Source organism: Anopheles moucheti, chromosome 3, assembly GCF_943734755.1.
Source record: "Anopheles moucheti chromosome 3, idAnoMoucSN_F20_07, whole genome shotgun sequence".
In the NCBI taxonomy this organism is placed as follows: domain Eukaryota; kingdom Metazoa; phylum Arthropoda; class Insecta; order Diptera; family Culicidae; genus Anopheles; species Anopheles moucheti.
This window is the reverse complement of record NC_069141.1, coordinates 44337951-44410039: the sequence shown is the minus strand read 5'-3', so window position 1 is coordinate 44410039 and position 72089 is coordinate 44337951. Positions and strand designations below refer to the sequence as shown.

At 44.5% G+C, this 72089-nt stretch overlaps 2 protein-coding genes across 3 annotated transcripts; both read left to right on the top strand.

Annotated features, from left to right (window-relative positions):
- Window positions 1-7155: 7155 nt before the first annotated feature.
- LOC128305354 (uncharacterized) lies at window positions 7156-8376 on the top strand. The gene has a single exon (XM_053042752.1). The coding sequence runs from the start codon at window positions 7156-7158 to the stop codon at window positions 8374-8376; it is 1221 nt and encodes a 406-aa protein (XP_052898712.1).
- A 37788-nt stretch (window positions 8377-46164) lies between these two features.
- Window positions 46165-71411, top strand: LOC128300756 (protein gustavus). Of its 2 annotated transcripts, none has more exons than XM_053036940.1 (3): window positions 46165-47490; window positions 67164-68077; window positions 68174-71411. In XM_053036940.1, exons 1-3 carry the CDS (start codon window positions 47471-47473, stop codon window positions 68311-68313), a joined length of 1074 nt encoding a protein of 357 aa, XP_052892900.1. In that variant the 5' UTR covers window positions 46165-47470; the 3' UTR covers window positions 68314-71411. The 2 variants fall into 2 exon arrangements, with proteins under 2 accessions (XP_052892900.1, XP_052892901.1); XM_053036941.1 differs by lacking the exon at window positions 46165-47490 and adding an exon at window positions 66341-66360.
- The last annotated feature ends 678 nt before the right edge of the window (window positions 71412-72089 follow it).

Below are 72089 nucleotides of genomic sequence, written 5' to 3'. Positions count from 1 at the left end.
TGGACCTGAAGCACCATGCAGGTTCCGGGCCATTTCGGGAGCACTGGTCGCCGATCGTGCCTACCTCAGTGGGTGGTGATAAAAGCGGGTTGGATGGGTTTTGGAAAGGTTATGAAATGCCCTAGTTCGCCGTTGCTTTCTGGCTCCTTGCGTTCGTGAGACTTTCCATTGAGAGTCGCAAGGCAGCGCATGGTCGTGCCGGTTGGATTCGTTTCCTTAATCGATTGTTTCCGTTTCCAATGTCAAACGTGCCCTGATTGGGTTGCGATACTGCTCGATTCTCGTTCGCAATTGACCTGAAGGAACCGTGTTCTGACCTCGAGTAATCCAAGACTTTAGCTACTTAATGTCCGCGTTGCATTGAAGTATATCAAGCTTATCAAACTCTTGGTACTTGAATATGCATATTTAATTGATTGGGATATTCAAACATTGTGAGTTGTTGTTGAACACAGTCATTTAATTGCCACAATTAGTTTCACTACGATAATTAATGGTTTTTTTTCTGATATTTCTGAAAAATATGACAAACTTCTAAGTACCTTGCACACCAACTTATAGAGGAATAGTGTTTCTTATGCAAGACTGATGTTATGCAAGGGGTAAATACATTTATTGATCTGAAATGTACAATAATTATAAAGATATCGTATTTTTGGGTTTGGGATTTTTCGATTTTTATTAAAACATATTTTTAAAGATTACCTAAGAAACTGTTACAAATTTCGTGCAAATTGTTGCTCTTATTATCGAAAAAGTGCAGTACATCTTTCTAAATGTTTGATTATAACACTAACTTTAAATAAATCAGTACAAATTGTGCTGATAGTAAGGCAAACATCGTAATATTGAATTAAGATTTAACATTAAATTTAACGCAAACATTAAAGTACTCAAAAACTTGGCACAGATGCGTAGATGTGTAGATAAACTTAGAGCACCAAACCGTACCGATCCGATCCAAACAACACTTTAATCTATTCCAGTGATTTCGGTCAAACATGTTGATTAACGATACAGGTAAGGTCATTTCTAATGAAAATTCAAACCTCATCACATGATTTGGAATGAATTTTTCTCCCGATTGGCCTGAATTGTTTACACTAGCCCCAGTGTGAACGGCTGACCGGGGGTTTATGATATGAAAAATGAAAATATATAAATAAACGCATGCCCAGCACCAAGAGTGGTGGAAGAGGATTCACATGAGACGGGTGTGCTGGTTCGGTGAATTGGTATATTTCCAATCGACCTAGTCTTCGCCTTGGGGTTATGAAAATTTACCAATCGTCGTTATCCGGTCGACGGATGCAAGGTACTGGACGAATGGTATAGTAAACCTATCCGGCATGCGGCTAATTAGAATTAGTGGCTCATTTACCTACAAACGACAAGTTGTGTTGTGCTGGAGAAAACTCTACCTAGCCCATGCTGCTTTGCTAGCGTCCTTCATTTGGCCAAATTGTGGTCGCTTAGCGTGCAGGATTAAATCCTGCATGTAACATTATTCTTACGCGCTCCGATTCCTGGTGAAAGTGAACGATAAACATTTATGACGTCGAACGACCCAAAAACTAGCCCGAGTGACCTTCACCGGTGAGTGTACTGGTTGGTGTGAAGGTTGACCTTCTTGCGATACGAAACGTTGCTTCTTATTTTACACGTGCTTCGTGCAGGACCTTGGAACGTAAGACGAAACTTTTGTGCAAATGGATTTGTTAACATATCACGAACAAATGGAGCTGTAAATAACTGTTTGCGTTGTTTTACGTACCACGTAAAGCGATTAGCTGTAGTGAATATATGTAACTACCTGACATTTGCTATCGGGTGCTAACCCGCTGACGATGTTGAGGTATAAATATAACAGTTCATAAGGTCAGAGCATAGTAAATATCTTGCTACGAAAATATCAAGCAAGCTATTGCAGAGCATGCGAACAAACTGCAGGAAGAAAGTTATTTGTTGCCAAGATAAGTGAGGTATTTAACAGAGCTAATAGTACTACTACATTTGACAAGTTGTACTGTGCGTGGCTCCGTTGAGAAGAAGCGGCTATGAGCGCAATTCATGTCCGATATCCGACAGTCGATTCGGTACCATTACGCCAGAGATAGAGCGCAAAACAGAGAGATCAAGGACAGGGCTGATGTTTTTCGTTTTGGACTGTATTGTCTTTAAGTTGACATATGAGTGTCTTCAGATTTGGATAGCATCCAAGAGATGCGGTATCGCAGAACCCTGTGGGAGACACTCCCATGTAGCTTACACATTCATTACTTGCACATGCACCGGGATCGACAATCCGAGGAGGGGTCGGACCGGAGCGGTTCAAGTAATGACCCGCACAAGAAGGAAGTCAACGCTTCTGCCCTTTTTTTCGCAACGTCATCGTGCACGGTGCAGTGTTTGGCACGAAGAAAGACACGCACCGTAACCCACCGTACCCCCACCGTATCTTTCCCCATTTACCCGGGTCAATGGTGGTCCCGAGACAAGGGTATCTTGTGAACTTTTTCCGTACGTACATCTTGCGACAACGGCGTCTATGTGTGTCAAGGTGAACATTTCATACAGTGCACAAAGAGACCATTGGCAGGTCTGGTAGATGCTGCGGTGCGCCTAGAGCTGGTCGGAACGAAGCTACACCTCTATGGGGGTTGTTGTTGTTGTTGTTGTTGTAATTTCCATTGACGGCTGCTCGTTTATGTTAATTCATGCTTTAGCAAAGAAAATTCGTTTAAAACTTTACTGTTCACAGACGTAGGGCGGAAAATAAACAAAGAGACAACAACATGTAAAATCATACATTATGCTGTTGGATGTAAGGCAAAAGCTATGAAACATAACGTACAATTAGTGGAGGTGTTGCAAATTATAACGAACACATGTCGCACGAAGGAACGTCACATGTATCCAATCACTGTTTAATGATTTGAATTTTCATTTGGAAAAAAATCATTCAAATGTGAAAAGAACGAAGGAAAAAACTTCATCTATAACAGAGAACCATGTTATACACTTTAACAACGTACGTTAGGAAGTATTTGATTGATACATTGTCATATGCATGCTCCTAATAATATAACATAACGGCAACATATCGGTAATGGTTGTAGACAAATAATTCAAAGATATGCTACTACTTTGAACATCCAACTTACAATTAAATGCGGAAGTTCAGTGTACGGGCGAACCGTCGATTGTGCGACACGATGTTTGCGTGTCTGAATGATGCGGGTGTCATGGCGAAAAGCGCGTCAAACAATATGAGCTGTGTTCGTTTTTGAGTATATTATTATTATTATTATTTTTGTTTCCCCACTTCCACTATCGGGGGAAGTGCGATGTTTGGAAGTACTAAACAACTATTCTAACCCCAGCAAGAATCGTACGAGTGGGCCCTTAAGGGTGCGAAGTGCGGGGTTGGGAGAACAGACGGAAACGATAATGTTACCAAACCGTACAGCAGGATAATAGTGCACTGGACTGGAAAGCTATACTTTCTCCATAATTTTCGTCACCAAGTGGGTCGTACGGTGGAGGAGGGAGCGGAACGGGTGGACGATGGCGGCACACATTTTTGGACCCGCCAGGAAGGACAACGTATTCACGAGTGCGTGAAAATCAGTGGATTGTAACGATGGCATTATTTCATTTTATGCAACATTGATTAGCACTGAAAAAGGACACTAGTGACGGGTTTGGAAAGCGTTTTCGGTAGACCAGCACCAAAGATCGGCTGGAACGAAGGTTTGAAGGCGGTGGGTGTACAGGGCCTGTGCTGAGCGATGGTTTGCGGCAGGACAAGCGCGTATGGAAGGGTTCGGCAATAGTGTTGAGAAAACAGGCTCGTATCCCGTGTTTAGTATCACCATAGCAAAGTTTACCAGTTTGCAATGCGCCATTTATAATTGTTTCACACTGATACGTTAATGCATTTTGCATTTTGTTTGCAAGCATTAGCTACCGGCGTTATTGTTGTCGCTACGATTATGGTTGATGATTTGAGTAACGGTGTTCGTACCACACATAACCGGAAATTGCTACGATTGGATGCATTTGATGGTGTTTATTTGTTAAAATGAAACGAAAACAGCTGCAATCACCTGGTTGCCAGGTAGCTGGTATGCAGTATGTGTAATTATTTTTTGAAAACAGTTGCTCGCTGCTTTCTGTGTTTATTGAATAAACAACTTTATCAGAATGTTTAGTCTGAGTTGCTGAACAGTACTAAGGTTGTCTGTTTTTGGAGTTAATACGATTAAGTACGATTCTTTCAAGGATGGTTAGACTGTGAAATGAGGATTGATGTTTGATTTTAATATTATTCCCTCTTTTTCTCTTCCTGGCTTAACAACCTACTAAGTCATGCCAACGGGCCGCTTCCGGTTTTATAAATATTGTTAGCAATTATAGGCTGTTGAATAGACATGGTCCGGCCGTAATGGGTTTTTTACGCCACAGAATCGGTACCAAATCCCATTCGACCAGTTCCCCTTATGTAGCACAGATTTTCCAGTTAGGAGTACATGACGTTAAGGTTTACTAGAAATAAAAGGTCTCGATCTTCCGAAGATCTAAAACGAAACAGAGAAGGGCCTCTGTAGCCTGTCTAAACTATAATTTGAAGGCTCTGCTCTTCTAACGCTTTAGAATAAACAATAGAAGGACTAAGCAGGAGCTTATCAATAGTTATTAAGTGATTAAGAAACACTCCGGGTATACATTCAAAAGCTCAGAATTAAGGAAATTTCGTCATTAAAGGAAGAACAAAATTGAAAGAATTAAATTTAAAGAAAAACCTCTCGGCAAGTAGGGGAAAGTAGGTAATGATGGGCATTATGGAAAAGTTGGACACCTTTTTTTTTTTTTTATTTAACGGAAGAACGGCCAGGCCGTATATCTTATAGACTACGACTTAATATCTAGTAGTTCACAAATAGGGGGTGGGACACCTTTTATTGGATCAATAATATTTTCGAATAAAGATGAGCATACTCTTTGGTATGTAACTTCGTAACTTGTTGTATTAATTCGATTTTTAAAATTAATAACTCCAGCTTCGATTCATATAACATGAAATATTCTAAGTGTTCAAACATATTTTAGTTAATCACTAATTATATTAATGTCCAGCACCCTTATCTCATGTGTTTTCCAGATATGCCTTCGCGAATGTTATACAAGCCATGAAAGCTGAGAACCCACCATTCCATCAATCAGTAAAATATCGAACTCATCAGCGTAATTAAAAGGTATGTACGAGAATGTAGTAATAAAATTAGCTCATCATAACATAATCATAGATGAGTTAATCCCACAACCAAGCAAAGAATATGACGTCGTGTCTACAATCATCATCGATGCTTTGTTGTCTGCTAAAACCGGCATAGGATCTTAGGCTGTCTGGTAAAGGATCCCGAAGATTCATTAAATATAAGGAAAAATAAAGGAAAACTCAAACATGGCAGACAGATTTCCTGCAGTGAAAAACTTCTATCGATCCTTTGAGACGGTAGCTATTTTGCACCGATAGACGATTCAACGACCTTCGATGTTTGCACCCGAAGAGGAATACTTTTGGCAGAAATGCAGAAAGAAGCCAATGCACATAACATCACGATACATAAGTAAAATTGTCTGTGTGGTGTCTGCCTGTACTGAAGGTACAGAATCGAAGAACCCATCCGTTGAGAGTGGAAGCAGCGGAGTAAAATGAATCTGGTGTCTTTTTGTAGATAGTGGAGAGAATCCAAGACACATACTGTGTTCAGAGGATTTCCAGTTTCCACCAACTTGTTAGTCGATGTGCTATGAATTCATAGTTAAACAATCAATATTCTCAATGTGATGATCTCTCTTCAATTCGCATCCTCACTCTCTCTCTCTCTCTGAAATTCTTGAACAATTTCAGTTTTCATCGAACTTCTTTTGAGAATAACGGAAAAGATAATTCTTAACAACGAATTATGTGAGGGAGAAAAGAGCTGCAATTACTCTTTCTTAACGAGTGCAAAAGGGTGAAAATCTTTTGGGAAATCCACGTGGAAAAGTTTAAATTTTTTGTATACGCTGGACACTAAAGGATACTCATTCTATAGAAAATATTTTCCGTCATGTAAAAAGGAATATATGCCTGAGAAGACTATGACTGATATTGTGAATGTCATAAGTTAATATTTTCAAATGCACAATCTACGTATAATCCTTTATGTTTTTCTTTGCTCTGTCAGAAAACGTAGAACATATTTCTTCATCAAATAGTACAGAATCACAATATTCGCTTAAAAATAAAACCATATAATGTACATAGTGGTTGTTTGTTGGCTGCGAAGGAACAAAAAAGTCGCCAGCATCAATGCACTTATTTTCATTCTGCACATACAACCAGCTGCATATCAGAATGAAAGAGCACGTATCATCGTCTTGTCCTTTCCGTAGCGTTGGAGCAAATGAAAGGACTTGCTACTCACCATCCTGCCATCCTTGCGATATGCCGGCTAGTAGTGGCAGCGAAACCAGCGGTCCTGTGCGCATTTCAGCTGTGCAGATTCCGCCATGGCTGGCAGGATTCGTTGCATGCACACCGTAAAGCGAACAAAATGCCAGGACGCAGCGTGGCAACGTCAACCGTGCATGGTGGCAATGACGTCGTCTGGGTCTGGAGAAGAACCTTTTTCGCCATTGTTGTTATTAGTAGTTTTTTTTTGCGTCGGTGCACGAATGGATTGCATGCACACCGAAACGACCAACGACGATGACGCCGGTGTACGGAGCATGGATGATAGTGATGGCGGTGTTGACGCTGGCCAGCAGGACGGGATGGGTTTGGTGAAACTTTGAGGTTGAACACATGGAAGGACGGACGGGTTTTGAGTAGGAATGCTCCGATGCCACTCGGTCGGTACGGGCGGTAACGTAGACGACATTATCCTTGAATCCGACTCGAACCGTGTTCGCGAAAGCAGTGTTTTGCATCGCTTTCGGGTTAGTGGAGAGCAAAAGACTGAAACGATCATTTTCTGTGCATTGCCAGGACCCTTGCCTAGGAGTGTGAGTGTAATTCTGCTGCTTGCTGCTTAGTGTGCCGTGTGTTTATGCGTAGTTTAAACTATTGCACAATTTATCTATTGTAACGAAACACAAAAAAAAATGACCAAGCTGTCAGCAACGCGGACTGGCGTGGTTACAAACGCCGCCGAACCAGTTCAATCCGCCATCTCCCACGTGTTCGATAAGCTTGCCTCGTTTCATCAGAATACTTTGCGTGCTCGGCCGCCGGTGAACACTTTTTACACGGGACAGCAACACTTTTATCAACCGAACAGTTTTATCAACGATTCTTCGTTGCTGTGTGAGGAATTGCGGCGTGTTCAACAGCTGGAAACATTGTTGCTGTTTATGCAGCAGCACCAGCAGCAACAGCAGTGCCAAGAGCAACAACAACTGCCAACGCCTGCATTAATGCCGAGTTCGTTGCGGTCAGTACCAAAATCAACGAACCGAAACCGTAACAGCGTGATAACACGGCAACAACTCTTTTCTGGTTCTGAAATTTCTTCTGCTAGGAATGCTAATGTTACTGCTAGTGCAGCCGTCGATCGATCGATCTCTCATCACCATCCGAAATCTCACTGGTTAAGCATACAGGGTCGATTGCCACAAGCGTCTAACCACTATGCTAACTGGATCGATCACATGGAGCGCATGCATCTAGAAGAGCAACAATGCATGCTAGCTTCCATGCAAGCGCAGCTTTTGTACAATTGGTACCGAGTTTGGGAAGCCGCCGATCAGCACAGCGATCGTTGGTGGAAAAATCGTACCGATGTGCGAACCACTATACAAACATCGGCATCCTGTCCTCTCCAGACTGCTCTTTTACGGGCATTCTATCAATTGATTTCAAGTGCCGGAGATGGTGGTTACGTCCATCCGTTTATTCACTTCGATCTGACACATCGAGGAAAACGGCCGGTAGTAGCCCCACATAGGCTGCAGCAAGCCCCACGTCGAGGCCAATATCGCACGGACCAATTATCGCACGGAAAGGCGGCTTCGCTCCCTACACCAGCTGGGGCCGCTCTGCCAGAACCGATCAACACAACAACTGGCAGCAGGCCGTCGATTGGCAACAACAATCCTTTAACACCGTTCCTGTTTGTCTACGTGCCGTTGCTAACACCGTTGCCCGGCCCCCAACAGTTACCATTTGCTGTAAACCACACCACAATCGTAGGACCACCGGTACTGCCGAGGACCACGGTTCCACCGCCACCAAGGTTGCCACCCTCAGCGCGCTCCTTGGATGCCATCATTAATGACAGGTTAGTGCAGCCATTCGTTTACGCACCAATTTCAAACGACAATTAAAACTCGTTTGGGATCTGCGGTTACATTGGTTGTGGAACCCTTTTTTGTGTGGACAATTCCAGTACTTCGCGGTTTGCACGTGTTCCATTCGAATGGATCGATTGATATTGGCGGATCATATTTTTTAGACAAGCAAGAAATAGTTGTTTGCTCACAATTGCAGTTACGTTAATATTTCCGTTCTCCTGCCAAAAAGGAGAACGAGCCAAATGGATCCGTAAATTCTTATCATTCCTTTGATACATCACCATGCCGGGTTTATCCTTGCTTAGTACCGCCAAGTACTGTCATTCGGTTGAGAAGTTTTCCCTTTGTTGTCTACAATGTGTTTCGGAACTTAAATACTACAGGATTTCGTCTCTACACATGGTTTCGCGAGATAGCCCCCCGTTTCGTGGGTTGATGAGCGTTAGCATATAAATCCAATAACGTATGTGTGAGAGACAAAGTGCTAGAAAATGAATCGCCATGCAGCGTCGCTACGAGAGCAAGAGAGCAAAACACTTTGGAGTTTGGAGTGGCTGCGTCTGTGCAAAAATAGAAACCACGTGCTTTCAATGCTTCATTCGCTATGTATTCATTCGATCGATTTTCCTCGGCGTCGCCGACCGCCGCATATTCGACCCGTGTCTGGAAGGCCACAAGAAACGGCACTCGTCAAATGATAGCTTCAGAGTGAGAAAGAATGAGGAAATGAAGTATGAATTGTACATTTTGTTTGTTGTACGTTTCATCACTTTAGAGCCGGTTAAAATAATTTTGCAACAAGGTTGTTTCGCGTGAATTCGGCGGTTAAAAAGATGAATGGGTTAAGAAATTCAATGAAACTGATGCGAATAAAAATTTTTAAGGGAGTTTTGTCGCTGTTTCGCATGAAAATTGTAAGCAAAGTTTCAGTTAAAGTTCATCCAAGTTCAATGAAAAGTGCCTTGTTGCGCAAGCGCACTTGTTCGCAGACGTTTTGTTGATGTTTCCCTACACGAGAGAAATGCTTCAATTTTCGTGTTTCTCTTTGGAATACCGAGAATGCTGCAAAGTTTGCTAAAAGATTAATGTTTTGAAATTGCTTCCTAAAACGATGCTTTCGTGGATGGATGTGACAATTAGCATGCCATAAATTAATGTTTTTCGTGCGAGAAGAAAGTTGAAAGAGAGTCACTCAAAATTAAATGCACTGAAGAAGCAACGTACGGCTGGTCCGTATATTAGCATAAAGCAGAAAAAACGCGGATGGAAATATTTATAAGGAGTTATGTAGTGAGAAATCAACTAAATAGCAAAGTTGTGTGCTAATTGTGTTCTTAATTCTGCTTTTCTTTATCAAGCGAATACAATATTTTAACGAACATTGGAAATAATTAGGAAGAACACCAACAATGTTTTGATTGGCAATATTTATTATATGATTTTAATGATTATTGAAATATCATTCATTATTATGATTAATAATATGATTGTGATGATACATTATGATGTGCGGTGATAATTATCCATAAAAGGTATTGTTACTTTACTGATTGAAGTTTAACTTACTTATCCGCCGATACAAACACTTTTTGGCTTGCTGCAGGATTCCTTCAAATCACTGTCAATCCATTTTTGCGGCCTTTCTTGCACTCTCCATCGCAATTTGGGCCTTTACTCCTCTGTAGTGGACACCTTAAGGAATTATCCGAACTGAGTAGTCTGGTGTTATTGTAATGACATGACTACTGGCCGGTTATACTGACCAGTCTAATTCACTGTGTGACAGTTAATTCGTCATACATCTCATAGATCTTGTATTACTCCATACACGGGGCCAAACATTCTTCTAAGCGGCTTCCTTCCAAGCTCTGCTAAGGTGTCTTCGTCTGTTTTCGATGATCGATCGATGATCTGTCTCTGGTAAATATGGTTCAAATTTCCATCCGGGATAGGGTGCATCCTAATGGTGGGAGGAGGAAATTTCTAGAAGAGGAAATGTGGTGACATAGCACAATAACTTGTTGAATTATGTGGTAAAGTGTAGTCTATAAGAACGACCCGTTTCTCCGATAAATAAAAAAAAATGTTTCAATTTAGCAGAGTTCAGCGCAGATGTCATCGTTGATCTAGCGTGTAGTACTCGATGAAAATCAAACAATGTGTCCATCGTAGCATACCAACGATCCATTTGAAGGTTATAATGTGCGAATTGCTTTTCCTTCGAATCGTTTGTTGGTCTTGTCTAATTTAACTTTAATCACACTAAATGAATTCTAACGCATCCAAAGACATTTTATGGGTATGTAATGAAAACGTTACCTAATAGCCATATTTGGTGGTCTATAAACGAATATTGATAAAAAACTATATATTTCGAAAATAATTATTCTATATACCTAAACCAATATTAGAACCTACCTGGAGATACTTTTTTTAAAGCGACCTTTATGATTGTATTTAAATGAAATACTTGGTGTACAATATGTGTATACGATTTTCGACTAAGCCTGACCTTTGTTATTTAATTATCAACCCTAGCTGCATAGAATATATAAATTGGTGCGTGGTGTGGCCTATATCGTACATATCTCATCGTTTTCACGGTACACAAGCGTAAGAAATAGGAAGCGCACTGTTCTAAAAAATCGATGATCTGCATCGTCGGATTTTAACAGTGATTGAGTTTCAATTATAATGCGGTACCGTTCGTTCAAGCGTTATAAGGGGTAACAAAAAGTTTTCCATTTCAAATTTTCGGTTCACTGCATTCAGTAAAATTTTTTTTTAAATATTCAAGCGGAAACATTCATCCCATTGATGTACCTTCCAATATTAAACCAATTTGGAATTCTCACTTTCATAATTCCGTCATGAGATGCACTGAGCATGACGTCATGGATATAATTTTGATGTCTTGATATGGCACAAAACTAACTGACCTATCCAACGATCGGTGATCGTGAACGGTTCTGGTGAGTTTATTTTTCACCGCATTTGAGCCAAGAAAAACAAGAAGGTAATTGAAAAGAAAATTGAAAGACACTCATAGTGTAACACTAGCAGACACCACACATTGGTGGCTAATTTACACCAGCCTGATAACCACCCTCAATCCACTAAAATGATCGTGTCGTACAGCAACAGTGCACAGCGCCAAAATGTATCTGCTGCAGCTGCAATGAACCATCAAAATGAAGCCAAACCAACAAGAGAATTCATGCAGGTAGCGGTCGACGGGAGGCACATGTTTTCGCATGATCATACCGCCTGTCATACCATCAGTTTGTCGAGGTCGCAGAAGCGCATATGTGTGGAGTGTTTTAACGGCCATGTGGTCAACGGATTATTATGCAACTGAATGTAGATGACGATGCGTTTATGCACGCTAAGCAGCTGAGAGCGACCGCATTGATGAATGCTGGCTGATGGGGGGCAGGTGATGTGAAAAAAATGTAAACGGTAGTCATGTGCGAAATTACCTCCAAACACAACAAACGGAAATACAAACGTAATATGATCACGTTACCAAGGTTGATCAGCTAGAGAATTCTATGGTCGAATGATACGTGCAACTGAAACGGGTTGTATTAGTGATGTTGTGAGGAAACCACGCGACGGTACGACATGAACATCGCATTACATCGCTACTGGCAGTGGAATAATAGATGTCCGTATTTCAGTAGTTGAACTTTATGCAAAGTAGCATATGCGAGTAGTTTAGCGGTCACTTGTGACTATTCCTTGAATATTCAACTATGTACTTTAAATCCAATACAATCTGGATGACAAATACACTAACTGATAAAGCAATTCTCTCAAAAAGTGTAGAGCCAAATAGTCAGTCCAACTGAACATGCAAATAGCAGGAGTACATGATAGGGAAAATCGGTCTAATAAATAGGAAATCACATCTTGCATTATAACTTGATAACTTTATTGTAACTCGATTAGTATCAACACAGAATCAATATCTAACACTTTTTAACATTACTTGACAGACTAGCATTCGATCATTGGTTTGCAGTTAATAGATTACTATATCCCACATATGGCCGAGGTTCAGTAGTAGCCATAGTAGCGTGCGTCATAGATTTGCAACCTGCAATGATAATGATAATGACCGGTTTGTCCAGCACCGCCAACTCTTGCAGTTTCCTTGCCATTGGGGAAAAAAGAAGTCTCACGAAGCGCCATCCGTGACCGTAACTTCCGCGAGAATCTCAACAATAAGTGGCTCACGCGCCACCGATGCTCATTTCCCATGGCGAACGGTCGCAGGGTAAGCCTGTAGATATGAAGCTGATAGTGGAGCGGCAAAATAGAAGCTTCTACTACTACTGCTCTGGCGATGGCGTGGGGTCCTGGCAAGCGGTACTGCCACCAAATGGCCAACGGCAAACGGTGGAAAACGAACGGTTTTTCGTCTATTGAAATGAAAATTGTGTGAGTTTTTCCAACCCCGTGTGCCCTTTCGGTTGCGAGCCAATTGAGATGAGATCGTTCGTAATGCCGAAGAAAATAAGCCCTCCCTCAGTCACTTCCTCCCGGCTTTGGACAACCTCGTGTGGTAGTAAGTGGGTGTGGGTAGTACATTCGGGCAAAAGAAATGAATTTTCTTCTCGCTCCGGTGACTTTCTCTCAAGAGACCCGTACGCGAGGGTGGTTTAGACCCGACATTCATGCTTGAGATGAATATTGTGCTAGAAACGTGTCCACGGATTGATCTAGTCTTTTTTTTGCCGTACCTGTCATCGTTTGTTGGTTGACCCAACCACCCACTCCATCCGTGACCGGTTGAGTAAGTGTCTGAAAATCGTTCTACGTCGGTAGTTTAATGGTTGATTGTCAAATCGAAATTAAAGCACTCACAAAAAAAACCCCCGTTGAACATTCCGAACAAGTTGCACGTAAATTGAAATCAAAATTTTAAAATATTACCATCCACATTTGGAAGTGAAGGGATGCCTTTGGGAATCGTGTCCCAAATCTGAAGGGTTCGGATTTGTGGTGCATCCACGGGCTAAATCACTTTTGTCGAGAGCTGACTTTTTTAATGTTTTGTTTCGGCAATCCCATTCCCTTTTCCGAATTAGAAACATTCTACATCGGTCATTCTGTTAACTTGAGCTTGGTATCAGGTTGGGGAATGGAGATTGTTGTCTGTTGGCTCGATAATGTCACCTCCAGTGTAGTGAATGGTTTTATTCGGGCTTCGCAGTTTTATTTATTTATCTTTTACACACCGATGGTAATTCCGGTAAAACTGGTTAGCTAGCAATACGATCCTATCGAACCTTTCCGTTTATCGATACACCTTCAATACTGGGCCAATTGCTTAACCATTCGCTAGTGTGTCATTTGTGTTGCGGTGGTAATCGTGCTTGCGCGCGATTGTGGCCAAATAAAAAATCCATTCCCATTCCCTTCCCAGCAGTTAATCTCTTGATGTTTAATGTTAACAGTTAATTTTATAAGGTTATAAACAATTGCAATAATTCTTTCATTGAGTTTGTTTCGAGTAATATTTCCCTGATATTTCTGTTCGATTTTTTTCTATGTATTTATTTACGCGTTACAAAAGCATTTCTAAATGGATTGCATATTCGGTCCAAAAATAGATTTCATTTTTTGCATCCAGAAACCCTATCGGAAATAGCATTCTGAGATTGGTTAACCTGTCCTTCTTAATTTGTGGTTGTTTATTATATTAAGCAAGAGTATAGAGTCCACGACGGCATTAAAAACACATGGCACTCGCGTACAACCCGTTTTATCAACATTTCTGTGTGGACAAGTGCTGCGTAAGGAAATAGAAACGTCGACAATAAGCTATTTTGGGCTAGTATCTAACGACAGTCATGTGAATGATCAAATGGATTAAGTAACGGTGGCAATATGTGTTTTCGAAAGGCCAATTCGTATGTCAATGAATGGAGGACCAGCCCACAAACGAGGTCGTGTGGGTCGTTCACTTCCTTGAGTAGTGCTTGACGTTTAGAAGAAAGACGACCGGTGTTGATTTGCCATTTGAATATCCTCAGCATGTAGCGGGCGGTTATGTTCTGCAGCAAAGCACTAGGAGGACCTAGCTTGCGAAGGGGGTGTCGAGTGTTCGAAAAATGCACCGAACCAGAACTAGGCATGTTTGCCAGAATGGAGATCGTGGGGTAAGGTGGAATGAGCTAGCCCTGCTTCATGCTTGTAAAAATTACAACCATCAAACCAACGCTCCCTCTACGCAGAGAAAGGTTGAATTGTTTCGTTCGGCCCTGAGCAGGGGCACATCCTCCATGAATACTGGAGCAACACCCTTTAGTAGCTCAGTTTTGCAGGTTGGTGCATGATGCGAAGCAAGAACATTTCTAACTGCACTGGTTGGCGGAACAGAAGTCAATGGGATAAGATGGGGTGAAGGTTCCCACAGTTTAAGATTTACTCCCACCATTCAGCACTCCCGATCCAGCACTCCTCTGCACGTTGGCCACGCGCAGCGCTTTTCGGAGCGATCATATTTTCTGCTGTGCGCTCGGAAGTCGCACCCGCTCACAAGATTTGTGTTGTATTATTATTTGCGCAAGAAACAGTTAGAATTCCACCATTCCCATTCGGTGGATTGCATTGTGTGGGTGTGCTCTTGTGGGGCACACGGCTGGAGAAAGCATGGGATGACGCATTCGGCCATGTGATCCGTTGATCTTTCGGTTAAGGTCGATGGCACCTTGGGGATTACAACGTCAAGACTATGTGTCAGCGAACTGTGCCGAGGAAAGGTCTTCGAAGTTTCAAAACAACACTTCCTAACCTTTGCTGAGTAGCTACTGTCGTGTTACTGTTCGTTCTTTATTTTATATAATTTTATTCTTGCTATTAGACAAATCTTGTGCAACACAAAACTGGTTGCCTTTCAAACATTCTCATCCTCAGACGTTGTCAGACTGCTAAGAAACGTCCGTGCAACTCGTTACTATACGAAATAGGGTATACGTTTTGTAGTGAAAAACCATTTCCCATGACGATCGCCACAATTTACTTACAGCTAACAAATAGGAATAGCAATAGAAACGAACTATACACGTTGCACAGAAATGTGGGAGGAAATGGAATAGAGCCACAAGATTTCACAGTCAAGGTGCACTGATTGAAACGATGTAGTGCAATGTGGGAGAAACGTGAGTGGTTGAAGTTCTTAGCAAGTTTGGTTACAACATGCTTACAACAGAACCATTCAATCAGTGTTTCGTTACTACATAGAAACGATTTTAGAAAATAAAATCAGCGGAGATTACTGATTCGTTCATTGTAAGAGGTACAGGAATGAAATATTTGCAATTAATATGATAAAAAAATATTAAGTGAATTATACCATCGGAGGCATACAACATTTCGAAATGATTTGATATTGTGTAATATGTCTTTGGGTTAATCAACTTCAGTTTATCATTTTTTTTTTTGATAAATAAATAACGAAACAAGAAAAAATCACTTGATAATAATAATATTAAAGCCATCAATTGTCCCTCCGCTTCTTTCACGTGTGCTTCTCCCATTTTGTTCGCGGATTCATTCCTTTCGTCAACGTATTTCGAATGGAACGAATCATAATTGTTGGCCATACATATATTTTCAATCCGATCATCGCTGCTTCCTGCAAGATTTGTGCTGCAGTACTGTCACAGGTGAAGCTCACAAACACTTTAATGCCCATGGCAGCATAAACTCATTAAAGAAATTGACTTTTTAACTCTGCACAAAATTCACCAACTCAGACAGTCCTGTACATAAAGCATGAACCTCTCGATAAAGCAAAGCAAAGTGTATAAAAAATATCCTCCCTCGGCTGCGGTGCGGTGCGCGTACTGTTCTTATGTACGTGTGCTTTGCGATTGTTTGTGGGGCTTTTGCTAAAAATAAGGTAAGGTAATCGCCAATCGCACGAGAAGGTGTACCGCCGCATCGATTGAAGGTCAATGTTATGAAAACATGCGCTCATTTCGAAAATGTCATTAAACCAAAGTAACCTTCAGCGCTCGTGGACGACAGCAAGAGCTCCAGCGGCTCTTGTCTGTGCTGCGGCCGAACCCGACCTGATTGGCCAACATAAGGAAGAGGTTCTTCTACTTCGCGTAAAACTATTGCAGCATAGCTTCAGCGGACTCGCTTTGCTTCAATCTGTGCCTAAAACACCCAGCACTCCACTCCCAGTGCCCTCTGTCTGAAGTCGTGCGTTCGTTTAGTCAGCAGAATACAAGCACGCATCGAATGGGACAGGCCAGCAGGAAGGCATCAGATGCGAAGAGCAGGCTCCTGACTTCTGACCACACTGAGTGGATCAAACCGATCTGTGTATAAGATGCCCCACCATCAAGCTCCGTGAGATGATCGTCACGATGGTGTGGACCAAAATTAGACTCAATGATCTATCGATCCCTCGAGGCGGTTTGCAGCGCACTGTAGTTGATCATCGACGGAAAAGCAACGCGAGGCCAAAGGGTACACCCCACTCTCGGTGTACCACTTAATGAAGCCTCCACTCGAAGGTCATTGCCTTTCTCCAGCGTGTTGAACTTCATTGGTTTGGTGGTGGCAGTAGATACACCATGCGTCTTCCAGGCATTCGTCGGAAGTCTTCTTAGAACCGTTACACATCCGTTCGCCACCGCGAAGTACTGCCGAGGCGCACCGTGAGTGTGTCTAAAAGCGTGGAAATTTTCGTGTCACCGATAGGTTCAAGCTTCTCATGAACCTCATCACACAGTACCTCCAGCATTAATGACATAATGCCGCAACAGCTTCGTGTGTACCCTTCCGCTAGACCACGGAGGCTGACGTCACTAAACTTAACTAAATAGACCCCCGGACCGTCCTCTCAGGAGACGGCTAGTGGTGGTGGATGTATTTCAAGGTTACAAGGTTGCCACTGGTACGATCAACGTCCCTTCCTATTCCCCGCGCACTCGACGACGATCGCTTGTGGACTGGTTGCGGACAGAGTCACAAAGGAAGCTGCGTGCGGTTGATGTGTGCTCGAATTAGAGTTAGAGGCCCCTTCCAGGCTACCAGTGCTACACATTGCCACACGAGGTCCGGACAGACAAGACAAAGAAAACCTGTTCCAGTGTGTGATCCGTGGTTGCTTCTCGGTCACGGTAGTAACGAGTACAACACGGGTACTATCAACAGCCAGCACATGTCGCGCATTCTCGTGCGAAATTAGGACCGCTGGCCGCATGCTCGTGTGTCCCGATAGCGATACCGAAGTACGTTAAGCGACCACGGACTACGAACGAGTTGTTAACCGGCATCGTGAACGTGACGTGACTCGACGTCTTGATCGATCCGCTCCTCAAGAATATATTGACGGCCATGACGGCAGCTGGATGTGTTCTGTGTTGGTATCTTTTATTTGGTTCCGAGCACGGTCCTTCCGAATGACTGTGTTTCGACTTGATAAATAGGACCACAAATGGCATATGAGCTCACACTACTGACGTGTCAATGTGGCAAACAGTAGTACGCCGTAATATTGTGTGTTTTGTGTGGCGTTCCACTACCACCACCACCACAGGCGAACCAGTTCGTTTGGCTTGGAGGGCGCGGCAACGACACGTGGTCACCCATTGGCGAAACCCTGAACCGTACCCGCAACAGTTGTGGCGTGGAGAGGTGTGGCGCATTAGTTAGTTGACCGTCGCCATCCGACGCCCTGGTTCTAATTAGAACGCACCCACCTTTTCTGCACAATCAATCACATAAAGTTTCCATTTCGTTAAAGGACAAGAAAAGGTTCTTTTACGTAGTGGCCATGCCGACATGCGTAGTGCGTTGTGTATGAAATTATGGAAGGGACAATTTGCTGTTGAAAAGTGAAGTATACAGCTGCGCCCAGAAACACTAAAAAGAACGCCGCAAGGATACATTATTATTGCGGCTAATGCTTTTATCACACCCTGCTTTTAATGCAGCAACACATTGTCTTGCGCATTGTTTTCATTAGCGCTATTTGATATCAGCAGTATTCAGTAATTTGTAAAATGTACTAAAGTAGACCAACATTACGCGCCAATATCATTTTTACAACTAAAGCCCATTTGAATAAGCTATTCACAGTGGCAATGAGCATGCACGAAGTAAAAAGACTGAATGAAACGCCTCTTCAGATAACATTTTGGAACAGAAAATTAATGGAGACTCGCCACATTTGAAAGCTCAAATATTAATTTTCAAAAAGTTGTTGGAGCTTTACTTTTGCATTTATAATGTTCTTTCCATTGAACAATTCTGCAGCCCTGAACCTGGATAACCCCGGTGGTCGTTCATTTCCACGGATCAAGAATCATCTGCTCGTGAGGCATACTAGAGCAGTTTCATTTCCAAGGTTTCGCTCGCTATGGTGTGAACAGAGAGAGGAAAAAAAGTCGAACCCATCCAAACATCCGACTGGCCACGCGGATTGAGCTTCCGTTCATGTTCCGAACCCCCAGCGGCTTCCTTGGCTGCCGACTGGACAAGGTGATGAAGCTAAAAGCCGAAACGAAATGTTTCTATGCTTCAACTCCCTTCGGCGGGTTTGGCAGGCTCGGTAGGAAGAGTTTTAATTAAGAAACCAACCGAAACCACAAACGAGACGCGCCCGTGAAAACAAACAAAGTGCAGCCGAGCCTGGAAGGAGTGGAAAATGTGGTGCAAATCAAACTTTCCAGTAAGAAATACCCGACGGTAAAGGATCGGAATTCTGCATTTCTGCAATTCCTGATTCTCGTGCAAAAGTTGTTGGATCCTCGTGTTAGGTAAGCTTTCAATAATTCAAACGAAAAAAAAAACGTTAGTTTCAAATTGGCCGTTTCGCTAGAGTTCAATAGCGCGTCCGTTCAGTCAAAGCTAACCGATGCGTACGTTTTGCGTACTGGTGGGGGCCTTCTCAAGAAGGCTTCCGCTGAACGAACCACCGCCAAATAACGGCAGGACGGCTAGCAACAGCCCAGTAACAACCGACTTCGGAGGCTGCTCTACCCTTCGGCGAACCTGCCGCACCGAGCAGCGGCGGAATCAACGGAAAGGATTTTATGCTGTTGTTCCAAAAGTTCAAGGTCTGTCGTTCATTCGCCGCCATCGTCGCGATCGTAACCGGGTACACCACGATTCTGAAGCTTCCGAAGCGAGGATGTTGATCGCGACGATCGGACACATCGGCTGCACGATCACGCAATTTTTTCTCTCGTATGTGTGGGTCAGTTAGCAGGCGTTTCGCGAATCGGTGCGTACCGTACGCACACACCGCACCCGAGCAGCTTGTACGCGTTCTGTTTCTCCAACTTCGGTGTCCGCGCTGTCGCGCATGCCGTTGTCGTCATCGTGTCGGAGTGCTGCGCGACTTCCATTCACTTCTGCTAGTTCTATTGTGCAGACTTTGCCTATCACAGTTGCCGGCGTCATCGTCGCACTAGTCCACTTGCCCACTGAACTGTAGCGGCCGAAGGAATCGAATTTTCCCACGGCTATCAACGTAAACGGTGCGTGCGATGAGTAACGCGTTCTGAGGCAACAGTCCCAAAACAAACGCTTCCCCGGATAAAGACCCGGGCCGCAGAAGGAGAAGCAGAAGGAGACGGAACCATTTACCTGCCGCGATCGCTAGAGGCCTCGCTCGCGGAGGTAGCTGCGACCACGTGTGACGGATGGGTAAGACGCGCTTCTGCAACAATGACGGAACGCAACCACACCGTTTAATTGTCCGTGACTGACATCGTCGGTTCGGTGGGCAGGAGGAGGAAGCTGCGGCTGGTGTGGTCGCCGCGTGCAAGCAACAAGGCATGTGGAAAAGGAAGTCAATGTTTGTTCAATTCCGATGTCTCGTACATAATCGCGTTTAGCTGTGATAAGCTTTGGTGCAGTACGACTTTCCATCCAGCGACTTTCGGAAAGACAATTCTGCATTGCATTCCATTTTCTAATTCAGATGTTAACTTACACAAGTAGACGACAATCCCAAGTATGTTTGCTGACCTTCATTTAGTTGAAAATCTCCACTTTACTCGACAATGCGAATATATTGTAGGCAATTAACTGGCGCTGGACGGGCCTCTAATATGTATGCACATTACGAAGGTTTGTTTGGGTAAATGTGCTGAAAACATGCCAAGATCAATAGGAAACGCATTTGCCGAACGTGTACAAATCGCGTTAATGTAGAGGGACGTCTTTACGGCAATAATAGTGCCGATCTGTAGGAGCAGAACGGTTAGTTTGTCGCAAATGAGTACCATTGACGCCTGCGAAAGGAGGAAACTCATGTTTATTTTATAATTATCAACCATGGGAATGCGAAGTACCTTTTGGTGAATGATAACGTCGAATGGGTCGTCTCGTATGCGTCGATCCGTATGCATGTGCGAGAAGGGACAAACAAAAAGTGTCACTTCATTGGCCGGGGACTAATCAGTCGAAGTGTGTGTGTGTCGGATACATACTGTTGGCGGTAAGCGTAAAATGCACTTCCATTCAATTATCCAATCAAACGAATGGTACAAATGGTTGTGTTACGGTCCGCTGGCGGTACATGGAGGCTGCCCAAGAGCGGCAACAACATCAGCACGGAGCGTGGGTTTTTTTTTCGGTGGGGCGGAAATGGCAAGAATGAGGGGACCGAAACGTCGCACTCGACGGCAGCAGCAGCGACTGGTGTGACACTGCAAACTTGCACACACCAAGTGCACTTCTCGCCGATACACGTTATGCAATCTTTTGTACATTGACCTCCTTAATTCTGTTACTCGCCAGCCACCCTTTGCCCCGTTCCGCCTCGCACCTGCAGCTGTTTCGATCTGTCGATCGCTTACCCACCGGTTTTGCGTCAACTTTATGCACGCCGTACTTGCTGCACTTGCCTCGCTTCGAATCAGTGGACATAACCTTTGCCGTTCAACCTCGGCACTAGTAACACACACGCCAGCCCCGTTCGACTCCACTCTTCCCGCGCTGTGCCAGATAGTTTATCTGCATGTTTTATCTAATCAGCGAATTGTATTAACGGCAACACGCTGTCCCTGAGGCGACTGCGTTGACTGCGCGTGTGAGCTTTCGGAAATGGTTCCGCAAAGACATCCGAAAACGGTTCTCTCCGCCTCGTTCCGCGAGTGTTTTCCGCTGGCAATGTGTATGAGTCGCCTTGCTGCTAGTCGAGAATGAATTTTCCCGCCCGCTTTGACGGGCTGCCTAAGAAATACCATATTGTTGCGTCCACATTTGAATAACGCGTATAAAACAAAACGCTGCAAATGGCACCGCGCGAAGTGGAACCTCACCTTGACAGTTTCGACAAAACGCCATGCCATTCTAATGTAGCCATGACGAATTGAATGTGTATTTTTTTTTCTGCTTGCGTTACTTGTTCGCAGTTGCACAAAACAATCCACCCACTTGGAGCTTAATGACCAAAGTTGGACGCTACACTTTTTTCAGTGTCAAATGCGAAACCCAAGAATAGGACGGACGAAGATAAAACGGCCCAATACTGGCGTGCATATTGGGAAACATTACGAGCAGAGTGGAACAAAAACTCCCCAACTCGGCTAATCTTAGCATTGGGCTAATTCAAGAGGCTGCACACAAAAAAAAATATCAATTTATCAAACAGAAACACCGGTAAAGTACAACGATCGGCAGTTGTTGGACAACGTATAACCGTGACCAACATCGTCGGCGGCATCTTAGACGACTGAGATGATTTCGACAGTTTAATGGCGCTAATTTAGGTGCGCGCCAGTCGACCAACGAGTTCGTCAGCGGTGACCTTTCGATTTGATTCGGAAAGGCGGACTTGAGGTATCTGTTGAATTGTAGCGCTAATGCATGATTCATCATTAGTTGTTCATAACTCTATAAAGTTTATTGGAAATGGTATATTAAAATTAAACTTATCTCCTTTGCAGTGTTTTACATTTTTTTGTAGCACAATCAAACCTTTGAAAGACGCATGGAGCTCCTCCAGCACGAAGCCAATGAATGGATGCTGTCGAAAGACTTGATATCTCTTCAGCACAATCAAATGCTTTGATGAATTCTGATGTTGCAATATCGGATATCCTACTTCCTTGACTGTACCTCGGGGTACGTTAGCGTCGCGGAATTAAAAACAAAAACAAACCCATCACGCACACCAGCACTGTCATGGCATGAAGATTGCTAGCGGAGTTGCCTTTTAGAAGTTACAAAAGCGACAAGTTGATCGACAGGCAATAGAATGGAGCGGATCTGAAACGGTATAGAACGGCAGTAACCGTCTTATGCAACTCTTGGCTGACCTTAAACTTTAATGAATTTATTAGAACCGGTAGAGGTGTAGATCCCTTCTCCCCACTGCATAACCGCCGTCGGTCGTTACAACCAGTCATCAGCTGCCCTGGTGTACTAGGATTGAGAAGTAGAGCAAACAGTATTTACCAGAAAGCCTGGAAGCATTAGACATTTTTGGTGAATCAATGGATGTATATCGTTGGTGCCATTTGTGCTGTCTCCGGAAGGGACGGAAGCAAACGTTCTCGCAAGATTCAAATGCCTCTAGATTCGATTTGTTATACGCTGCATGCACACCTTCAAACCAGGCCCGGACCAGGTCGTGGTGGTTGAGCAATCAACAAATTACTGCTAATCAACAATCACCCGTAGAACAATCTCTGCCAGCAGCGCCAGTAAGATTCCGCTGTGCAGTTTCTTGCACTTCGGCAAAGGTGAAAGATGCCCAGCAGCATCTTATAGCTGCGAGGAGCACGGGTGGGAATCAATCATACACCCAAAACCGTCCGTCAACTAGCTGCAACAGATTGCGATGCGCTAGTGACGTCGCCAATGGAACGATGCCGCTTTTTTAAGGTTAAACTTAAGCAATGCTGCACAATTCATTATAAATCATATCGATCGACGATCGTGTCGCACTTCTCTTCACAGGATTGGGTTAGACACTGTGCAAGCTGCGTCCGGTTTGCGGTACGGCAGCGTTGCCGAAGTGCAGTTTCCGAAGGCCTTCCGATCGATGCAACTGCTTGCTAGGCATACCAGCATAAATGGCAAATCGACACGATGCTGGAAGTTGATGGAACCGTACGACCGGATAGTCGACCTGTCGCGGGAGTTTTAATGAAGGTAAAACACGCGCAAATGGTCACGTTTGCCCCAGCAACTGTTAGCACCGATTGCAGTTTGCTGGTGAAGTGATTAATTAATTTGCTTGATAGACTCTGACTGGTGCTAAAGTTGGCAAATTGATTGAAATGTTTATTTGAATGCGCTGTCGGTGTGTGAGCTATATCTGGGTAGGTTCGGAGCTTTTTTTTTTGTTTACCAGTTGTTTCAAAATACAAAAATTGATCATTCCGTTGATCGAACTTCAGGCTTAAATGTTATTAGTATATATTTTTTGTTTCTATTTTCTAATTTGCAGATCATACGCAGTTTGTATTATAACAATGTATTTTCATCATTAATCACCTAAACACTTATATATGCGCCTTTATTGGCAGATATAATTTTGAAGAGCTGAATACTGTTTACAGGTTTTTTTATAGTTCATGACATAGAACTATTCAATCCCTTTACTTAATATGACAGGAAGAAACCGAGTCATCTCTCTGACATAATTACTTTCCGTTGTTGTTACCAATCTATATTTCTTTATGTTTCTGTTAATTTTTTATTATCAAAAGCATCTTGTTGTACGTAATTGTATATGAAATCGGTACATGCATTATCTAGCTACATGAATTAAAAAAAAACTCTGGGTAAGGAATATCTGAACACCCTGGCAACTCGTCTAGAGCAATGGGATTAACTTCGAAGATTAAGTAAAATGAACTCACCTAAATGAGAATGAGAATGAACCTGACAAACGAAGAAACAGTTGCCAAACGGCAGAAAGACTAGATGATTTCTAAGAGAATCCTCTAATCACATAACAGCATCGTGCATATTCCACACATTTAACTTCATAAATCAATCTATAAACTGATTGCTTTTAATTCTCAATATATATTTTAATATAACACATTCACTTTTTTTTGTAAATATTTCATATATTTCATACCACTTCTCATATAAATCCATGCAGGGTTTATACAGTCCGTAACATAAATACAAGATCAGGGAATGAGAATATTAAATGTGATGTATGCTAAATCAAGAAGAGATTTCAAAGTTATAACTCTGTAGCAGAATCGACATTAGCCAGATAAAAACTAACCCAAATGTGTTTGAGTTTACCTATGTGGAGGTAGTTACTCATACATTGGTGTTACATTTTTGGAACACCAATAACGAGCCTTCACATTCATCCACAGTAATAGTTCTTGCTAATACCGTTTTGCAGCTGCATAGCAAACATACCAAAGCTCCGACCGCACATATATCGTACGCAGCTGGGCTTGTGAATGCATTTTTCTCGAAAGGAATTTTCATTGATCGGACACCAATTTTCTGATCCCGTGAGTAAAAAGGTCAAATCGCTCGTTTCACTTACGCTCTAGCGCTAAAATGGAGCAGAGATTAAGAGACGCGTGTAACGACAGCGGCTGTCCTTATGCCGTGTTTCTGTTTTGCGCGCGAATAACCACGCGCACCGAATCTCGTATCGACCCGCAGGAATAACACTGAAAGACTCGTAGCAAAGTCCGCTTCGCTTCGCAAACCCCGAAAACAAATCCAAACCCCAGTAGGGTCCCCCAACTTTGCTATTCCATGGCTCGTCCCCTCCCAGCGCAGCACACAGGTGTGGCCGGGAAAACCTTCCATGGAAATGCGATCGACCTCGACACGCCTGCTCAAATCCACCTTTCCATGGCCATTCTAGCGTGGTCAGTGTGGCGAAAATTGCGTTCCATTCGGATGCCGATGCAAAGGAAGGCATTCGACTAAGCGACAGGAAAACAATCTTCCATCCGCCTAGAAAGTCGTGTCATCTTCTCCGTCATCCTCGGACGCTCCGTTTGCTTAAATGTGCACTGGCCAGAATCTTAAGACGCTCGCATCAACGCAAGAGTAAAATCAGTCTCGCGTCGAATAGAAAGGGCGTGGGGTGGAATAGAAGGCGGGTGGGTGTGGTGGCGGTGGATGGGGCTGGTGCACTGTTTCCACGGCTCGAGGTTCAGAATATGATTTGACGCAATACGAGGGAATTCGGTAACCGAGGCAAACCGCCATCCAAGCGGCATCTTCTTCACCAAACCCCGGCACCTTCGCCGAGTACCACCACATTACTGCTGACAACGCATCGACGATTCTCCCACGTTTCCACTCGGATACGCATCATTCACTCTTTTGTTGTTGTGCTCTCCCAAACGATCCATGGCCGTTCCGTTTGGTTCCGTTTCTTGATTCCTCGATCTCATGTTAGTTCCAGCATTGCGATGCAACCTTCTACCCTTTTGGTACCGCGCTACCACCTTGCTCGGAAAGCAACCACGCTTTCTGAATGCTCTCCGTTGCTAAAGACGACTTCCTGACTTCGTCCTGATGATCTCAGATGCTACCTTGGATGATCGTTAAAGATGCAGCTGGATCCGCTCGATCCTCTTTCTCCCGATTGAAAGTACCCTGACACTGACAGCGTTCTTTTTCTTCTCTTCTTCTTTCTTTTTAGGTAAGTCAGGATGGGCGTTTGCTTCAAAAATATTTCACTTCCAGCCTCGGTATGTGTGAGTGGCAAAGATCAGACTGCTTTAAAGCTGTAGTTTGAACACACCAACAAAAAAAAGGTTTCCTACAGTTTCAAGTGTTATCCCTTTTTTTATTTCTTCAATCATGAATCCTGCCTGGGTTTGGTTGTACATGTGCAGGTGCTGCATAACAAATCTTCCCACGATTCTTCGGGACACGAGAAAAGTCAAGTTTTTTTTCTTCTGTTTTTTGTATCGAGATATGGTTTACCAAGATATGGTTTAAGTTACTAATGGCAGTGTCATCTGTCCTTTTATTGTTTTTTTTAAGTGATATAACTAAATCTTTATCTTGCAAAAATAGTATTTATTTTATATCATTTTTTCCAAACAAAAAATAATGCAAAGGACCAGTTTTTTTTTCTTCTTCAGCTTGTGCTGTTTTCTGGCATAACCTTACTAACAAAACATAGATCATTGTTACTATACAACCAACCGTTGATATTCGTTTCGCACGATTGCCTGAGCAGAGGAACGATTTGCCTTCCGTTTCCATATCCTTGACGCGGTTTCCAACGTATCCTTGACAATATAATTACATTCCCACTAAATAGAGCCAGAAATCAAAAGGCATCCGATGGGTAAAATTTGTGCTCCCATCGCACTGTGTGGGCACAAGCTCGTTCGAGTGCTCGTCCTTGTGGACTACGGGTACATATAATCAACATAACGGGTCCCGTTGCGACGGCGAAACACTGTTTCCAACTCTCCAAAAGTATGTTTTGACGCCCTTGTGTGTGTTTGTCCCTGCCGTGCCAACCAAGGCTGAACGAAAACTTGGAGGAACTTTGCCGGAAGGATTTATCGACCCTGTTTTGTGTCGGAAAATCGGTACGGTGCTAGTAATGTTATGAACGAACCTAATTTCACTTGTGATAATGTGATTTTGGTGTCAAACTGCATTTAACTCTTTTGACAAGCTGTCGAATACACTATGAAAACTTTGACCAAGTTTAACGATGCATGAGCAAACGGGTTTTATCCATATGGTTGTAAACATCCATTTTGTTCTAATTTTGTGAATTAATTGTGAAATTACTGCTATTTGCTGGCGATATTTGCTTTGGTTTGATATTTTAAAATGGTTTATTTTCTAAAAGTTTTACTTGTCATGTCAATATGCAGCGAAGGAACCAAGTCAAAACCTTTGACAACGCGAGACACAAACTCAGCTGAGTCCCGATGTCTGGCCCCATCCAGCACATGCAATATCACTCGAAATTTGCAATGATTGTTTTCTACTCCGTATTGACATTTATCTTGCGACTGGGGCGTACTTCGACAGCGAGTTGCCAGCGAGAATTTGTAAATGTTCAGTTCTGCTTTCTCGCTCGGTTGTCCACGTCCCATTTTGACATCGTTGCCCTATTTCCACACCGTCATGCTCGTATTAAATTGAAGGTTCTCTCGAACGTAATTTATTGGAGTTGAAAATTGAAAATCATAAAGGTAATGATGGCGATTGTAATTGAAAATTGGAAGGATCGAATCGAATCTCCGGTGCACTGACTGACCGATCTGCAGTCGGTTCTGTCCAGCGATGCTGTTACATGTTGCCCACCACAGTGTATGGGCACGAGTGTTTATACCGATTTTAGGGCAAGAAAGATCGACAATGCCAATGGTTTCAGCCACTACGAGAAGAAGCATAACCAGGAACAAACGTGGAACCGAAGCCCACGGAAATTATGCTTCGCTTTCATGGTCACCGTCGACCGTTGCCGCCATTGTTGGCCCTGCAGATAAAGCGTCCAGTAGAGCCATGCATGTAGTCGCGCTGGTCTCCAAGCCGCGCAGTTCCGTTGGGCTCGTTAAAACCCTCGGCTTCTTCGAAGGAATCGAAAGTACGCACAGGTACGTGCCGTGTCGGTCTGCTTGTGGCCATCGATCCCATAGTTACAAAAACGATGAAAAAGTTTGTAACCGCAGCCACAACAGAAGGCGTCCCTTGCAAAATGGGGAATGGTAAATGGGTGGAAATGGGTCGGAACGGTCAGAACTGTTCGGGGGACCGTGAGGAACCATGGATAAGGTATAAAAATCGAAAATGAACAGTAACATAAGCATACACACAAAAAAAACTCACACACAACCAGGAAAACTCGCAGCACATAAAGGCAGCCTGCCACCGGTGGTGAGTCCAAGCGATTGGAGCACGTTTTCAAGTGCATGACCTCAGCTTGGATATAAGTAACATAAGGAGTAGAATCACCGCTCAAACAAAAAGGACCTGTGATTGCAAACCCTGGCAACCGCGAAGCATAAAAACAACAGACCCCCAACTTGCCGATGCCAGTCTGGATGCGGGGTATCTAATGAGCAGGAATGACGAAATGTTTGGTCTCGATTCAAACACAAATTTGGTTGCCAAGCCTAGTGTGTGAAATACCAAGAGTTGATACAACATACAAAATTCGACTAGATATACTGGCCAGCGATAAACCAGGAGGAGAAGGAGAACTATGGCTATAAATAAGCCGTTCCTAGGCGGGTGATGATCTTTCAACCCAAAAGGGATTCCGACCAAAGTGTACTTATGCACCCGCATAGTGAATTTCACTCGAATGCTTACGGTTCATTATAGGTTCGAGGCCAACACAAGGCCAATGGGAGGAAAGATATTCCCACCTTCGAGCAAGGGAAGGATTTCCATCGTGTGGGGCTGTTTGCAGTGGGACGTGCTGCAACAGTCGCACGTTCAAGAGGCACACGGCGAGTTCTTGCAGCCGGGGAAGAGATCAAGGTTCCATCCTCGCGGGCCGGCTGGACGCGTTCGGTGCAATAACAGGCAACAGATCGTACTGCTTGCAGCGATTCAGCACACCAGCATGCATCATCTCCGGTTTTACTCACTGCACGCTACTGCGTCCAGCTACAAGGACTCCGGGCATCGCCGATCGTCGACCCACCATCGCATCCGTAGCGTACCGTGCGGCACTAGTTTGCATCGACAGGCATACGATCGCATATCCATCACCAAGCAGAGACAAACGGACAAACACACACACGCGGAATAGGGGCCTCCAAGCGATCACCTAGTAGTGCTCGGAGTAGCTTGGGGCAAGTTGGTTAATTATACCATATAAATATAACTCACCATCGAGCATCGGACACATGCATACACTCGCAACGGCTGCAGGGGTGTTCCGCTTGCATTTTGAATCAGAAGACATTGACCGATCGCTGGGTAATTTGGTCTGTGATAGATCTTTACCAAGCGCACCGCTTACAGCGGCGTTGTTATGCTGTAAGGATCGACATTTGCAAGCGTTCGACAGATTTAGCATGTAAATGGCAATGTAAATCAAGCTTGATTTATTTCTGTAAACACGTTAAATAAATGTTTACGACTCCGTGCGCATTTATTGTTGCACGGCAAAGCATTTTTTGTGGAACTGCTTCAAAATTGTTTCGCCCGTTTAATTGTGCACGTCAGCATGTCTGTGTCTATTAACTGTTATGCTACTTGTATAGATTATTGTTTACGAACCTATTATGCTACGGATTCCACTATGCCAAAGGAAATGAATATTTTATTTTAAACACACAACAGACGAACATTTTCTCGATACATGGCACCATTTACCTTTTGTATGTGTACGAGCAAAGTATGGTTTAACTTCATAAGACATCGCTTAATTTAATCACATTATCGTTAAAATTGTTGCTGTGTATTCTTACGCGTCGTATGCTAAATGATCTTTGCAAACCATACGTGTTCCCTTTAAGCCAAACAAACGCAATTCTAGTCACTGCATTCTTGGCACGTAAAATTCTTCGAATACATGGAAGCATTGGTAGAATTTTGAAATCGTGCCTTGCTATGACCATTGCATACAAAACATCCGTTGTGAGTTGCCGTGGAGAGCGGAAATGAAATAAAATTATAAACGGTATATGTACATTACTGCAAGTGGTACGTGCAGCATGTTTCGATGGAATAGTGAATAGAAACCATGTTTGCACAAGCAAAACTTGATCGTTGTCGTGCGTGTGAGATTGTATTTTAAATACTCCACTAGTAGGGTACTGTGGATAGTATCTTAAAATTCAGTAGTTCTAACATCGAAAAAGAAGAGATATATAATTAGCTACCAAGTTTTGAACATAAATTTCATTTGTACGGATTTACTTCAGTTTAACTGCTGCAAATCCTCTCAGCTCTGTTGTTTGATATTTTGCAACACCTTCCATATAGTTCTAAAAATGAACATCTTGTTGTAGGAGTTGAAGCGGCTAGTCGAATGCTTTTGCCAGTTTCTGAGCTTCATATTGCGCTATGCATCCGGAGCATTGAATCTGTAAATAAATTCAGATAGACAGCTATTCGTGGAGGCTCTGGTGCTCTAATAGTGCCCTAAAAATAGTAGTCCGGATCGGTCGGAAGAGCTGCTAGTGAGAGAGCAGAAGCATCAACCGTTCACGTCGAAGCCGATCGGCCATACTCCAACCCGTACTCAAAAACGCGAACGGGAACAAATTTCCAACACCGAGGCCGTCCGAGTACCGGCGATTATTTACAAACGAACGCACGGTGATCTTTAATCATTCGTTAATGAATGTTTCACTCTTCCATCGATCGGGTTGCGTACGGGCATCTCGCACGGAAAACGCCAAACGACGCGTCGGACGAGTTAGATAATGTAAACAAAATTCTTTACCTTTCATCTTCATCCCAGCCGCACTTTTTGTGCCGCCCACAAGGCGCCCATTATTTCCGTACGACTTGCGAACGCACAGGGCTGCGGTACCTTCCGATCTCCGCGCGCAATGTCAATACACGCCACGCCGCATGTGGCCATGATCTTGCGCTGTCCGAAGAGCAATTCTCGTACCGTACTGGAGCTAGACACACCAGTTTGGAAACTGGATCGTGCGATGGCACTTGAGGTTCCCCACAATCATGTCCACGATCTGGAGGGCAAACCGGGTATGTGCGTTTGTGTGTGGGTAGCTAGCTGCGAGCGCATCACGAAGTCGAACCGAGAACATATCGTCGAACTCGTCGTTCGCGATCAGCTTCCCACCGGGCTTTGCAGAACATCATGGCACAGATAGAACTTCACATCCATGTTTGGGATTTTGCCAGCGCGAACGCGTGAGGCTACAAATAGAGCCGGATAGGGCAGCAATCAAGCGCAAGCTAAGATCAATCTGCGTTGCAGAGAACCTATTCTCCCGTCCCGCCCCTCCGAACACCATCATCTCCTCGCTTCGGCGCAGCATCGAACTGATGGAACAAGTTCACTGACACCATAAGATCTACTGTTGGCCTGGGATATGCGGGAACGGCGGTGTGCCTATGGAGGCGGGTCTCCTCAGTACGGGTTAAACTTCTTCGTGTTTCTCCAGCATCCCAGGAATCGATCGCACACTCCCCTTCCCTTCTCGTTCCGTTTTCCAATTTCCAATTCTATCTCATTCTTTTAAGTTTGACTCAAAGCTTGCCCTCCTCCTCTTCTGTTGTTGGTGCGCTGTAGTCTCAATAGTTGCCGAACGGAATCTGTTTCAGATTGCACTTTTTTCGGACGGTTTAAGGTCCATATTTGCAGCATTTGTTAAATTTTTCCTCCCACTCTGTCGAGTGACACCGTTTCGGGCCCAAAATCTGGCACCCTGGAACCAGTTATTGACGACAATCGGAACAGACGTTAAACTTGGCTAACTTCTGACACTTCTGGTTCCCGGGAACAGGGCACATTTACCTCCGCGGACCAATTTGGTTCATTCGGCTCGTACGTTCTGTTCCCCTTTTTCTCACTTCTCACTCTCGCAGCTAATCGTGCTGCTGTCCTTTCCTTCTGTACAATCCGTTGGCGTTCTTGTGAGGTGCGCGGAGTGTGTCTGCTGCGCGTGTGGCTGAGCCTGTGCTGTAGATAAACAGAAGACATGAGGGGCCGTAAAGAATCCGGTTTTGGGGTTTGTGACCAAACCAGCGAGACACGAACGAATCGTAAGCACACACGGCTCGATTGTGGCAGGAATGCAGCACACAGCTTTCAGTTGGAAGAACTTAACCTCAACGCCACGGTGCTACCTCCGCCAGAACGTATTCTACGAGCTTTCCACCGACGGTGGTAGATCAGGTAGTGGTGGTTCGGGATGGGTCGACGGTCGACGCATGCCGGTTAGAAACCGGTTTTGTTTTCTTTCATTTTTTAACCTCAAAGCACAGGCGACGGTTGGTACGACGAGCGTCATAAATCTGGCGCTCGTAGCGAAAGCCAAACGACTATGCGCGCGGCTGGCTATGGAACTGGTTCCCGCGGGCTTCAGGATTGGCCGGAAAGGCTTCAGGAGGAAACGCGCCCGGCCACGAAAGGGGCTTGAACTAATCAGCCTTCACTCAAATGCTCAATATTCTTCACGCGATCAACAAAGAGCTGAAGTCGCGCACGCCATCCTCGCTCGCCGGTGGAGCTATTTTCATCCTTTTTCTATCCTTTTTTGTGCTATTGCTTCGTTAGTCTAATCTAGGCTTCTCTCTTTCTGAAACCCCCTCGTGCTGTTGTGCTTAGTCACTCCTTTCATCAACTGCTCTTTTCCTTGCGACCATCGTTCCTGAAAGATTTCTGTCCCATGCCCTTTTCTTCAGGGCTTCCTCGCGTTCACCATATTCCCCTGTGCTGTGTTCCCGTAAATTGAAAGCTTCTCATGTGTGTACCTTCATTTAGAAGTGTCCCCCAAGGTTTTCGCTGAGGGAGGACGCAACCAGATTTGAACCCTGCTTACAGCTTATGACCGTAAGAATATGTAAACAAACAACCATCATCACACTGTTGGATTCCTGCTGTCTTGTTTCGTTCTCAAATGATTCTGCGGAACAAAAAGAAATCTTTCCATTTGAAAGATATTTCTTCCAAGCCATACAGGCCAGCCTACATGCAGCTACTTTCGTAGGTAGGAAGCATGGACAATCACCGGTGGAATGCATCTTTAGGTTCATGCTAGTATCCAACGGATAAAGAGTGTTAATAAAACATAAAAAGGTGAGAAATACTACACATTGCTGCACATGCAACTACACATGTGTCCGCTTTTGAACCTGCGCTCCGAAAATATGTGCTACAATACCGCGCCACCATGGCAAGGTGGGAGGATAATCTCCGGGCGGGAAAGGCGCCGTAGGCTATCTTTTTATGAACGGGTAAAAAAAACACAACAACCTTTCTGGGTGGTTCGTTTGTGTCGACACGAGAGAAATGAAAGAAAAATAATCCGTATCCCAAGAACGTCCGGAGACACAGGATTTTATTAATAAACATGCTTATTTTTATCATCCAAAATTGTTACTTGTGCTTGTGTTTATGTTTTGGTTCCTCTCGGTGCCTCTCCGATTCCAGCCTTAACATTCTGTGCTGTTCAGCTCCAGTGGATGCGTTTCGAAGAATACGGTGACGTCGATCACCGGCAACAGCTTCCAGTGTAGACCTCTTCAAAGAAATCTGTTCAGTTGGTGGGTAGTGAAGCTTCAATTTGGTCTTTTAGAGCTGCTCGTGCACATGTACGCTGTTAGCGCAAAGATGCGAAGTAATAGAATCAATCTGTTATTTTAAGACGAACACCCGTTGTAAGGCTGTGATTAGGAACAATGCTGTACTCTCAACTCTTGTTGTGAGGAGTTTGTAGCGTTGTAAAAACTAAACGATGCTCATTTTAAGTCTTAATATTTCATGGGTTATGGCATTCATAATCAATCCGTGAATGTGCATGCAAATACAACACACTTTATGAATACAACTACAAGAAGCATGCATGTTTCAATCAATACAATTGAAGACCTTTTGCTCGCATTCTGTACAAGCAGTAGTTAAAGCAATGTCTTGTAAAAGATGTACAATTTGTTTGCTAACTCGTACAATTAATACATTAATCTTTGTTTCTCGATTGAATTACTATGTTTCTTTCTCTCAATCAGCCGACTTCAAACATTTGTTTTTTGCTTGGATCGATGACAAAGACATCGTTGTTTCGAGAGCGTGGATCAGTTGGAGGCCACACACTTTTTGCGAGTCTTTGTCTTTGGTCCCAGACTTGGGATATCCTTCGACTGTGTGCTCTGGCCGGAGTGGTGTCCGTGTGCCTGATGTCGATATACACGATTCCGTAGCTGCTTGATAATACCAACCAATAAGCGCATCTTCATGGGAGTGTGGTGGTACTGTTTGTATATTTGTGGGTGCGCCCCCTCAAACACGTTTATCAACATTGCGTACGACCTCATGTGTGGTTGGGTGTGTTGAGACATTATGGTGGATGGTGTCAATGATGACGCTGTTGACAACGGTGCACTCTGCGAATTGCTTCGTCCGCTTCCTTGTTGTCTGTGGCACGTTGTTTGCAATGACTAATTAACCGCCATTATGGTAACGTTACCCGCTGAAGCATATCGCGTTTTTGTAGCCCCGCATCTGCTTCAGACGAAGCCAATGTACGAGCAAAGAAAGTCATTTTAATTATACCACAAATTTGCGTGAACGTTCCCCACTCGTTCCTAGGCCAACAGACGAGAACAGGGACAAGGATCCCTTCACTGAGCTAGTGTTGCCGTGTTCGTTCTTCTCGAGTTCAACACAGTTCGTTGTCCGGCCAGCTTATTCCTTTCCTTTGTATCAGATTGCTGAAAATATTACTGGTAGAGTGGTCCAAAACAGCGAAAACCATTAGTGACATCTCCACAACCATCAACCAATGGCGCTGGATAGCGTTATGTCACTTGTTTGTGTTTTTTGTGAGAATCGCAGATATGTGACCGTGGTGTGCAAAAATCTGCCCCACGTCCGGTCAGCAACAGACAGAACCGTCGTCAAGTGATCAAACACTCATAGCACACAGTCATCACAACCGCTACAACGATCGATTACGTCCTTGGGCTTCCGCCAAGCAGCAAAAAAAAAAACACTCCATCCAACGTTCCCAGTGAAGGTCCGTGAGTTCGTTTGAATGAGATTTTTATTTTTTGTCCGCTTCGATGGGATTTTTCGACCTCGATTTCTCCCATCCTTCGGGCCGAATTTCCAGTTAGAGACGAACCTTTGGCGCTTAAACGAACGACGTTGCCTGCAATAGTTAAGTTTTCGTGCTTGAGATTGATGTCTTTTTTGTCTACCAAATTGGCAGCAACTCACACTGGCCCTGTTGGTGTATGGTTTTTGCGAGCACATGTTTCCAGAACACGTTGCGTAGTCTGTCGCGAATTAGCGAACTGTATATTCCTTGAAATCTCGCCCACAAAAAATAACCCTTCCTCATAAAATGCAACCTTTTTTTGTGTGTGATACTCTTATACCGTCCCACGGCAAATATCCTCCATGGGATCTCGCCACACAGCGAGACAGTTTTTAACCGCGAGACTCTTTTAAGATATACGCCGACAAGGTTCGGTCGTTAATGTGTGTGGCAAACTATTAGTCAGCTTCCTTTTTTTATGAGGACAAAATGTTTGCGATCTTTTTTGTATTGTGGAATCTACCGCAACAGCTTAATCAAAACGTTCACTGTTTGCTTAATATTTCTAGCAACAAATTAAAAATTTGAGAAATATAGCCATGTAAGAATATAAAGTCAAAAATTCGAACTTTTCTTACTTGATTTTATCCAGTAAGAATCATCATTTGTACCAGATAAATGGGTACAATCTTCATCTTCAGAAACCAGTTCATCTGCACTACGAAATTGAACTTCCGTGGCAACGTATCAGCAAGGTCGTCCGCCCATTTCTAATGATGGCTTGCTCTTTGACCTGAGTGTACCATTACAAGAAGTAGAAAATTACGCTCACATTTCCTTCTACTCAACGCCAGTAGTACTGGTGTGCGTATCGCACATCGAGAATGATTGTGAAAGATTGAACCCTATGTACAGGGTTAGAATTAATGCACCGTGGCATAAAGGATCCTTGCAGTACGCGATTCGAACAACTGTTATAACAGAGAAGCAAGCATTTCCCACCTTGCCAGAACACATACAAACATCTGTGGCTGCTCACTGTGTGCACTCACAGGCCACATGCTTCTACCCTAGTTGAGGATGTATTTTATTGAATTATGCTCAGGATGCTGGCTCTAATGCTGTACTGTGTTGTGTTTGCCAAACACCAAACGGGAGCAGTAGTTTGGTGGAAGTGTGTGTAAGCGTGTCCGTGTGCTTGTACGCATGTGTGTGTGTGTAAACTCACGCAAAGCAACACGCAACGTTGCCACGTCGGTGCCCAGTTTCTGCATCGCAGCAAGGAGATGCTGCAATGCAAACATGGGCATTGGCAGAACATAATCGCATTCGTTACCGCTTCACAAATATGATCATCATCGTCCCACCAGCAGGCGGAACACTGGCAAAAGGGCAACACTGAGCGAAGGCAGAAGATGCATTCTAAATGGAATCTTCCCTTAACTCAATGTGCAGCGGTTGATTCGATGTCCCGGCGATTCTACGTAGAATCGGCATCGCCACACTCTCAGACGAGTGAAAAAGTACATCTGTAGCATGATCAATTAAAGGCGAGCTGGAACTGCAGCACCCGTGCATGGATCGCGCAAAATTCTCATCCATTTTGTAGTGCTCTCACGGACGGACGGTCCTTGTTTTGTTTCGCGTGCTCCATTCAATCGTGCGATGCACATGTGCTCGGTCGCGACCAGCAATCACGAGCAAATGCAATCCAATGCATTTTACCAGTTCTCGCTCTCACTCGTTCTCTCTTTCTTTCTCTCTCGCTCTCTCGAACACACACACAATTACGCATAATAACTGACTCTCTTTTGTGCCGGGGCCAGAACAGAACGGATCGCCTGGTGCATTGGCTGTAATTTTCAGCACTTCCTTTTGTGGCACCGCTTCGTACGACCGGGCGTCCGCATTTGTGTACGATGCCGGGGAAAAGAGATCCTTTCTATTTCCAGACGCAACGTTGCCACGTTTTGCTGCAGCATTCGGCCCTTTCTTGTTCGGCACTTGCTGGCTGCGACAAATTAAGCAACGAGGAAACAAACCATCGGACCAACATCAGGGCAATCAACAACATAGCTTGTACGGCATAATGCTGCACTCACACAACCAACGTGGAAGCGTGTTAACGTACGATCTTTGCTTCTAAACATACTCGTCCTCCTATCCGCGGCACCGCTCAACGCCCCGAATGTTGTTCTGCTTGGCCATGATTTATTTTTTATTTACATTGCCATGCTTTTCATGTGGCCTTAGTTTTTCTTCCATTCTCTTTTTTCGGTACTGTTAAGCATTTTCTTGATGCGCTCTATTCCTGGATTGGGAATCTCTTCGATTTCTCCGTAGTTCTCTACATTGGTACGCTAGGTTTCTAGGTTTGTGCTGTTCCTAGCAAGAACCACTACCGCCTGGGAGCTAAATGGATTTTTTACTCCTGTGTAACATCCATTTCGTTTCTCCTTTCAAAAAATATCGATATCGGGTAGAGGGCCAGAAGGAAACTCAGCATACAAGGGTCTTCCTTTTTGTGTTGTTGCTTTAGTCTGCTTCTTCCTTTCTTTTTTTTTTTTGGGCATGAATCCCCATTGTGCCCAGAATTTCGTTTCGGGTTTCAGTCCTGTCTGTGGCTGATGGTAGGTCTTATGGGTAGCTTAATCGACATCCGGAGCCTTTCGTCAGGATTGTGCCGCTCACATACCCTGTTGTGTAGGTACTACCATTTCGAGGCTTCTCTAATGAGCTGGCAGGAGAAATTATTTTACCAACACTCGAAAACTTGTCCCACATTGGTAGCGGCAAAACGGCAAATGGATCCTGCCAGCGAAGAAACAAGTTTTCCAAGACGCACATTCAGCTGTAGAACAGCTGTTCTGCATTGCCCGATGTTCTAGGTTCCTTTTGCGTAGTTTCTCACAGGAGGGATATGCCGTGTCTCTCTTTTCTTGTTCTTTTTTGTAGCATATTGTATACATTGTAAGGACCTCTTGGAGTTCTAGCGAGATACACTGCAACCAGTGTGCAGAACATTTGGTACCATTTGCAGAGATAAAGCAGTTCAAGTTCAGTGGGAATAGTTGTTTTTCTACCAGGTCCAACACTTGGTTATTTGTTCACTTTTGCTGCACATCCATCATGTATGTGTCTATTCGCTGACATGCATGAAATGAAACGAATATTTAGCTTGTACAATACCTACGAGATGGTAATGGTAAAAGTAAACTTCGAATGATTATGACGTTGAGCGGACTAAGGCAAATATCTCGTTGAAAATATTTACTTGGTCCTAGATGAACATAGTCAAATGAACGGAAAAAATATCATACCGTAATTATCGATAAAGCTACACTTTTATGTTGGAAACAGATGAACAAATCGTTTACAGCTGTTACACTGCCACCAACTAAAATGGGTTTGTTGAAACTGCCTACATAATCGATTCATGTTGCCATTCTCGCACTTCTTGTTTGTTGTTCACAACAATCATGTAAATATTTCGCCATGCACACCGGTTCATGGCTTTTTTCCCTGTAAATAATGATTTTCAGGGGTTCGCAAAGAATAGCCTGCTATCTTGTGTTCTAATTCACTTTGGGTTTATAAAACCTCTTTTTCATATCACCAAAGTCTATTGCTCTAGACTCAACAGGAATAAATGTACGCAAATCATTAATTGGACATTAATTTAACCATATGTGTCTTATCTTTTCGTTCCAGGTAATGACGCAACATTATTTAATTCAAAACTGCAGAAAAGGTATGGTATCACAATGAGGATAAATTATCACAAAGTTAAACCTCTAATGTTCCCCACCCTTTTCTGTTTGTTTGAATACAAACAACCAGTTTACGAAGCACGGAGTTTACGGAGAGTTTTTAACATTTAAAGATCGAAATGTACCAATTTGAAAATCTTTGCTGCATCTGCAGTAACGTGTTGTCTCGGGGTTTCTACCGCGTTGCGCCCGAAGCTTTAAAAGTTATGATTTCGGAGCAAAATTCAGCAAAACGCCTTTTGCTAGCTTATGAAAATTAGCTTCTCATACAAAACACTAATGATCATAATCGAGCAACAAAGAATACAATCGGTATGATGAAGGTGAAGCGAAAGAACACCACACGTACGTGGTGATGCCTACGTATCCGAATTCTGCCCAACTTTTGTGCAGTGCGTCGAGATGATGGTCCGGCAATAATTCCAGCGAAAGGAAATTATACGATCTTCATGTTTTCCTTTGCTGCCACACTGTGTCCCTGTCTAACGCACGTGGGCCAACCGTATTCGTGTGCAGGTCTTTGTTTCTCGTTCTTTTCGAATCTTGCTCAAATCAGTCGTGTCTGGGTTCTTAATTTGGTTCTTTAGCTGCTTGCATCAATTTGGATGTTCTTCTTCCTTTTCCCAATACGTTGTGCCTTCCTCTTACGATGAACGTTTCCTTTATACCTTTTCCAAACGATTTTAATCGAGTATTAGACAGGAAGGCAGATGATGCTGGTTGGAAGGCAGTGGCGACGGCCTGTGGCGACGTAGCATCAACATAACGAAAAATAAAACGTAAAACAGGAATGGAAATAGAATGGAAAGTAAAAACTCACCTTTTGCTTGCCCACCGGCCACATCCAGTAAGAGCAGCAGCATCCATTCTTGCTTCAGGAAAGTTTTATGAACTTCGTTTTCAGAACCATTCTCTTTCACTGACACGGCACGAAAGCATATCCACAGCAGCAACGTGCAGGAATGGCGAGCGAAATACCCTTCGAGCGTACACATATCCGCCTGGCCGGCTAGTGACAGGCTGACCAACCGGCACCATGTGTCTTGAACGATTGTTGTTGAACGAGGCGAAGAACAAAAAAAAAACTCCATAAGTTCTTTCCCCTTTCATCTTCGATATGGCTACCCGGTGGGACTCGCTTTGGATCGACTTTCTAAAACAACCAGTTTGAGAGTTCTGGGCATCGTTTGTCGAAGTATGTGCTGGTAGGAATCAAAGATGTTTTAAATTTTGTTAGGCACTGGCTTTCGAAAGCGACGTATTGTAAGCTCTCAGTTTGATGGTAAATAATTTTAAAGCATGTGCCAATGGCTTAAATGGCAGAGTTTAGTATAACACCAGAGTAAATAATCTGCCAGGCTGTATTACTATTCGGTGCAATTTTACTGGGTCAGTAATGTGGTTTTTGATTGGATAAAATCGTATTCCATAAAAACGACTGAAATCACGAACATCTTTAGTTTAGCCATAGCAGTTCAAGTCTTTCGGGGTATAGAAGCAGAAGAAGAGGCAGAATATTCGTGGTGTTAGAACGAATGTGATTTGATTCAAATGATCAGTTCCCCGACATAGCACACCTTAATTCCATTCGTTATTACTACAACTTATGACTTTGCTCAAGATCTCACAGATTCCGGCGTGTTCTTCTCCGTGTGAGGAACGCCCAACCCCCCCACAAATAACAAACGTATAGAATGAAGCAAACTGATGATTTTCTTCGCAACGTAATCGTATTCCTAGGCACGGACCGGGCACGCTATTTATCTCGTTTCATTCGCCCAGTCGCTTTCCTACCATCCGATTCCTTTGTTGTTGATGGTTGAACTTGGCCCGTAGCCTAGCCGTATAATGTAAGGTTACACAAAAAACCTCATTAAGCGAGCAAAAGTCTCTTCGCGCATCCGAGCAATGGTCCACCCAGCATCCAGCAACGGAACAGGCTAACAGCCTCCACTAAGTTCTTGGTTCATTCCTCAAACAGGATGACATGTATAAGAAGCAAATCGAATCTCACGCAGAGACGGATGAGCCAGCAACAGCTCCTAGACCTCTCAACCGCAGGGAAATCGTTCTTCGGATTGTGGAGATTTTTTCCGGTCGCATGGCCATTTAGGTGCTGCTCAAACATGACATTCGCCCGGCGTCGTTCCTCCTGGCATAGTGTTGGCAATCCATCCCGGTTACACTATCGCTAGAATGGTTTGGCCAGCACCGTGGAGAAGAAACGGGAAATCGAGTTGTAGAGTCGGGCCCCTGGTTGAACGATCTGTTGCCAGAGCACTTTGCAAAAAAGACGCAAGGCTAGTGATCGTTGCTCGCTCGGAAAGTAGCAAAGGTGCGGTCAGCGTCCGAAGCTCACCTCTTTCACCTACCATGACTCACGTTTAATCGTTGCGGTTCCTTGTTGCCTGGTTCCGTATAACGTGTGATGCGGCGCTGCGTTTGTTGCGACTGCTCAAACCATTCCTTTGGCAAATTGGACAAGCTTGTTGTCGCGTCCTATGAAATATCTTGTCGCACAAGCAATATAAGCCGTGCTGTGGGGATAGCTTTAAACGTTTTTTGCTTTCTCTGATCGCTGACGGGTCAGTAATCCGCCGATATCCTTAGTGGTTCTAAGAACCATTTGCATGGAAATAACCATTGACATAGGTATACATACAAGCTAATGGATCCATGCATTGCGACGATGCAGAATTACCACAGCAGCCGTTTTGATTGCAAACCTCAAATTCCATCACCACGGTGATTGCTGCAATTCGTTTGCTAGCATAGGTTTAAGCGTTCAATCGATTGCAAAGTACGGACAATCTCGAATGCTGCGTCCTGCTGTGTTTTATTATGCAACCGAAGACCATTCGCATGGTTGTGGTGCTGGGGAAGAAAATATAGAAAATCATTGAAATCAATTTCTAAAAATGTTTTACTCGACGAGATTTAATTAAGTTTAGTGCTTTAAAGTCGGTGATTTTACCACGTAGCCGAAAAATCAGTTCTTGCTACGGGGGATTAATCCGGATGGGGTTTTTAGCGGTCCTGCCGTGTAAAGACCGGTGCCGCTACCAATAAACTAATAATAGTAGTTGTAGTAGTAGCACATATTTATTGATAGTGTTTGTTTTACAATTTTACCGCTTTTTGGACCTTACCTCAATATGTTGGAGTTTCGTCCGCATTACGAAATTTTGATATAATTTCTACAGAAATATGGTGGTGTGAACAAGGAAAAATTGGTAAACACCTCTTCTGTTTAAATTCAACTTATAACTAGCATACAACCCAAGTTCGTAATCCTATTGAACACCTCTAAGGGCACCGTGGAGTTCTACATTTTTGGAGGAACTCTCTTACTTTAAGCATTCCGGTCATCCTGTGAATTTAATATGTACTATACTATGGGTGGAGGTTTAGTATTCTTTTTAATATTTTGTTCTGGAAAATTAATAATTTGTATTTGTGAACACTCCGGCGCTGAATGAAGTATTGCTGGTCTAATTACTGTACTATACAGCATTACTTAGTTTTTCATGCTTAATTTTCAGCTCTTAATTATTAACCGCGTATGAACAATTATTGAACCGTTAACCTTTTGTCTATAAATATACCAAGATATTTAACATCAGCTTTCCAAGCAATATCCAAATCAGCTATCTCAAGCATGCGATCTGGAAGATTTTTGGTACTCTTACACCGGATGAAGTATATGGCTTCAGATTTGTTTTGATTGATTTCCAGTTTGTGCAAAGATTTTTTCTTAATTTCGATTTCTTAATTTCGTCATTGAAATTTTTGATAATTATGTTTCGATCTTTGTCTGAACAACTCACAGCAAAATCATCAGCAAAACAGTTTTTATTACGGGCTTCGTTTTGGGTAGATCACTCGTGTAAACGTTTAAATGGACGGATGATAATACGCTGCCTTGAGGCAAGCCTCCCAAGGATTTAGTTGAGTGCAATTGACCAAAACAATTGCGGTTGGATAAATATGACTGTATAATTAATATAATATTCGAGGGAAAAATGAAGCGTATGAGTTTATGTACGCGTCCTTGGTGCCAAACTATATCAAAAGCTTTCTCTAGATCTAGCATAACAAATCCCGTAGATTTTTTAAGCTCGCGTAAGGTTTTTATAGTTTTTGTTAGTCTACTAATTTGTTCTTTGGTAATTAAAATAATTGGCCGAAAGCCTGCCAATATGGCTGATGGCAGATGAAATTATTGCGTGCACTGTTATTTGTATTTAAGGACGTTTTTGAGAATGATTCTCTCAAAGCTTTTTCCCGGGCAACTCTGTTGTCTGTTGTCCCAGGCAAAGTCTGTTTGGTTGGCTACCAATTCACTAAAAGTATGGGTTATATCGGACCGTGCGAAATACCATACATTTAATTAATATTAAAATATTCTTTAATCAGTGCTGTGTTTAAAAAATAACAAATTATCTTTTTAGTACACTTTTTCATTAAATCTCGACCGATGGTCAGTACTACGGTTACATTCTCTTCCAAATTTTAACTCCCCGAGCGTCAAATGACCCTAGATATGTCAATTGAGAATATCTTTTTGCTTATTGATACGTACAGGTACGTACATCAGATGCGATCATCGAAATCATTTATTTTCGCCCAATTTTCTGATTTGCTTGTATTATTTCATTTATGTTGTTGGTACCTGATACTTTTGAGATACACATGCTGCCTCACCTGCTACAAATACACGCATATGCAACCAAACAATGCAGAGATCTAACATGGAAGCCTTGGGTAGTAACTGTTGGATCGATCTTATGTTCTATATACAACCCTATTCTTTTAACCAAAAAAACACGCACATGTGTAGGTGAGAGATCCTTGATTCTTTTGTTGTTCTCGCAGGTATTGTTAAAGGATGGTACAGGTAGAAATGATCCCTTCCAACAATAGCAACACAGCGCACAGGTAACATCTGCACACCTGGTGTATCAAAGATCATGGACTGTAAAAATATAAGTAAAAACTGTTTGCAACATCATTCAGCATTATGTTCGTTTTCATGCAAACCAACTGCAAAGGTTTGTTCTGCTGGACGTGTCTCTTTGGAAGTTATGATTCAACCAATATTTCTTGAGTTTTTATGTTCCTGATCGGATATTATTTCGTACGAATGATTCATTTCAGTTTTGCCCTAAGGTGTCTGATGAGTCATAAAATGTAGACTTTGTTCCAATTTTCCAATGGTGACGAAACAAATGAAAGGATCAATAATATGTTGCTCCTGTACAATCGCGCAGAAGTCTTTACGGGGGAGAAATGTCCACACATTCCAGTGGGGTTCAAGTTCACGCGAATCGCCCGCACGACTTCTGCCGGAGCGTCGGAATGGTATCGCTAAAGACGATCAGACAACACCGAGAAACTCAGATCATTTACTGCGGACAAAGAGTGTTTTCGATGGTGAGTTGTGAAAAAGTTGCTTTGGTACGTGAACGCAGGGAATTGAATCTTCGGAGCGAAAGGTAGTTTTTATATGGTGGCCTCGCACGGTGGAGGCCCGCAACTGCAATCCGATACGTGGTTAAAATGAAAATCCCAGCAGAGGATCCAGCGGGAGCAGAACCGAACAGAAACCTGTTTTTCTTATCCTTCCCACCACCATTATCCCCACTCCGTACCGGTCGATGGCGCAGTATCCTGTGGTGTACGAGATAGCAGCACATCGTTGTACCGAAAGAGAAATAACCCACAGCAAAACATTCACCCCCGTCGAAGGAAGACTCAGAACCTTTGTTGGTTTAATTCTCCAGGAACACTGGCAAGAAGAAGTTTTATGTTTGCTGTTGTCTTTCTCTTCTCTTCCTATTTGGTAAGCACCTCAAAAAGGAACAAGAAAACGTGCACAAAGTGCTGGTGATGCGGTTATGGGGTCTCCGAACTACCTAGCTATAGCCACACTCATAGAATCTGAAAAAGAGAAAGCAAAATCTCGGACTAAACCAGGTTCTCCAGGACACCGAGAAAAAAAACTTTTTTTTTCGAATGTGAGCTGAGAAGGTCTTGTAGTTCTATAGAATTGGTTGCATCCTCAAAACACAGGTATTCTCATAATGAATCAAAGACCTACCCTAAGAACTGGCATCCGACGGCCAATGGGGGTAAGAGTCAGAACTCGTCGATGCATGCCGATCTATAGACCGTTGCGCCTTGAACGAAGAGTTGAGCTGTTAGTGCATCTGTTTGTCCGCCTTCTGGCCCTACATGCGTTATGTTTTTTGTACCTTTGGCTTTTCAAGGTTGTGTATGTGATTCTTATCGAATGTGTGCCATTAGATTACAAAATAGGCTGGAATCTTCATTTTTCTACCTGCTGCTCCGGCGAAGGTAAGACTTCGAATTCTGGCAAGACCAAAAGGACGGAAAAATGGAGTAAACCAAATGGACAACAAAGTGTAGGACCCGCCTAAAGGATACGAAAAGTTTCGATAAGAAATCTTCATGATGCAGGATGTGCTGAATGCATTAAATGTTTTAAAAAAACTTGTCTTTTGAGTTGTTTTATTTCATGAAATAAATCGTTTTGCTAATATTGTGCATTCACATAAGAACATTCATCGTTTAGGCAGTATTCGCGTGGAGTCCTAGTCATATCTTTTGTCAAATGTCATATGTTAATATACTTAAGCAAAATTAACCTGAACTCCAAGGAGTCAGAATTGAAAAATGGCAACGTCGCAAAGGACATTTTAATCATACGCTACTTCGGTAATTTTAAGAGAACAAATGTCTTAATAAATATCTTGGCTTACAATGGTTTTGTTGTTAGGTAATGTGGAAATTTTAAGAACATGGCAAAAATGTATTGTTTTTTTATTTAAAATGTTTCAAATACTTTTCCATAATACATTTTGGTAAATTTCGATAGTAGAAGGAGTTTTTCTTGTAATATAATTGGAAAATAAAGGGGAATTACATCGAATTATTGCTATTGATTATTGTACGTAGTCTAAACCGTACATAAACATAGAGTATTGCATTTTACTTAAATAATTTTATAGTAAATAGTAATATTTCCGACCTGCTCAAGCACATCCCTATCTCTTTTGCTCGTTGGACCTTTTTTTCGATGTGAGCTGTGAGAGAGTAAAAGAGAGTTTGTTTTCTTACTCCCACCTCGAGGCATTTTGTTCGCTCGCGATGAGCGTAAACCGGTAAACTGCTCTCGCTTTTCCATCCTTTTCTCCCATCGGCCTTCTCCGTTCCGGTCGCTTAGTATCGTTGGAGTAAGCGAGCAAGAGCGGTAGAGACAAACGATATATTTTTGCTCACCGCTCGCATGATTTGCTGTAGGTGATCCGCTCTCACGACTCACCCGTTCATTTCGTTTTATGATTGTTCTCATTCATTCCGTTCATTCAATTGAACTCAGTACGCGAACCAAGCAGCCAGACGCAGACTGACGTTCCCTTTTGCCGTTTCGCACGAGAAAATCCCCATCGGTTCCTTCGTTTCGCGTTGTTCGGTTCAATTCGTTAGGCATTTCGTTTAGCCGCGAAACAATAGCAAAAGTCATCGGAAGTGTGTGTGTACCTTTTGTTTTTTTGTTTAATGTGCTAGTTTTTGACGTATAATCACCCCGGTGTATTCTGCTACGGCAACGGCAAGCTTCCGCATAACATAGCGACTCCATCGATCTCAAACCGATCTCTCTTCATCGCTGCAGGAAGAAAAGGGCTTCAGTTTAAAACGTAACCGAAATCGCCAGCAAAGATTAGCGGACTGCCGTGCGCACGTGTACGCGTTATCGGTCGTTTGCAGTACGTGCATTTGAGTGTTGTTTTGTGCATGTGTGTAACGTCGTGCTTACTTGGGAAAAATATGTGTCTTTGCAAACACGCGGTGAAACGAAAAGGCTTCGGAAACGCAGATAAAACGACGCCAAGCCATTAAGCAGAGTAATCTAAATAGTTTGAAGCAGCAAAACAAAAAAAATGGTACCGTCTACTAACAATTGCTCGCTATCTTTTTTACCCACATGGAGGAAGTGTCGTAACGCGTGAGAATCAAACAAAGTAGCCGATGAAACAGTAGTGGAAAGCAAAGCGTACTAGAACAAAGTCGACGAACCAACCCAATCCGATGCGCTCGTGTGTGTAAGAGTGTCCATCATCCTTCCATTGGTGCTAATTAGCAATCGCTCGTTGCTAGCGGTATGTGCTATTGCTGCAGTTTTGCTTCACTTTGTTGAAAGTAAAACGATCTCTGTCACGTGTAGTGTGCGAAGATTAGTTCCGAGTCCGTAGGAGGAAAATATAGTACAAAAATATTTATTTTGTTCAATCACGAATAAATTTGCATTTCCCCCAAAAAAGAGAGAAAAAACACAAGCGTGGAAAACAGTGTGATAAATCTTGAGTGTTAAACGGTCCTTTAATCATCCGATACGCGGGAAAAGCAGCATTAGAAACGGATGCGTCGCAAAGAAGAAAAAGAAAACCATCGTCATTTGCTAATCTATCGAAGGTAGATGAAGTAGCAGGCTAAACCCTTGGCTGCCACGAACCTCGAACGCCTACAACACAACCGCCAGCAGTATTGTACTTGGATATCAGTACGCACAGTATCGTCAGGGATAAAGATTGCCATCGTTATCCCTGATAGCGTGAAAACGACAAAGCGAAAGTGTGGAAAAGGAAGCGCGAACAAGAGATCACAGGCCCAAAAGACAGCTAAATGGAAGTAGCACGAAAAAGGTAAATGTTTGCATCCTTACTGGTAGTCGTATACGATACATCGAATTCCGGCTCTACTAAAAAGGAATGTCATGTCTCAGCACACCAATCAATCGTATTTTGTGAGCCAAATCAGATTATTGCAATTAATTTTGTGTATCCGGCCATCGGCAAGCAATGGAGTATCCTTGTGTTGCAAATTTGATAGAATGTGACTTCACGCACACTAAACTATGGGCAACTGAACAGGTTTTGTCACAAATTATTGATATCCAGTAGCGACACACACTAGCGTAGCATTTCGGAAAGGTTAGAGATTTATCACTTGATGGATAAACAAAATGGAAGTTTACCATGTTGGATGATAAAAATCTTGAACCAAATTTATATCATACTTTTGATGCGTGTAATGCTTTTGGGAAAGGTTAATTCTTCAATAGTTGGTTGGTAGAAACGATTTCTCGAGTCGCTACGATTGCCACAGATACGGATGAAGCACACGAACATTCGGGGGCATTGATCGAACGATGATCGATCGTGTTGGTGTTCGGAGCGTCGTTTTGTTTAACCTCCTCTGATTGGGACCTAACCTTGTTTGCTCTAGCAAGGCGATAAAGGGAAATAATGTCAAACAAACCAGAACAAACCCAAACTCACCTTGGCAGTTCGGTTTCATTCTGTAGACTGCGGACTTGCGCTTTCGTTTCGTGTTCTGGCTACTATCATTGTGTTGATAAGAGCCAGAACGGCTATCTGCCTTTTGCCCGTTCTGGGAACGTTCGCACAACGTCACAAGCATTTGCTCGTTTCATTGGGCAAAACACACGACTCCAATCGATACGCTAGTGAGGAAACAGCAACCGATAAGATGGCGGTGGCTGACAGACACAGAGGAATGCGATTGTTGGTTGTGCGGAGTATTTTTCATTTGCTTTTCCCACACTAGTCACCCATTTGCTGAGAAAATTAAAGAATAGCAAACGTGCTTGAAATGCTTGAACAAGCGTGTCCATTGATGGATAGAATTTGCCGTACCGTTACGATAATAACATGGGATTTAATTTTTTGGAACGACGTGGTTTTCCTCCTAACGTACTCCTTTGTGAGTGATTTTGGAATTGGTTGCCACAAAGTTAATTCTATCAGCATGATGTCAGAGCTGAGTACAAATAAATATTGTTTCGTTTTGATAAGATTTAGCTTCCCAAAGGATCGGAAACTATTAACGAAAGCCAAGCTATTGGGCGCGGTAATGCCTTGTGCTTCATGTATCCGAGATACAGGGATAACCCCATCAAGTTGCGAATAGCCTTCGTTTCAGTGCACCGAAGATCGCGAATCAAATCTCATCTGGACCGGTTCCAAGAACCCGGCAATCCGGTTAGTCCTGTATGATCGAGCAGGGTCGTTAACCCAAGAAGAACAAGCATAGCAGGGAAGTAGCCGTGGAACGAGTCAAAAATGGAATTTTTTGCAGTCTTTTGAATATAAAACAATTTCCATCTGAGATACCGCAGTAAATGATATTATATGATCGACTGTAGTAGTACGATGAAGAAACACGTGCGTCCTTAATCCAACAGTAACATACCAGTATCCCATGCATTGGAAATTTGGGCTTGTTTCATGTTTTCACAGAAATTCTATGGAAGCTTTCTGTTTCGATCCGTTGTACGGGTTTGTTTTCTATCGAAAGGTAAAACCCCGATAAAACCCGCTGACACGACACGGCAAAACCCCTCAAGTGTAAATATGACAGCTGTTGTGGCGTATTCCGTGCTTAGCAGGCCGGATCGCGCTGGGTTTCTGTAAAAGCTGCTGCTACTTCATCCACGAAATGACAACAGGGAAGTCAGCGTCAACAAGGAATCGATGCTGATGCGTACGGTTGCTAGGCAGAGGGATATCGAAAAACGGCCGTAGGGTAAACGAGGACACGGGCACAAATGCATCAGGGTAAACGATAAACTGTTGGCACACACGTATAGATATTGCTCTACCCTGTTGGGCCCCGCTGCCGAAGCACCATTACCCTCCTCGCTCGGGAAGGATATTTTTTTATGCGTCATCCTCGAGAAACGAGTTTTGTGATTTGCTTCGCATGCGATCTAGGTGACGTTGTATATCAAACCAAACAGCCGCGTATAGAACTACACTCCGACCCAAGCGAGCGCGTGTGTGCATAACCCCCCCTACTGTCCCGATCATAAATCGGACAATGGCCTTACCCGTACAGCATATTTCTGTCTGTCCCTTTAAGTGAATGGCAAGTCACAAACCAACCGCGGCCCATCGGGCCGAGTGAGCGAAAGGATTAACTAATTAGAGGGTCGTAAAACCGTACGAATGCATATACGGTCGGGCAAAAGAGTTTGCATTATGAGCAATGCTCAACTTAACACCGGCAAACATGTGGCAGGCCGGCAGAACACGGGTACTCTGCCGCCTATACTCTACCAGTGCGCGGTGCGTTTTGCCATCGTGTGGCGTCGTCTGGAAATGAGACAGTTGCATGCTGCCGGAAAGTGTCATGCTTCCTTCTTGGAAGCACTCGAGACACCCGGCGTCGTGAACCGTGATCATCATGAGCGTAAGGTTTTTCCCCACCGGCGAGAGTCATACGGGCAGACAATTTGGTTTCATGATCAATCCTATTTTCATTTCCGGAATTCGTTGCTCTGCACCATATCATTTGCAATCATTTTGCTTCCAAGGAAAATTACCTTGTAGTCTATTTGTTGCGTTTAGTTTTCGTCGGCGAAAAGTTTACCGAATGAGTCACACAAACGACCTAACCACCGGTCCAATCGTGAACCGGTTTTATTTATTTTTTTTCTGTTGAATAAGCCCTCCCTGTGGATTGCAGTGCACACAGTGTGCAGGGCATTTGCAATCTCGGACAATAAGCAAAACGGAGACTCCGATTGGATGACGGTCGTACTCCAAGAAATTTGGTCCAAAGTACCGCGACAACTGACGCGTATCCCGAATTCATCGATGCAAGGCTCGAGGAGCTGAGCGAAACCCCCCTTAGCTCCTCGGCGACGGAGACCACGTGCTTTTCGCGCTTTCTTGAGTTCAGCTGTGTGCTGGTGTACCGGGTGTGTGTGCTGCAGCCAAGATGCAGTCCGCGGCGAAGGAAGGAAAAGTGAGGTGGGTCGACGTTTACTACGCGAGTTTATGATTTTTCGCGCACGATCGATAGACAAAGAAATTTATTTTGAAACTGTGAAAACGTTGTAGACGTTGTGGTGGAGACGATAGCAAGCAGCAGCACCAGCAGCAGCAAGTAGCAGCAGTAGAAACAGCAAACTGCAGTCATGCGCAGGAACTGACCATCCAACCAAATGAAATCAAATCCAACAAATCCATCCAGCCATAGTGCTCGGTGTAGCAAAGCAGATTTCCTTATATATCCTACACCAGCCACTGGAGCTGGCTGGCCATGTCCACCCCGGGATGTGGATTTCGCTCAAATTCATTCAAGTGTGTGAGCTTTTTGGTACGCGAATTTCAATTGCGCCCAGCACTGGCGGGGAGCGTAGTGTGGCGCGAGTTATTGAAAGGGAAATATTGCACTCCGTTTCGGTCGTCCGGATTTGGTTCGCGGCAGTGGAGCATTTTTTTAACAGCAGCACACATTTTTGCGCATCCCTCTCTCGTACCCCTGGCCGTATGCTTGGCCTGGCGTAAACGCAAATGCGTGAGTCGAAAGCAAAATGCATGCGAAGTAAACCAAAACAACTTTCCAATAAAGAGTCGCATCTTTCCAATGCAACGGATGAATGGATGGGTGAACGCTAGGTCTGGGGCCTCCGCTCGAGATCGATTCGAGAGGTGGTTGACTCGGATGGCTTGTCTAGAGAGGAGCACCAGCCAGCATCATGAGTGTGCACTGCATAGATATCCGGTGCGACAGAACGATAGCAGAAGACAACATTTATGCTAACGCACCCGCATGTATGCTACAGGCGCTCTTGAATTACCCAAGGATCGCAGCGTGCTACAGAGTGTAGTGTGTCGCGGTGTATAAGTGCCGCCCACGGCCAGTAAGTTGTGAGCTCATCTCCCACGGGGCAATGAACGAATATAGCTCGAGAACGAAACCCCCGCATGTGGTTATGGTGGCGTTAACGAACAGAAGTAGCAGCGTTTACACCATGTGGAAGGGTGTCGCTTTGCAGCTCTTCAATTTGATCCATCCGGGCTTGAACATATGCGCCTATCTTGTGCATTAGTGTTCCTCCACTGCCGCACGTCAGCTGGGTTGGGCTGAAGTGGCGAGTGCGTAAGGGCATTGAGCATTGGGTAATGAGCGTGTATCGTTGGTCCTTGTATTCCCACGTGCGAGATCTGTGGGAGAACATTTCTATCGGTTGTCGGTAAAGAACCTGTCGCTACCTTGTTCACCGCTGCTCGTGATCGTAAATTACAACGGCACTGTTTCACTGTTTGGATCGAGGAAGCATGCCTGGAGGAAGATCTATGCCAGAATTGTTTCTAAATTTGGAAATCATATTCTACCCGTGAACGGTGGATCCAAATTAAGCGAAGCTGCATCATCCAAACCCTCCTCAGTTAATACAATTATCGTGATTTGACGATACGTGGGATCTCAGAGGAGGCAGCGAATGACTGTGCTGGAGGGCATTCTGATTCGTACCACGTGCGAAGCATTTTAACAGTTTGTGGCCTAACCAAGGCCAACGCAGGACATTTACTTGGCGCAGTGACGTAAGTGAGCACGTGACGTAAAGCTTGCTACAGTAGGTATACAGGCCTGGAATGTGTGGGAAGTGAACTATTCTGGTGGTTCAACTAGGTCCCATTTCGTTGCTCATGATTGATTCCGTTCGTCGTCTGATGGATGTAGCCCTGATGCTGTCTTCTTGCTACATTCCACTCGTTTGTCACAAACCAGCATCATCATATCTCATCGCGGTTCATCATAACGCGGTACCCGCGGTCAGTTCTTCGCGAAGGTCTCCTCATCTGAATGGAGCTTGAAAACGGATTCTTCTCACTAAACCGCTTCAAGGTGATCAACTACGGTAATGACCACGACGGACGAACTCTGCTGTTCTCTGCTGGTCATTGTCAGTCTTTTGTAGTTTTTTGTTGTTGTTTGGTGTCGTTGTTTCGACCAGACATCCATCCAAACTCCATCCAAAAACTCTTGTCAGGGTCGCCGTAGGCTACAAACTTCAGAGCTATCAAAGAGTTGCAGCTCTGTGCTGGGTGATGTCAATAATTATTCATCGTATCACTTCCGTGCCACCTTCCGTGTAACGAGTTGAATTGTAGTAACATTTGTATTAGTAAACTTTATAGTAAAATTGATGGAAATTGATGTTGACTGATGAAAACTTAACGTCATGGTCCATAAATAGTCCTTCAGTGCAGAATGCAACTTATACAGTTATGCGATCGCGCCAATGACCTAAAATCCCGCTTTTGCTTGTCGCTAGTGCCCGCTGGTCGTTCTGGGCCAAAAGTTTACCATCCAGCGTGTCATTTTACCCCTGTGGAAACTACTTGCCGGTACGCAAAGGGGTTGAAGTTGATATAGGTTTCACAATTGAACAAAAGTTTCCAATGAATAATTTGAGATAATGTGTGATTATCGTATTTTCAGACGTCGAAACGCAACCAGCAGATCCGTCCGCTTCGTTTTGCTTGCCACCGGTAGGCGTCGGGGTGTGCGTTGGTGTGTGTACGACTGTTCCGGACTTATGGATGCTACACACCGCGTGTTTGTCGATGCGCGATACCCTGCGGGTTTTGCGGCTTCGGTAGCTCCCCGGCGTGGTGGTAAATGGTATCGAAAATAATATGCGTTACACATGTTGCCTCTTTTGATGCCATTTTTGACGGTTTTTGCACTCACACAGCACCCCACCATGCTGCTTCTTCCACTTCCCCGCCCGGCGGGTGCCTTGGTGTATCGGCCGGTTCGGGTGGGTCGGTTCGATCCCCTCGGCTGGGTTCAATTCCGGATGGGTTTTGTGTGGTAGTTTGTCGAAATCGACCTCCGTCTACATTGGGGCTGATACGGAAGACGGTCACGATCACGATCACGATCGCTAGAATGGAACCGATTCGTGCCAGTGAGAAAAGGTGAGCTCAGTAAAAGTTGGCGAACTTGGGCCCAAAGTCGGCAGATGCAACTGTCTTCGGCCGGTTTCAGGTTTTGCTTCCGTTGCCCGGTGGTTCAGGAATACGGTGATCGGAGGTGGTGGCGGTGGTATTTAGTTGTTTCGGTCTTTTGAGTATAGTTTTGTACTTTTGTTTGCTGAGTGTTTGCTACCGGTAAGGGGAAACGTTCTAAACGATGTTCCACATCGTGAACTCCGAGGAGAAGAACGGTGCCCCCGCGCACTGGTGAATTTTGAATTTTGGATGTTAGTACACCGTGTCCGTGTTGGGGAGGGGGAGATTTTTTGTTCGTTTGCTGGCGCTACTGATGATGCTGCCCTTCAGCTGGTGTGGTGAGGCCGCCATCCGATGCGAACGAGAGAGCGCGTCAGTGTTCCGTACCGTTTCAGTTCACTAGCATGGAGCGAAATCTGAATCGTACCGAGCGCAAAACACACATAGTGAAAAGATGATACAACCCGGCAAGTTCCAGCATTGAGTCCGGAGGTTTACGCCTTATAGTCCGGGACCCGAATAATAGCGAGACAGCTCAATTCAGCCCAGCTGAACAGCACATGGTTGGGTACCCCACAGAGTCACTCAGCCGGCCCCACGAACAGCGCCGGAGAGGAGGCAGATCAAGTCATCTACGATCTGTTGTGCTCCCCGAAGATGGCCGTGGCTCGGCATGGAAAATAGTCAAGGTTCGGTGTTCAGTTCACGTTTCACTGCATTGTAAACAATATACATAAAACCGTAAGCGGCTTGGAGCATGATGATGGTGCCCCTGGTGCCTGGTGTGTGCGGTGTGTGCATGCTTCGGATCGATTGATCTCGCGAATGGATTTTTATGCTACGACAACCGGCTCTTGTTTTTCACCGCTCTGCCGGAACCGGAGACAGACCATAGCGCTTATAGTGTATCAGTGCTATACTCAACGGCGCAGACCCTCAGCCTCTCAGTCGTGTCGAAATGCGCATCGACCAAGGCAACAAAGCAGCGATACGATGCTCATATGTCCGTCCTGGTCAGCTGGCCATCGGGAATTGAGCGCACGATACTCTTGGTGTGCCGTTCGTTTTGTGCCGCCTGTTGTTGACTCGAATTCGCATGGACGCATTGTTGGTGCGTACTACAGCCGCCAGGTGCGTCATATCGTCAGCTGATGTTGGTGGCTGCTGTGCAAGTCCGGTTTTTCGGACGAACGTTAAGTAAACTGACCTTCCTTCACGATGGTGACATACCAAATCTCTCTGCGGTTCGCAATAAAAGCTGACACTATTGCGGCATAGCAACGATTTACCAAATCCTTTTGGCCCTCTCGGCTTCGTAGCCAACCATCCGGCATCTCTTGGTGATGTTGCCGGTGGTGGGGATGTTCATGAACCTCATGGATGTGTAATCTTGATCCTAGACCGTACGATTGTTTGAAGGTTAGTCGATCGGTAGGCCTTTCGGCGAGAGGAGGACGGAGTGTAGACGGATTATACCGTCGACCTGTCCTCGACAGATGATTTTTGATGTATCTTGGAGCTACATTTTCCCTGCTTCAAACTGGTTGACGGCAATCTGCACACCAGTCTGCCGAAGATTTGGTTCAGGCAGAAGTGTGAAATATTTAAAACGTATTCAAATTGAAATGACGTGATCGCTTGTCATTGTGCCGCCAAGTTGTTGAATAAACATGGCACCCGAGCTCTGCGTGGCACAGTTGTGTGACGGTAGCAACAATCTGCAACGCTGGCACTTCAATCCGCCAAACAAGCCGAGATGAGCTTCATAGCTCTCGGCTTTTTTTAGAGCGAATACCTTGATCGATGATATCGCAGTGTTAGTTTCGTTCTGCTCTGTACCTGACGAAGGTCAGGTTGGAGGTAGGAGTTTGCTGATGATTGAAGCAAAAGAAGAATCATCTGCACAAGCCTTTTTTTCATACACAAGGTGTTTGGCTATCATTGGCTGAGATGTTTTGAGATTTTTATTCGCTCAAAACCCGGAACACCCGGAAGTGTTCGTCGATAAAGCTCGTTGAGTTGAGCTTGTCCAGTTCATGTAGTAGCAGGGGTAGTTGATGTCCGGTACTTGAACAGACAAGTTCAATGGACTTCAATGGCCGGCAAAGCAAGAGCAGACCACAGCTGTGTGGTTCTATCAGAACTCACCGAGCGTTCGTTGGCACTTCCCTGTGTGTGTGTAGCGTGTGAGTACCAAGGAAATGCCACGTTTCGTTCGCCGCGAGATGCAGTTTCCGCTTGGAAAACATACTAAAATTAGCTTTTTCCTCTCGATTCTTGATTTGTTTGCCTTTGCGCCGCGCGAATCATTGGTTCGCTCTCTTTTTCAGCCGCGGCTTCTGATGCAGCACGGCATCTCCACTAGGCAAATGCGGAGCGATCTGACATTTACACACCGCCGTCGTATTTTCGCTGATGGGCAAAGCAGTGGTGGAAGTGTGGAGAGTACGCACACGCATCTGGTTTCATTAACATTCCTGCGCATGGGTGGCCCCCCTCCTCACCACCCTTTTCCCCGCCAAAACTTTCCACCATATGACATTTTTGGGAATTCATTTTCCCCTGTTATGGAAACTGGATTTTCGTATTTTGCGTTGGAAACAGTTCGGCATTGGACATTGGTGGAACTCGTGTCCACCAGGATCTGGATATTGTGTCTTAGATGTGAAGATGTGATTTAATGGATAGCTTCTGATGAGTTATTTTCAGCACACAGTCCTTGGCACATCAAGAACGTATGCGGACGGTTCAGGCGATGTGCAGAATAGTGTCATCTTATGTATTATACCCGTTGTGAGAGGACAGTACGCCCTTCGCCGCGTTCTAGGTTCCGCAGTCCCGGGGCTGGCGCAAGGTTTTCCGAGGATGAGCAAGCGGCATTGGGTGTGTGGAAGTCGACCGACCTGCATGACCGAGTAAACAGTTCAGCTGCGTTTGACAATGGATTTCCGTCGGTTTCGCTTGGCCGTTTTTACATAGCGAAGCGGCACGGCTCCGCGGTCAGCTAGCCAAGCGACGATGCTAAGCGATGCGATCAGTTGGAAACGCGTTCTCCACGGTTTGAGCGCGGTTTCGACGCTGCCGCCGTGGCTGCGTGTGTTGGTGCGCACCTTTTTTTTGCGCCATTTCGGGACTCGCACAAGGGAAAGGGTCTAAGACAAAAGGCGGAAGGTGATGCGTCGCAGAGTGGACGGTATTCGAAGATGATCTAGTCCTCCCCCCTTCCGCAACATCGGCGGTCAGCTGAACCGCTTACGTTGTGTCGCTTCACTGTCTTGGACCACTGGCGAAAAATCGATTTGTGTCGTCAGTGCAACGACTCGGCACAGCACAATCACGGAAACGGCCGTCGATCGCGAAGATCCGTTCCTTGAATACGAAATGAAGTGCTAGAATCCACCCCGAGCACCAACAGCACCGTTCGGTTGTGCACGGTTTGTGCGTTTTTTCGGTTGCACACATCGCTGAGTATCTTTATCGCTTCGCCAAGCACGTTCGTTATGCCGCTCACACACCACCGGCAGCGGCCACCGCCTGCCCTGGCCGCCGGTTTCCCTTCGCCGGGGAGTCCCTTCGATCGGAATCCTTCTTCCTGTTGTGCGCAAGAACGAAACCGTACAAAAGAAGTTTCCAACGTACGTGTGCTGCCTCGACATGTCATGCAGCTCAAGGGAACGCATTCAAAGCAGCGGGAGTGTCCAACAGACGGTTTCGATGTGCAGGACAGCAGGATGCGAGTGCGTGGTGTAGAGCATCCGCTCTACTCTCTCGCAGGTCAACCTCCAGGGGTTGCTACCAGAGAGCAAAAGTCTTGGCCGTTCGCAGTGCTCACAGTCAATGATGATGGCAGTGGCTTTTCAATTGGCCAACGTCCCACCACAGACGACCTCAACCATTCATTAACGGCGATGTTGGTTGATAAGGGTGGTGGGTGTTACGAGTGAGCATGTGCGTGTGTATGGTAGGGGTATTGGCCAATTAATTTAATAAAGCATAAACAAATGCGGGGAACGGATCGCAGCGCGTGGATCGCAACCGTTTCCACAAGGTCGCTGTCAAGTCGCAGACCGAGAGAGCATTTCACGACTGACGGTCATGCGATCTGACGCAAGGTTCGGTACAGTCGCATCCCCGCATGAGAATGTGATCTCGTTTTATGCATAAATGAGATCTTTGTGTGGTACCGGTGGTGCTGAGTAGCATTGACATAGTACGATTAACTGTGGTCGGGTAACCGAAAGATGTTCGTCATGATTCGCTTTCGTCCTCCGGCGAATGGAGCGAGGTGTGATCTGCATTTGCGTGTGGATGATATACTACGTGTTTTGACCTCTCGCTAATAGGCCATGGCACCATGAGCTGCAAAGCGTACGTACGTAAGTATTTAAGTCCATGTTCGACGCAATCTTTTATATATTAGATAGTTTGTACCGTTGTTTTTTGTGGGAAGTTAGCGGTCTTGTTGCCTTGTGAAGGTTAACGCAACGAGGACATTCTGAGGGGGATGTCCTCTGGAGGTCGTTGAATCACCTCGACCCGCGCGACACCAAACACATGCACGAACATTTTCGGTTGGCAAAGGGTCACAAACGGACGTATCGATTACACAAACAATAACTTTGAGGAAGTAAAAAAGATGATACTTACCCCCCCATAAGGTAAGGGTTTGGTAGCCGTTTGGTCGATCGGTTTCTTTATCGTTCACGGTGGATTGTGTCAGATTATAAGGGTGTATTGCTGACCTTCGTTAATTTTTTTTGTTGTGTCGAAATGAGTGTCTCCGAAGTGCCAGCTGAGCGCATGAATTGCTGGTCTCTGAGACATCCATAGTTCACTGTACTTAAAACCCGCATAGTTGCCATTGGTGAGTGAGTAGTTAATTGTTTTTCCAGTTTTCAACCATCATTGAGGTGGTTTAAAATTGAATTATTGTAATAATCTTTTTTTTTTTTTGGTGGCCCATTTTATGCCGGTTGGTTGTACTTAGTGTCGCCCACTTTTGTTGAATGTTGCCTACATGTTGCTGAGACTGTGCCGGGTTCTTCATTCGCAGGCTCTTACACACATAATTCGAGATAGGTTAGGCAAGCTCTGGGATGTATCTTGACCACCAATCTTACCGTGCTTAAACGATTGGTAATGATAAAGAGATAAATATGTGTGTGTGGTCATGAGGAACGTCCAAACAAGGAAAACCCGGTGGCCACCTCCGCAATCGTAGATGTCGCGACGCGCGGACCCGGTCGTAATAAGGCAGTGTTTGCCATTTTATCGTTGCCGCCGTTTGCTGCTGTAAATGGTGTAGCAAAATAATAGAAATAATGATGCCTGACCTTGGCCACATTCACATTAGCCGCGACCGTATCGGTCCCGGGAGTCCGTTTTTCCGCTGTTGAATAATCAAAACCTGCGTTTTGCATGCGTCTTTCTGTTTGGTCTGGTTGCCGGTTGGATGGGGAGACAAAATGGCTTTGATTTTAAGGCTTAACTTCGTATACCCGACGTTTAGAAACGGTGTGGGTGGTTAAACCGATGCTTGGCAGAGTTAACACCACCTCCATCAAACTCCTTCTCCCATACGTTGAGAATTGAGAATTGTTTCATTTTAGCATCGCTTTATCATTGTTAATACCGTTGTACCAATGTTGTTGGCCATGTGCTATGGATAGGAATCAAAACTTGCATAAAGTATGCGTTTTCCCACAACACGCGCTCATATTGTACATGCACGGATTGGCAGACAACGAAGGTGCGCGCGCACACGTGTGAGGCCAAGGTCCACACGAACGTCTGTAAAAAACGTGTCACAAAGAGGGAAAAGAAACCCCACACGCCGGAGCGATAACGCATAATTGCACAAATGTTCCCTGCCCTGTACGTCTACCCGTTCCCGTGATGTTTATCTCAAGAGTTTGAAAAGCGTAGAAAAACCTCGCTGAACCGCTAAAGACGAGAGAAATGGTAGGAAGTTGCGCATGCAACGTGTCGTTGTAGTTTTAAATTTACATAAAGCAAAAGAGCGTTAAATTGCTGCTAATTGCTACTAAGCGAGACACACTGTTCACAATTCACAGTGACAGACCGGTAGGGATGCAGGACGACCGTAGAAGTTGCAAGACTTCGGACGGGGAAGTTCCTGATCATTCAACTGCCATCACTTGGTGACATCACAAAACTGATACTGCAACACCACTGGAAGAGACGAATCCAAATGCTATCGTTGCTGTTTGAAGGTGATCTGTAAAGCAAAGGGTGGGCATCATAATCTTCAAGGGCACTAAGACGCCGCCACCGTTGTCATCGAAACAGGTTTAATTTTTTGATCGTTTGTCTAGCGAAACCGCCAATATCTAGCGAAGCGGCCGTCGCAGTCATACATTCGCAACTTGTCGGTGGATCGTGATGTGACAAGAAGGCGAAGAATCCCCAACCTACCGTACCGTTGTGGCCAAAAACCCGATACGACACCGCTGTTGCTCTGGCAGCTTATTTGATTTGCATTTAGCTGTGGTTCCACCATTCATAAGCCGAGCTTGGTTCACGACACCTCATGGTCAGGCCGGGGGTTTGTGGAGGACGCTCCGATGGTCTTCGACGCGCACATTGAATGAAGTTCGTGCTGTGGCAACTTGCTTTGGTGGAGGAGCAGGAAAAGAAACACGCGCCATTTAGCAACGTATCAATCGATAGGCAAATGTCAATAACTGTAGCAACAGCAACCCCAAACTCTCCTTCTGTGCACCAAAATGGGATTCCTTGGCCGAGCCGTTGCGTACCATGTGGCCATCTATTGCGTTAGTAGCTCGATGTGTGGCAGCTGTGTCTGGTGGGCAAAGATTGCGTGGTTTGCTTCGAACCGCAAACACACATACATCTTGGCCGCAGATGCTTGGTTTCTTGTTGAGTTTTGATCACCAAGGTCGTCTCATTATGCTCAATCTGCATAAATTTTTTAATGGTCATTGTTTTCGGTAAAAGGTCAATCGCTAGCCGCGCTCCGACGGGCTACCACCGCACAGCTCCACCATCTGCTTCGCCAACCACTTTGAGCATACAGGCGCACGGTCGCGCACGGTCTCACGTACGAGGTCATCTTAATGGCGCACGGCACGCACCGACACCTTGCTGCCAACCCGCCAAACTGCAGCGGGCGCGCAAAGTACGGTGTGGCGGTCGGGCATACGAAGCGTGCGGTCAATTCGAATGATATGACGGTCGCCGAAAAACCATCACCCTGCGTCGAGAATAGGCCATGCTCTGTTGGTGGTTTGGTACGCGGGGGTTGGCTGCTAGGACGACCGTTGAATTGTGACTGTGCAGCACGTTTAACCGGTCCTTGCTTCAATGGCTTTGTACGGATTGCAACCTCAACCGCTCGCGCACGATCATTGTGCAATGTTTGCAATGCGGACGATTGAGTGTGCGCGCGCGCGCATATGGTATGCTTATTTTATAAAGTTTACAGTGCTATTCGACTTACTTTAAATGTTTCCCGTAAAAATTTTGGTACGATAACGTAGAATTGTGTGCTTAATAAAGTTGTAGGCGTTCAGAACGCGGTATTAGACGTAATGTCCCTTGTGCTTTTTTTCTGCCCCAGAGGATTGATAGACTAGGGAAGGAAGTAGATGCGACGTGTGCGATGCATTGCCACCCGTAGCACACGCGCGCACAGCTATCGGTGTCAGCAATACCACATTGCAACGACAGCGGGCAGCCATTGGTCTCGCGATCGCTCTTTTGCTGCATTATGTAAAGCTGCAATAAAAAAAATGAATACGAGTACGTAGTCGGTTTCGGAACAGACGCTACTTTTCGTCCCCGACGCGGCGGGCGTGATGCTGTGCCTGGTGCCGCTGCGCATTGAATGTGCCCCTAGAAGCATGTCATGGTGTGCAGCATAACATGGCAACATGGTGCTTTTATAGTACGCATATAGTTGTTTTTTTTTCTTTAGTAACTTCGCACTTATTTTGCACGGCGCCACCGCGGACAACGCAACATAAATGCGCGCACAAACACTCCTTTTTGCGCAGGGGCTTCCACTCCCAAATACAGTTTCCCAGCACCCGCCGCTAAATGTGCGCGGCTTATGCCACGGTTTTGGTCAGATTTGAAGGTTAACGCGTGTGTGTGTGTGTGTGCCGTCTCTTTCTGTACGCAGCCGGGTGGCTTTAGCATTTCAATCATAATGCTCTCTCGGACCTTACATAACCGTCTCGCTGACTGGCCGGAGTCGCACGAACACAAACCTTCGCAAAACCGACGAATTGCTTCCCAAGGTCCGTGCACAACAACCATGGAGCATGGGGTCTAGCAGCAACATTGAACAATCGATCTTTGTCGTCTGTGAGCATGTTTTAGAATTGTTGATTTGGTTTTTGCTTCATTGCTGGTAGAGTCAAGCTGGAATTAATGGTGACACACAGCAGTGTTTGATTATTAAAATGTATGCTTATCCTGTTTTGTAGTGCATTGCCACATCACTTGGTCGTCCTAGGAATAAGTATTTAAGCTAAGTATTTTGAATGTTCCTCCGCTCCGCTCGTACTGACGATCGGTCTGAGAGTTGGACGGATAAATCTCTAATGCATCATCCATCATATCATACGGTGCATATCCGTAACGTTACCACATGATAGTAGAGACAGACCACAACCATTATACCGGGTCGTGCCAGGCCTGGCGGGCATGCAGTGTCTCGCAGTCTAGAAATTAATAATCAAATGATTCATTCTTCGTGAGATCTGTTTTGCATCTGGTTCGCGGTGTTAGTCATTATCATCGTTATGGTGAATTGAATCAATTTACCATATGCCGCACGGATGTGTTACAGCGCTAACAGACAGGAACATTGAGAAGCAACAGCCGCGGTTGAATAAGCCCTGGTCCCGGGATTTAACACAATGTGCATACATTCACTAAATCACTCATCGGATCATCGGAAACAGGATGTGCCAGATCATTTTAGTTAGGTTCCTTTTCAGACTTATCGGCGGATGTGGTGAATGCATATTATCACTCGGTTCGTTCGTTTGCGCTTTCGACTGAGCGTATAGCTTTACTGAATGTTTCGTGGCCAGCCTTTTTCTTTCTGGTTCATGCCTGCATTACGTCCGAGATCCTTGTTTGCCTTTTCCCAGGCCCGAGTGAGGTTCGATCTCGTTGCATGCGCTGTAAACTGATTCCCGGCCCAGTAATCGACAGTCCACAAAAAAACTTTTGGTCAGAGTGTCAGGTTACCATCTTCAGGCAGGTTAGACCTTCACATTAAGTGGAGCGAAGATGAATATATGGTGTGTGTGTTTTTTTGTGTGTGTTGCCCGTCCTTTAGCTAAGTGTCACCCAAGTATATTGCCGGAGGCTCTTAAAGTGCTTCAAGTATATTAGCCTCCGTACGGGGTGCAGTCATGTATCACTTTGATGAATACCACATCCGTCTCTGCTGGCGGAAGTTATAGCAAACGCGCTTTAAATATCGAACTTTGAACATGAAAAGTGATCGTTTTTTGGAAGCTATCAATCCTGCATACCACACAGCGATCGACTCATTGTCACCTTTGCTTGCAGCGTCTGGAGGTGTTAGCAGTTGCGTTGCTGAGAGTTGATTCGCCCATTTCAGATGTTGTAAGGCAAGGCTTCTTAAGTTTACTACCACTCCACTTTTACACCGGCGCAATACGACTGCAATGATATTTATGTGGCCAGTTGATGGTGTACTTTTTAACCAGCCGCTTTAACCTATGGTGGTAGAAGTTGTCCTCTGGTTTGTAAAAATTGTTACACGTTTTTATGAGCCTTGTGCCGCGCTGTACCATTTGTGTGTATGGTAGTGCGGGCTCGTTAGAACTCGTCTACCCGGTTATGTTTTTTTTCTTATTTGCCTTTACCTTTTCATAACGGCTGCAGCTAATTACGATCCAAACAAATAACGTACACAGCTGTTCGGAACCATGCTGACCGAACCGTAGACCAAAGTGAGGAACACACAACCAGAAGGGGAACCTACTTTTCCTTTTGAGTAATGAATTATGACAAATTGATACAACGCAACCGTTGCCTTTTTTCTGCATTTCATGAGGAGAGTTAAATACGCGGCGGCCCAAGTCTTTTGTAGAGACAGTGCGTGCGATTGCTTTCAGTGTGTGCCACATTATGGGAGCCATGTTAGTTTATTTGCAACTCTCCAATAAAGCGCAACATTTATTGAGCTGTGAGAATCTTCTATTTTTTCGCATCTGAACCGTAGTAGTGCTATAGGGCATTTTAAGTTTGTTTGACTCTATTAAATCGGAGAGAGCTATCGAATGTCCTGGTTACAGGAAAACGTTCCGGATGGGAATTTATACCGGTAAAGTCCTGTTCCTGACCAAACAACCAAAAGTCCCAAACTGTGAGAATACTAAACCAGACATTATTTCAAGACCGAAATGAACGCAAAGAGACATTTTCACAATAATAGCAATGCAATAAAGGTTTCTCACGAATTTCATTTCTAAATTGTGTAGCAAACAGTCATCGTTCCCAAAATAAACGATAAACAACGGCAAGCGGTAGGAATGGATACACACTTTATCGATCGCAATGTAAGGACAGCATTTTAGAAGTTCAACAATCAAGAAGAACTCTTCTAGGAACTATGTGCAGCATCCTATTTTAGTATCCAGTTCTGACAGGATGTCGGCGCTGGGAATGGTAGCACCGGAACGCCAGGATTGCGCAAATGTACCATTGTGATCGATGATGCACATAAAAGGGTATTTTAAAGCGCGGAAAGGGAGACTCAAACAGAGCGTGAGAGAGCAGGATGGCACAAGAGGAATACGAGACGGGGTTCGGTGTGAGGGAAACGAATAAAAGGAACGGACGTGCCCCGGGTATATAGGGAAGCACTCCCCTCGACCCTCGGCACCTCCAGCCGACGTGTGGTGGAATAAGGAACGAATCAAGCATCACAGGAACAGGAACTGCGCATGATCCGTGTATATCCTGTTCGTGTTACGTTTTCGAAAGGGATCGGTTAGTAAATGCAATGAAAGTATTTACACTGGTGGCCGGATGGATGCTGCCCCTAACGTGATGTTCCTGCGCTGTCACTGTGTGTGAAATCGACCGATGGCGGGTACCAAGCGGTTCACAGAACTCACACATACACCGCGTTGCTGCTGCCGGATGCTGCCGATGCTGCTGCTGCTGCTGGCTGGCTCGGCTAGAATGAAGAGAGAGAGAAAGAGAGAGTACATAAGAAACGTTGTGGCCGTACTCGAATAGTGATTTCTCTCCCTTTTATCTTGCTGTTTGACATTAAATCGATACGATTCTATTGTACAATTTCCTTGCTGGCACAACCTTTGAAGCGTGTATGCGTTGTTGTTGCTGCTGCTGCTGCTGCTGCGCATTCTTTATCGACATCGCCATTTGCGTAGATCCCTCCGGAGAGATGTATGTGCGTTTTAATTCATGCATTAGTTATATCGTAGCTGTTGGTTGGCCCAAAAGGGGCGAAAGGAACACGGGAAGAATGCTAAGTTTTCTCTTGAATTTATTGCTCTTAAAGCTTGTACTTCTGCTGAACCGCCCATGGAACAATGGAAACGAAGATCGAATCAGACAGATACGCCAGCATAAGAACTTGTACCAGACGCGTATGTATAGAATATACATACCGCTGTGCAAGTGTTGAGAATGATGAGAAGCGTGTTTTTATAGCGCACAGCATCGTACGCAAGCTCCTCTGATAAGCAGCAAGGCACGGTCCCGCACATACAGGGCAGGCAATAGGCAGGCTCCACACCATCAAACGGCAGGAAATTGCTAATGATTTTGACATTTAGTCGCCATTGCCGCAATGAATGCAATCGATGCAATGATAGCAATGTTTGTAAAGAACGAGGCTATCCGATCGTTTTCTTAGCAGCTACGTTACGCACTCACACAAACAAGCGCCCATTTGATTACCCGTGCTCGTGGTATGCGTCTCTGGTAAAGTCCGTAACATGCGCTGTGGATTCGCTTGAGTGACAAGTGGTAAATTCAATTTAAAATTGGTTTGACATTTTATACATAGATGGCAAGGGAAGCTTAAATTGGTGAAAACACTACTACCACCACTATCACGTTTGGTGTGGTACGTGTGAAGGATGATAATTACTGAAGCTGATGAAAGATGCTGCAGATGTGATTACCGACTTTAATGCCGCATACGGTAGGGGAAATAGATTATCCTTTGACTTTGGGGGGCTCACATTGTAGTAAACCGTTGCGATGTGTGTATTGGTGAAGAGAAGGAGGGTCTCTGTTCTTACTATTAAAACTGACCATTCGCATCTCTCCTCGGTTCGCAGTTGGCAGCAAACAGCAGCTGCTACCTTGAGGCAATTCCTTCCTTTCTTTTTGTTGATATTCTTTGTCCATTCGTCGACAAACGCAACTTTATACACACCTGCAGCAGCAGCAGCGGCAGCAGCAGTAGGTCTGGCAAGGTGAAGCAAAAATGTGAAATACAACAAAAAAGTAATCCTTTGAATGTTCATTTTCACCTGCTTGGGTTTTTGGTAAAGGGTTTTTTTATTTGGTATTTGATTATGACTTTCTCTGCTAAAGTCGTTGTGAATTGAACCGCACGATGTTGTGAGCATATTTTGTTGTTTTCAAAACATATAGGAAATTAGACCATCTGCCGAATGTATAGTGCCTATACTCACCAGCAAAAAGGTACTAAATGGTCATGAAAAGAAGAAAGTAACCTACCCTAAATGTCCTCGTTGTCTTTCACTTCGCTCTCCATGGACTCCAATACGATTGTTTACGTTCTATGTGTAAGCAAATGCGTAGACCTTGAGTAAACGCTTCCTTTTACTATGATATGGGTTTAGTACCTTTTACTTATCGGTTTTGTTGGTGCAAGTGGTGTTCGGAACTCTTTGCTGTTTGATTAACCTTGTCGGTAATTTTCCATTTTCGGCTTCGGTTGCAGCACTTTCGTTCCGTTGAAGTGTGTCTGGTTTTTCGGGAATGGTTCACTACGAGGACCAAAATATGGAACGTGTTTCTTTCTGGGTCGGATATTGTGCGCTCTTGTTTACAATTCCCCAGTCTGGCATTCCGTCAATGGACTGGGTGCACTAAGTGGACAAACCAGAAAGTAGTATAACAACTCGGAGTATTCGGCGGAATTGTGCATCGTTGTAGAACGAGATGTGGGTGGGCGAGCCGAACGTAAAAGCGAGCGATTATTTTTGGATCGTTTCCCTCCGATCGGTGCAGGGTCACAGACGCACCGTAGTAAACAGTGGCCGGCTTTGTTCCTGCTGGAGAAAGGAATCGCTACGCCCAAGGACATCGGCATAGCACTGATGTGTGTATTTTCAACTCTCTCTGAATAGGGCCATATGTGGTTGGTTATATTTTTAGAGCGGCGTTTCGAAGAAGAAGTAGATATGTTCATTGAAAAAGATGCTATGTAAAAATATTCCAACACAAAGATACATACCTTGGTATATGCAGTAACTAACGGATGCATTTTGTTTTCTTAACATTTGCAGATACAAATCTAGCCGGGGTCCGGTGTTAAGGTCAAGCGAACGTCGCCGTCCACAGAGTATATCGTCATCCACACCCGCACTACTGCCGCGCGTGGTCCTGAACCGCATCGATCCTAGAGACTGTGAGCAGCGTATTCGCGTATCGTACAAGGTTGCCATCCGTAGCACCAGAAGCAGTCGCACAAATAACACCAGCAGTAGTCACAGTGGCATGAATATGGGCCAAAAAATCAGTGGCAGCGTCAAAACGGTCAGCCGTGATCAGCCGTCCCCGTTCATTCCGAAGATTCCCCGCGAACTGGCAGCTCACTTCCAGCGTCCAGCACGGCTCGACGTACTGCTCGATATGCCGCCGGCGCCGCGGGAAACGCAGCTCAAGTACTCGTGGAACTCGGAGGACCGATCGCTAAACGTGTTTGTGAAGGAGGACGACAAAATGACCTTCCACCGACATCCGGTGGCACAGAGCACAGACTGCATACGGGGCAAGGTAGGCTTCACCAAGGGCCTGCACGTGTGGGAAGTGACCTGGTCAACACGGCAGCGCGGAACGCACGCGGTGATCGGTGTGGCTACCGCTGAAGCTCCCCTGCACTCTGTAGGTTATCAAAGTTTAGTTGGCCTAAACGAGCACAGCTGGGGCTGGGATCTGGGACGCAACAAACTGTTCCACAACTCCAAGTCCTGTCCGGGCGCCACCTACCCTGCGATACTGAAATCGGAGGAAACATTTCTGGTGCCGGACAAGTTCCTCGTAGCGCTCGACATGGACGAGGGAACGCTCAGCTTTATTGTCGACGGCCAGTATTTGGGTGTGGCGTTCAAGGGATTGAAGGGACGGAAACTATACCCGATCGTGTCAGCCGTCTGGGGGCACTGTGAAATAACGATGAAATACATTGGCGGATTAGATCGTAAGTGGAGTTGCTCTCTCGTATCAGCTCGCTGTGTATTCAGTGGAGTTGAAGATTTGCAATGCTAACACGTTTTTTCCCCTTGCTTTCTTTTAGCCGAACCGCTACCATTAATGGATCTCTGTAGGCGCGTCATTCGCCAGAGAATCGGCCGGACGTATTTAGAGGAACGTATACCAAACCTAGCCCTGCCGCAGTCGATGAAAACCTATCTGTTGTACCGGGATCGAAGATAATAAAACGTCCCACAAGTGGGTGGTAGACACGATAGGAGAAGGGAAAGGGCCTCGCTGAGCCCCCGATAAGGACGGAACACCATCGTCACCTTGGAACACGACAGTAAACATAAAATTACTACACCCCTTTACAAACAGTTCAACCGCTCCTTCAAGTGTAACAACACATACATCCTGCGGGATGGCAGTAGCAGCAGGTGTGTCGTCATAAATAGTTTGGCTAGCCTGTTGGGTCCCTGTGTTCTTCTCGTTTACTTTCATCTTCATCAACCGTCGGGGATACGCTTCCCATCACCTCCAGCATGTGCCAGCAAACCAACCGATTTGAATTCGGTGTCGCGAATTACAAACCATGTTTGTGTGTTGTGTATGGTGGTGCAGGTTATGTGTTATAGAGCGCAGAATGTGAGTCGGAACACGAGCTTTTCAGTTGAATCGAATCGGGCATCGATCGCAATACGTGAGTGTGGTGTAAAAATAATATCTACACAGATGATAAAGAGCAGTGATAGTATTCGAAAGCAAGCATAGTTTTACGATCATAACACCGACCAGGGCAGCACGGCTATTAAGTATAGATTAATAATTGTGTCCCTGCCCCACGTGGCGAAGATTATGATAGCTACTATTACAAATATTTCATTGCTATAATTATGGAAAATTGAGGACAAGGTAAAGCACTACATTTTACTACTAAACATACTAAAAGGTGTCAGATAGCTACACAAACACTCACACCCTCGAGTTAAGATCACGAGCGTTAAGGATTGTTTTGCTGGTACGATCCCTGTAGTAGACCGCATAGTTTTGATTTGTTTGACATCCCTGTACTATTTGTGATAAAAAAAGAAAAGATAGCGTAACAACATTCAACGAATTCGTTTGCAAGATGATTCGGTGGTATGATGGAATCTCCCGGTACAACGTGGAAAACACTGTTCTGTGGATCAATGGTTGAAGCTGCTGTTTAAAAGGGGAGGAACGATGACCGTAGTATCCAGGTGTTCCTAGCAGTTGGAATTACAATAGCCATGGGCACCCTCAGCAGAGCGTGGTTAAAAGCAATAATTATATTGATAGACAGGCTAGGGCAGGCCAAGAGAGGTGACTAACGATATGACGTGGATGTGGTGACCATCGCCTTTCGCACAAAACTCTTACCACACCCGGAACAGCACAACCTCTCATTATACAATTACATTACACATAGCAACTACACAAACGACCATTCAGAGAGCATAGCCTCTTTTTGGGTTTGAAAACAAATAGTGGCATAATTGATCGACGACAACCGATGCAATAAGTTTTCTCATCTGCTGTGCGTCATGTGCTTGTCGCCGGTAACACGCTCGCGAATGAATGAGCGGGCCTACAGCAAGATAGAGAGAAATGAATACGCAACGTCAGAAAACTGCGAATTAACGAATACAGACATTTAGCGTTACAAACATGCAGTATAGGAAACGAAGCAGCAGACCCTAGAATGGCATTGAAACTGGATCTTATCAGAATTGACGACAAGAGAAGTGTGAAATCGTGTATTAGGATATATACAGAAATATATATCTTAGGCAGGGTAAACTCTGGCAAAAGCTTTTGTAAGATAATCCCAACGAGAAGTCCGATGATGAGCAGAAACTGACTAAAAGTGGTTCTACAAACGATGCTGTCGTTTTTCATTCAAAAGGATTGCGCTTCCAATACCGACTGGACTGGACAAGACAAACTACGACATCCACAAACCACCACCACCATGGACCTGTGTGTCATACGGCGCTGCTCCCCTTTAATATTGTCACATGCGCCCTCTTCCACAAACAAATATCTGGTATTTTGTTCTTAGCCGGTTTGCAGCACAACGGAACCCTATGCCGTTCCCGGACACCGCTGTCAGCCGGCGTTTCTCAAGTTGTAGACAATTTTAATTCTAACCCCTTCTTCGATGCATGCTGTGTGCAACAGGATGTGATGTACATGTTTTAGAAATCTTTTTTGTTTTGTTTTTAGTATTTGTTCGTATGCCAATGAACGCAGACTTATCGCGTTATCGTGCCCGAGCAACATCCGAATTATAATTGCGATATTTACTGTTCCTCCTATTATCGCTTGCGATGTTCTGTGCAGCCCATTTCCCTCTCCTCCTTCAATGTTTGGAACCATCCATCGCCCATTTTGGGAGATTGGTTTAATGAATGGTCCATTGCTTTGGGCCATCATTAAAATACACATCTACACACACATACCCTTCCTTCCCCCCGCAAAACGGACTAGAATCATGGCGGAAAAGAGTATCGATAAACTGTGTTCTGTTTTTTATAAGCTTTTTTTAACGACAAAACAAAAAAAAATATGTAAAATAGTTTTTTTAGTGAAAAGGATATTGTAAAACGTGCATGAGATAAAAAGTGCGCGAGTGCGACGTGTGATCAAGCCAGAATAGAGAGATAGGAGAACGTACGAACGAGAACAGAGAGTAGCGGTGGTAAAGAACGAAGGACAAAACATCCTAAATCCATAGCAATGCGATGACGAACGCCACCGTGAGTGCATGATAGGATGCAGTAGAGAAGAAGTAGGGTGTGCGTGCAGAATTGCGTGATTGCGAATATTTGTGCGTACGTGTGGGAAGGTTCGGGATGGAGCGGGGAGAAGAAATTATAATATTACTGCCTGTGTATGAATGGGAACCGAGCGTCTGGATTCGATCGAGTGTGAATGAGCAACGGAGAAATACACGACTCCGGAAAAGAAACGCAAGCCAGAGGGATGTGCTGGGAATGAATGCGCTAGGAAAAGGCAACGAATAGACAAGCAAATATCCTTCCGCAAACACATGCGGATACAAAACGTATATATAATATAGAGCAAAATGTGAGAAAGATTAAGCAAGAGTTTAGAAGAAAAAACAAATCACACAGAAGCTTGACAGAATGAATGGGTTAGTCGAGAAGAAGTCGATGTAAGAGTGAATGAGAATGAAAAAAGAGAAAGCATTATAAGAGCGCGCCCTTCCGTTAGTGTGTGCATTTATCGAGTGAATGACTCCCGATGATGATTCCTCTTGTTTAATAAATCTACTGGACTGACAATGTGAGATAAAAGGGTTTATATATATGTAAGCATTGATTTACTTTGCGCTGAATGATGATTTTTTGAATTTTGCTTTTAAACCGATAATGTTTGTCTATTTACTACTACATCGTCTATTTATATCTGCATCGAGGGCGAATATTTCTACCGAATGGGACATAGGAAAGAAAACCTCGACGCTCGGGCACTACTACAACTTCTTCAACGGGACAATAACCTCATAAGTTGTAGGGCTGCCATTTTTGGCTTTTTTGAATTTATTTAACCGTAGCAAATCTTGCGTACGAAGAGTTGGTTCGGATGGACTTTTGGAACGGTCCTGTCGTAGACCTGCGCCGCTACCAAGAACACCACCGAGCCTACATGTAACTGCTAGTACCGATTATAGTCGAAAGAAAGAAAACATGATCAACCACGATAGCTCCGAAACCAAGAGTATTTGTAATGAGAAATTGGAAGTCTCAATATACGAGTTTGATAGAAGCATGAATATCCAATGAATATTGTTATAATTGAAGATGATCTTTAATTTCCAGTTCTACAGTTCATCGATATCGAAAAAGATTCGGATACGATAGTAGAACACGTTGATTACAACAATAAATTTTCGTTTCATAAAATGCTATTAGCTACATACAATAATGAGCAGTGCTAATTTACAGGTACTTGATGCTTGCACATGCTTG

What these genes read in the sequence shown, in the direction of transcription:
- LOC128305354 (XM_053042752.1), top strand. Translation starts at nt 7,156, where the DNA reads ATGACCAAGCTGTCAGCAACGCGGACTGGCGTGGTTACAAACGCCGCC.
- LOC128300756 (XM_053036940.1), top strand. Translation starts at nt 47,471, where the DNA reads ATGGAAGTAGCACGAAAAAG. An exon ending in ATGGAAGTAGCACGAAAAAG is followed by an intron (nt 47,491 to 67,163) that starts GTAAATGTTTGC and finishes TAACATTTGCAG; the next exon opens with ATACAAATCTAGCCGGGGTC. An exon ending in ATACATTGGCGGATTAGATC is followed by an intron (nt 68,078 to 68,173) that starts GTAAGTGGAGTT and finishes GCTTTCTTTTAG; the next exon opens with CCGAACCGCTACCATTAATG.